The sequence below is a fragment of the Cyrtonyx montezumae genome, unplaced genomic scaffold, assembly GCF_038088225.1.
Source record: "Cyrtonyx montezumae isolate F1298 unplaced genomic scaffold, pur_monq_1.0 scaffold_4, whole genome shotgun sequence".
Lineage (NCBI taxonomy): Eukaryota > Metazoa > Chordata > Aves > Galliformes > Odontophoridae > Cyrtonyx > Cyrtonyx montezumae.
This window is the reverse complement of record NW_027072045.1, coordinates 14,854,366-14,926,454: the sequence shown is the minus strand read 5'-3', so window position 1 is coordinate 14,926,454 and position 72,089 is coordinate 14,854,366. Positions and strand designations below refer to the sequence as shown.

Sequence of the window (72,089 nt, the reverse complement as noted above, 5' to 3'; positions counted from 1 at the left end):
TTTAGGAGAAATTAGAGTTCAGCAGAACTGAAAAGCAATAAGTAATGAGATCTATGATAGTCAAAAGAAATTGAAAATTGTCTAGATTGCCTAGCTGCTTTGCAGCTCATTTAGAAAATAAAATAAAAAGTAGACAAACCACCGATAGATGGTATCAACATCCAGGTAACTATAACTGAATTGAATTGATACTAGTAACCTAGTTCAAAGGTATACACATTGCAAAGGGGCAAAACCACACAATAGGAGTTGATTTCTGAAGTCTCTCCGAGCCGTTCTGAACCAGATAACAGCTTAATCACGAAGCTCTTATCTGCTGTGGTAACACAGCGCATTACTCCACTTCAAACTTGAAAAGGACACTTACTCTGTGCACACACTCCAGTATCATCACTCATGTATTTAGAAGTAATGAAGCACTAATTCAGCTAGAAACAATATGTGATCATGTGCTAGGAAATTACTGAGATTTCTTGCTTGGCTGCACGTGCAGACATGCATGAATTTCCCTTGTGGGCGTCTGTTTCCCCAGCAATGAAATGGAGGTAACAATGCTGTTCTGCCCTCCAGGGATTCTGGGGATTAAAGCACTAAAGGCTCAAGGATAGTACATTTACTGGGATCAGCTAACTCAGAGGAATTCTTGTTGCAAAAGGGTAACTGAGGTAAAACCATACAACCCTGAATTTGGGATTGGCCAGGGATCTGAGCCTCATCCCCATTCCAGGGTTAGGGCTGCGTCTGCAACAGCAGCAGCTGAGCCAAGACACTGCTCCAAGCTCACTACAGAGCTTGTCCCTCTGGTTTTGGTTTGGGTTTCTCTCTGCTGGACCCAGACCAATCTAAGAAAGAAATGAGAGAAGCACAGTTGCCATAAAAGCACAGACAGCATGGTTGCAAGAGCATGAGATAAAACTTGATCTTTTAGCTCAAAACACTCCTTTAGCTTACAAAGCCTAAAGAGTCTGGACTTGGTCAATAGCTCGTCTACATAACACCAGTTTCCTGCTCCTCTCCATCACTAAACTCTCAGTAGATCAGGTATGATTTTTCCTCTCATCCTGACACTGCCCTTCTAAATGCCTCTGCTCTTCTCTACCAGCAATGCACAACACACAACTGCATGTACAGACACCTCTGTATGGTTTTCCTCTCCCTCTAGGAATTATGCAAACTCATCTGTGGTGTTTTCGGGTGCACGTAATGCTCTTCTCATTAAAAACAAATAATAACAACAAAAAACCTGCAGACACAGAGCTTTGTGGATTCCTTCTGTGCCTTGCTAGCACACACACAGCTCCGGTGTCCTTTGAAAACATGATGTACGGATTAGCAACATCAACACACAAAGCCCTTTACATATATTGAAAACAGGAATGAGGTCAGTATTCTGTAAGACCTGCACGGTCACTGTCTAGACTTAGCAAGCACCCATTTCATTTCAGCGCATCGCCACAAATTTAACTTAATGCACCCTAACAAATAAAAGCTCCCTGAACAATATACCAGCATTGGGGCATCAGTTCAGGCTCAATGTTTCCGGGATAATCTGGTGTTGCTGTTCAGCTCATATCCCCAGGCAGAGAGCTGGGAAGGTCCCCTCACTGTATGCAACATGAAGGCAGATGGGCCATGCAACTATTTTCTCCTCTCTTTCTTATTTTACATTTGGTCATTTGCCTTCTGGAATGTTTTGGTGGGGAAATAGAATGAAATGAGGGAAAAAAAGGAAGGATACTCAAAATGTTTACTAAAACATAACAGTAACAAGGCACTACAGATTCTAAATGAAATACAAACAGAAACAGCAAATTCTTTCCAGTTTGGGGGAAAATGTGTAATTATTTATAGTTAAAGTTTCCCAGATGGCATTTCAAGGCATGCTATATTTCTGGCACATCCTATCGTGGGGTCAGAAAAAAGAAAACTGATTGCTGTGGGTCCTCAAAAACTAAGGGACATGACACTGACAGCATTCATGTATGCATACATTTCATCACTTCATTTCCTGAAATATAGCAAAGCATGGTCCAATTGTTTCAGTAAAAGGGTCACAGACCAATATTTCTGCAACCTAAACAATCAGTTGTAGGCTAGAATCGCTCCATAAATCTTATCACAATCAGACCAGGACATCTTTTCCCCAGAGTAAAGATATTATCAAATATTTCTCAAGCAACAATTTCTCAGACATTTATCCAAAGGCAAGTGCTAATTTCTTGTAGTGATCGAGATCGGCACAATTAGACTTTATCATTGCAGTATTGTTTTTAGACACAGTTGTCTGCTCAGGGACTTGAGAAGATGTGGCATGAAAGATACTTTTTCAAGAACACCAGGAGCAACCACACCATCAGGGGCTGACAGTCAGCATTCAGCAAGGCAGGATTTTGTTACTTCCTATTTCACGCTATATTGGAAATATGAAAGTGGAAAGTACAATAATAAAGGGTCCTCATTTACAGCTCAGGTTCAGTGATGAACTTCTACCATGCTCAAAAGATGCAACCGATGCATTCCCCAGCAGTTCTGCATAACTCCTGCAGCAGAAATTGTCCTGCTCTATGAAACTTCATGAAGGCAGCAAAGGAATCTGTGCACTACATGTTTTTTGAAGGACTATGAGACCTATAGGCTGATGGTCCTGCACCAGCAGTCTGTAGCAGAGGTGCCTTTTCCACTGCTGACACATCATGGTTGTGAATTATTTTTTCTGAATTTTGAAGTAATGAATAATAATACTCTTAAGAGTTAAAACGTTGACTTGTAAGTTTTTTTGCTGCACCTTAGCACATATGCTTGAAAAGTAATGCTTTGCCCTTCTTTAGGACCTCCTGCTTGATCTAGGTGCACAGACATACTGGTAAATTTCTGAGACTGCACATAGACAAGAATTGTTCTCTTTTTTTCATAAAATGGCAAAGAGGGTAAATCTGATCTGCAGCATTTGAAGCAGATTTGTTTATGATTGCTGCAAACTATGTGATCTTGGGAACTCAATCAGACCTGCATTTTCAGAAATACTGGTCTTCAGTTCTGTGGGAAAGTTAACTATCATTGATCCTTAAGAAATCAATCCTTTACGAACTGCAGCCAAAATCCCAGTTACTTTCAAAAAGTTACTCCTCTATGTTTCTGCTTTCCAGCAAGGGTAAAGCAAAGGAAGATCTAAATCATATGCGTGTTTAATAGAAAACAAATCTATCAGAAGCAGGCAATTTGATTCATGCAAAAACAGACAGTTAAGCCACAAGTACCCACAGTCTTGCTCCCAAGTTACACAAAGTGGAGCAGAAACACAAAGTGGTTATCTACAATTTACTTGAGTTCTAATTCTTAGTTTTCACTGTTGAATTATGGACCCTCTGGTACTGTACAGTGTGTCTTGGCCTTTTTGATGAGTACTAAATAGGGATGAGGGTGAAATTAGCTTCACTTTACTGAATTTGGTAAGAATAAGTGGCATTAGCAATTTAAAGCTTTAACTGATCATTAACTATCTGCCTTAAAAGCAATAAAAAAACAAAACACCAACAACAAGAAAACCTTAACTCTTTCAAAGTCTACATTTATTTTACCTTCAAGTTTACTAAAGCTAGGAACACCATGTTCACGTTATTTTCAACATAGAAGAACTACTGAGATGCAAAAATTCCATATTCAAAATATTTTTATTATCTTTGCAAAGCAGTGAATTTAATCCCCTCTAGCATACATCAATCTGACAAAACATCTTACCAAAACAAATAAGGAAAATATGTAATTAATTTGTGTTTCCTTGTGTTCTGTCATTTCAATTTAGCAATTCTATTTTTATTACTATGCCAAGAAACAAAATAATCAGTTGCATTGTCATGTATACGGTGGCTGTTAGTAGCAGAATCCATATGACTGGTCACTGTAAAGAACGCAGTCCTGAGGCTAATATCCAGACCAAAATCCTAATGGAGAAACTCCCTAAGTTAAAAAACAAGACTCCTTTGACTGCAAGAGGAGTTCAGGCCTCTGAAATTCAGTGGCCATTCCCCACACAGTGAGTATTATTCTGTACTCCAGAGTCATTTCTGTGTTTTTATGGGAGTCATTTTGATTGGATTGCACAAACCAGCCTGAAATTTTCTGTTCTGAGCCATGGAACTCATCACACATTGGAACTACTTATGCTGCTTAGAACTGCAGGTGACAAATGGTTAAACATCACAGTATTTCATGAATACAGCACGGGTTTTGGGGTAGCTGTACTTTGTCCCATTATCAAGTGACAAGAGTAAGATTAGACTGAGGCAACAATCTGTTACATATCATAATCTTCCCCTGTGGCATGGTATTTCCCTGTGGTTTCACTTAAAATAATTCATCAGTCACAGCTACATGGATACTCTCACAGGATAACCTGAAAAGAGGTATCTGCCTGAGAAGTCATTAAAAACAAAAAATAAAAATAAAGTCTCAGATGTATGAAATAGTCACTCCTTCATAGTGGAAAGTTAATTTCTTTAGTAAGTTTTGCAGCTGCTTTTTGTTCAGATCATAGCTAGAATCACAATGCAGTAAATTCAAAGAATCTCTCCCAGTGACTTTAGTGGGAATATAATTACACCCTTAATCATTGAGTAGAATGACATATAGACTCGCTAAAACATGCAGAATGAGAGAGGTCATCACTGCAGTACCTCTATTTATTATATTCTGTGAACTTCATAGTTTAAAAGCAACAAGACTTCCAGCATCTAAATACACGTTATTTGCATAAAGGTGCTGCTTTTCTGTCCAAACCCATGTTCTTATCTCCCTAAAGGTTGTTCAGCATGTAGTCTATGAACTGAGATAAAATTTCCTAACTATAACTAATTTTAGGACTAGAATACAATTAACCCAAATGTGGTAAAGCAAGCCATTTGATCTGGGCATCTTATACTGGAGAAAAATTGAAAAAAATAATAGTAGTGCTGCATAACATTTGAACACTTTCTTTTGCCACTGAGTTTCTCCCTGAATACTGGCAGCTCTGTCTTGTGGTTGCTTTAATTTCTGCTTTGAACGCTTCCCTCCAAGCTAAACTGGCTGGCTTTTGATTTTGCTTTGTTTTATTCTTGTTTAAACTGTGGAATGGAAACCTCCAGATGTCAATATTCCAATAAAATCTAACCTTGGAACAGCCCTTCCTAACATTCACTTCAAAACCTCACGCACACTGACCTGGTTTCTTCCAACACTGACTACTCTGCAATCTCCTGGATGGACAGACCACCATAACAGCACAGCCACGCTCTGGCCTGATGCTCTGCTCCTTACTATTACAGAAGTGTGGCAGTAATGAACAGCAGCTTGCATAGTGAAGGAGGTCACTGGCCCACCTCACCCAGAAATCCACGTTCAGCTGTGACTTTTACTTCAGAATATGGAAAAAATTTTTGATCCCAGATCGCTCCCACAAGACTGAACATTAGTGGGGATGAAGGAAAGGGAGTTAAACTCCATCAGTCCCACAGTCGATCAGCATGTAGCTTTGAGAAAGATATGATATTCCCCTAAACTTCAACATATGCTAGCAATATCGCTCCAAATGTTACCATCCAAATTCCTAGCTGACCCGTCTCCCAAATCTTGCTCAGCTAGAACGTTAACATTCAGAGGGTAATTATCTATGCTGCCAAAATGCTGCTCAAACCCAGCTGCAGTTATGTGCCCTGATGAGCAGCAATGGGCTCCGAGTTTGTGCCTCAGAGGAGGAATGACAATTTCTTGTCCTGTTTCCATGGTCCCACATTTCTCAGCTTTGTTCCCCAGCATTTATTATCTTTGCAGACTAGCAATAATGAATCATTAGTATAGATGCTACCATAAAAATTAAAGCTGATATCTACCAAGTGTTAACAGCGAGCTAAAACAGTGAACCTGTGACTGGTAGAAGTGAAGGTGGAATGAAGAAACAGCCAATTTTTTTATGAACATGTATGTAGTCTTTCTCATTGCCTTGCTGTACATCATGAATGAGAAGGGTGGAAAAGCCTACACAAAAGTCACTTAATGACAAAATTAATGGAAACATGAGTTTTAATTAGTACACTGTTCATATTCACTGAGCACCCCTACAGTATCCCAACATTTACTGATTCCACACTGAGGAACCTGGCTGTGTTTTTAAAAATCATTATAACCACAGAGCAGCTACGTTAGTAGAAAACCATATTATCAGGTCAGTTAGTAAAAACCAACAGAATATAATTTTCTTTGAAATTAATACAACATATAAAAGTCAAGAGTACGTTTCGCTGACTTTACTGGCGAGGTCACTAACAAAGTCAGCGTAGTATATTTACTGCTTCTAGTTAACAATCACCCCAGACTGGAATCAGACTGCACTGCAAACCCTCCTAGCTAGGAACAAACACATTGTGTATTCTGGAAGAGTGGTGAAGGAGTTCCACAGCACGGGAGAGCACGTCAGCAAAACTGACTTTCCAAATTTTAGAGGATACTGAAAAGTTTGCAAGAATGCTTTCAGCAGAATTCAAGCCCAGCAAAGATGATGGCAAAAGATTGTGTGCTTTTTTAAGGCAATATTTTATATAATTGGCAGCCTTTTCTTGCCTAACAGAAAAACAACCCAACAGAAATTCTGAAATACAGACTGAACAAATTCCCATAAAAGGGCTGAAGAAGTAAAAATGGAACTGACCAGAGGGAAGTTGTCTGACAGTTGTTATGCTGAGCCGCAACATAATTTATTGTGAAACATAATTATAAATAAATAATAAACTGAGTTTTATGCATAAATCACAAATTTGCAAGGAATAAATTATAGCTATGAGAAAATAATTACTGTAATGAACTCCATACAAGCCATTCCTTTGCAAAAGATGATGTAACAATTGAGCAATTAGCTACATAAGTAAGAAATGTGATTGCACACGTATTACAAGTAACATGCTTACATATTCCCCTAGAAAAAAAGAATCAACTGGAAATGAGTATGCTCTGAATTTAAAAAAAATGCGGGAATGAACCTGAATGCCTTCTAACTCACACCAGTTTTGTAGCTGCAGCTTAAAATCTACTCCAAGATTTATTATCTCTGACTTTTACACTATAACAATGCATGCAGTATAACCTATACCTGCTATGACAGTGAGCCAGATCCATGGAAAGAATGCACCACTTAACAGAGTAGTCCTAAATAGATGGTTTGCAGCAAATAAAGTCATGGTAACTTTTGGTCAGGAAACAGTCACTCCTAGCTCATGCTTTCCTCAAGTCTGCACCAGCTAACGAGGCTACCTGGAATCAGTACTTAGAATCCTTGTAAAAATGCTATTTCTTGTACATCTCAAAGTAAAAAAAACAGTTCTTTGGGTGCTTTGTTATTTACCCTATATTCACTGAGAATAACGTTGTTGCTATTGAAGAGATGGGACTATCTATATCTCTATGGCTTCAGTACCTATATGCATTTTTACATCAAGCTCTACTATGAACAGTTTCTGTCCCTGTGGTTTTACTGTCTAACACACGCAGACAGGAAATTACATCAGGTAGAAACAAGTTCAAATTAAAGCTGAAGGTAAATAATACGATCATCATGCACTGGCTCTATAGCAAAGCCAGGACTATAAACCCAGTCTTTAGCTGAGCGCAACCTATTCCCAGATCAGCACTCCTAAGACAAAACCAGTGTCCTTTCAAGATGTATGGGAAACGTTGAATCACAGCCTGAACCACTAATTGATCACCTGAGGTGAGCACTGAGTCAGCCATGGGAGAACAGGTGAAGACAACAAGACAACATCTGTACGACCAGAAGGGGTGGAGTCTGACTCCACCTCACCTACACTCTATTTAAGGGCTCACCACCACTGGGGAAAGATCTCTTCTTGGAGATCCCTCCTTCATGGGGTTTCCCCCGCAAACCTTTATCCTTGGAGATGAGTAAACATTTCCCTTTATATGATTTGTCTCTTTCCCATCTGTACAATATCTCGGTTAACAATATCATTCGATATTATTCATTTCTTTACCTTCACCTCATACACGAGAACACTAATGCAGAGCCGTGGCATTTTCTGCACAAGATCAGACTGACCAGCAGTTTCCTAATTTTGGTAATTTAAAGTGTGTTTTCAAGGAAAGCCAAAGATTTTGATGAAGCATTGCACTGTATGCACCTGCTGTCCACAGTTGCAAAAGGACTGAGCAGTCAGTGGAATCAGCGTTACACTACAGTACTGCAGCCAAGCTCTCACTCATACTGGGATTTGATCTTTTAGATGAGCACACGTACAACAGTATGTTTTCTGGGCTTTAACTAGCATTAAACTTCTAAAACAACAATTACTACACAGGAGCTTATCCAGCCAGGCTCTTCTTCCTCTTTTCTTGCATCAGCAACTGACTGATACTGTGCCTAAAGAGTACAGATCTGAAAACATAATTCAATTCTGGTTTCTCTGCAGTCTAAAAGGTGAGGCTGATCACGAATGCAACATCTTCTCCCACATTCACATCTCCTGAGGCAGCAGGAGGTTTTAGAGTCATCTATGGCATGATACATCATTAGGTTCCCATCCCAGAAATTCAGGCAGTTGTGATGCAATTTTTGCCTGCAAAAGTATGTATTATGTCCTTGGGTATATTTTTTATTGCAGCCTATTATTCCATTTTTGTATAATTTAAAAGATTTGATGGAAGGAACAAATCACTGCCATGCAAATGACCAAGATGAAAGCCTCATCACTGTGCTTCGCCAACACAACTTAAGCCTTCAAAAGTAGTCAGTTCTCATTGTAATCAAAGGGAGTTATGTGGTGAAAAGCCCACTGCAATCTATTGGAATTGCATCTCTAATTGTTTTATAAGTGCCTGAAGCCACAAATAACTTTCTTTCTCAGGCCAGTTTGCATCTTTATTCAGCAGCCAGCTGTTTCTTTTGCAACTCAAATCAGTGATCACAGAGGCAAAGTAAGTTCTCCGCAGGCATTCACAGCAGCTAATGCTGGTTAGCACTCTACAAACTTCTCAGTGGCAAATTTTAAAATCTATCAACTATCAGCAAGTCTGCTTTACCAACTGAGAGGTGAACTGATTTGCCCATGGTTAGCTTGTGAACTAAGCATAGAACTCAAGCTCTTGTTGGGTTTGAAGCTTACCAAGCCATTAGAACATGCTGATATTTTTGAACCACTGCATTAGTAAACACTCATTTTGCAGCTCCTGGTAGCAAGTTAATATCCGAACACTGGCAATGCAGGACACTTTCCGAAGGCCTTCTGCTGTGCTTCTAACACAGCTTCCAAATATGTATTCTACTGCCCTAATAAACTTACCTATACCTTATCCCTTTGTTTCCTGATTGTAGCCAGCTGGACAACATACAACATTAGAGAAGAATGAAAATGAAGATAGATGCTTCAGACACTCTCATCATACAGTTAGGGCATGTTTACCTGTGTTACACACACACCTCTGTGCTAGTAAACTACACCTGGCTAGGGCACAGGCTCAAGCACTGGAACACAACCATTCCTACTACTGGAATATTAGCTTGCTCCCTGATGTGATTTTGCCTCAAGTCAGATGGACACTGTGTCTGCCAATGTTTGAGCACGGTATGAGAATTTTACAACCTGGAACTGTTTCCAGTTGGTGCTTTGATGCAGGACACTTTGCTATGGGTGGAAGAGAGCAAATGGGTGTGGACATGAAGGCTTTCTGCTGCAGTGCCCAGAGGATGGCCCTTCGTCACTTTGTTCACATGAAATATCCTGAGAGCATTAGAAACAATGGGGTTTGGCAGAGTGTAATTTGAGTGCTTCCCACACCATAAACATGAGCTTAACTACATGGTTTTCTATTGAACTTACTCCTGCTGCTAGCTGCCAGTACCTCAGTGATCACGCCAAAAGCACCTCAAGTTCTGAAGGTGTACACCCCAGACTTTCTTACTCACATCATCCATTTTTTCCCCCCCTACAGGTGATAATGACTGTTCAAGCCTTCACTAACTTCAGTGGGTCTGATGGCGTTCTGTACATCTGTAAATGCCTGCTATAGTATATAGTTGACTTGATTTTAGTGTCTGGCTTCGAAACTCTGTGTAATGAGGAAATAATTCATATAGATTTTAAACTAACTTGAGACCCTTTGCACAACAGCTTACTAAATTCCTTTTGATGCTTCTTTGTACTAAGCCATATAATTAGCAGTTGTTTTTCCCTTGCTCAGAGCCTGAGAGGCACAATTTCAACAAAAGCCACAACCATTACCACTTTACTCAAATATAGAGTCCCAGGCTAAATCACAAAAGATTCCACAAGATATTTTATGTATCTACAGCAACTGTGCTCTTAGGAAGTGGTGAAAAATTGCCAGCTGTTTGATAACCACCTGGTGAACACAAAACAAAGGCTGTTAATTATCACCTCAGAGGAATTAGATCAAATTATTAAGAATGAATAGAATTAATCATGGGAAACTCTCTCATCTGTAGAATATGTATGACCAGGTCATGTTTTAATGATAATACATTAAAATGGTAATGCAGATTTATTTAGGTAGCATACTGGGTGATTGGAGTTCCTAGATACAGATGTTAGCCAGATGCAGAAGAACAGTTCATTCTGTCCTGGGTACTCACCACTTACAGATCTTTTGTTTTCACCATATCCCAGTGTGGCTGAGTGTATAGAATCCTTAAAGCACTGTTTTCTCTCTTATTTATTGAGTTGCGTGTGTTAAGCTGCATGTGAATACATAATTTACCCTCCATTTACTAAGACACACCCTATATATTCCATAAGAGCAAGAATGCCTTGTTTCTGCTGTCCCAAGTCTCTGTCCCAGCTAACAGCTTATGAACTGAAATGCATGGGCTCTTAACAGCTACCTCAACTATGCACTCTTAAGTTTACTTGATGAAACATTTTGTATCTATCTGACTGAAATTATCTAAGTAAAAAAGTAAAATCTAAGTAAAATATTCCCTTTGAAAACCTGTTCTGTTTAATCGGTACCCCTGTAAGGCATTTAGGATGGTTTTTGTTTCCTCAGTAAAAAAATGTTTCTATCATAATAAATCTGTTGACTGTTAGCTGCAGGTTTGGGAGCCAACATCATCTGTTTAAATCATGCAAAATAAATCCTCTCCTATTAACATTCAGTACCAATGTTTAATATCAAGTGAAATGTAGCTTTCTTTGTTTTGATCTCCCAACTACAACGGCTGAGGAAGAGGAAGTCAGTGTTTTGGTCAGACAGTGCTGATTTCAGAATTTGGCAGCCATAACTACCTAACACAGAAGTATCAATTACTGTACTTTTATACATGCTTTCTTATTTAGTTTCTTTGTTTGTAAGGGAAGTCTCCCACTAAAAATGATTTTTTTTTTTAAGAAAAAAATTTAAATTCAGTTAGTGTAACAAAGCATTTTCACAGGGAAAAAAAGACTAGCAAAAATAATTAGTCCCAAAATCCCGCTATTTGTTTTGGACACGGTGCTGTGGGGTGTTGCAGATGCTCCAGTGAAATTGCCTCATTTTGGACAGGTGCCCATTTCCTCCTTTTCCAGATCAAGCCCCTAACTAAACATTCCTCTTCAGAATTACTTCTTCACATCCTGAGGGGACACCTGGAAGATCTGACACAACCTCTGAGAGGGGATCCATGATGTTAACAAAACCAGGGAGCAGCTGTTTCCCTTCTGCCAAGCTCATGCACACCTTACATGGCCTCCCAGTGCAGAGATACACAAGGAGAAGGATTCAGTCAGAGCATTTGGTGGAGTTTGGAGAAAAGGTGCCAGGCAACCCTCTGCTTACAAAGGTTTTGAAGTAGTCTTAATCCCTTGTCATACTAGCTGAAACTGCTGTTTATCCTACGATACTGTGAAATCTACACCTTAAACTAAATGCTGGAAACATCTGTCTGTGGAAGTCTTTCTCTGCATGCCTTCCTCAGAGCTTGGGTATACTTTGAGGGGAGCTATGTGGAAGCATGTTCCATAAGGGACATCTCCACTCTCTGTCAGCTATCAGGGCTGTTGCTGAGATAAAACAATTCTTACGCTAATACAATGAAGCTGGAAAATTTCCTGAGCTCCTTTCTAGCCCACGAAGTCTCAGCTCTCTCATGTATAAATCACATAGCTGTCACACCTCCCAAAGAGTAGCTAGTATTTGATAATAGTATGAAATAAACAAAGATCCATTCCCTACTGGCTTACTTTTGAATATCTTGATTAAAATACATTTTTTTGGAGAGAGACTACTTGCTGTGTACTCTACATTACAAGAAAACACTGGGTCTGTCTCTGAGAATGGCATCCAGTGTTCACTTACATTCCTTTTCCCAGAAAGGATGAAGCTTCCAGAATCCCAATTAATACTTCCATTTATGAACTGCCTCCATGTTTAAAAAATGTGCACCTTAGCACTGTGTGCTCTGATTTGGCTTCCTTATGCTAACTTAAGTTCTTTACTACCATAAATATCCTCCTGCTCATGATTACATCATCTGGATCTTGTTCTTAATAGCTATTTTCGTGTATGTTAACCTCTCAAGTAGGAAATAAAAGGAAATAGTGCTTCTTCCTAAAAGAAGCTGTTAAGCAGAAAACTCAATTACATGCAACTTTTCAACTATAAGAGTACAGGAAAGGAACAAAAAGACTATTAGTCAATCTGAGCAAGATGAAATGAAACTTGCTGATTTTAAATAAAGAAATGACAAAGGCATGATAAGTACAGTGGACGTACTTCTGGAAAAGTACTGTCCAGGGAGTGTGGAGCCCATCCAGAATATTTAAAGAACAGCTGTATGGTTTAAGTAATTGAAAAAAACATTAAACAAAAAGCTAGTATAAAAACAACTTTTCTATTAAATACTGCAGAAATTGAGTAGAGGTTTGAGCAATAAGCTCTTGGGACAAGTCAAGATAACTAATTTTCTCAAGGTTATCTACTGTGTCTTTAGTAGAGCCAAGAATGGAAACCATCCTGGAATCACACTTCAGTGATTCGGGCATTGCATCACACTGCTCCTCATTTGCTGGAGGGCTACACTGTACTCTTAGAACATCAGAACCTGACTCAGTTTATGTGTGGCAGTGTCTCCAACAAAGACAGTCTGGTTTTATGGCTTACTATTTCTACTAAACAGAATACCTAGAAAAATGAAAAAAGCAACTTCTACATCATAGCTATTAAAATATGCTATCAATTTTAAATTGTCATTCTAGCTGCAGAGTGATTTCTATTAATGTGTTTCACAACTGAAAGACCTGCAATGCACAAAGCATGCTTCAGAAAGCCTGACTAATCTAGCAGATATGCTACTACAGGAAACCTCACAAAGCACCTGTGACTTAGAGACCTGTATCTATCATTACCCTTATAAAATTACATCCTTAAAATACTGAATAAAAATCAAGCACAGAAGTTGATGTACCTAACACTGTCAAGTACAAAGGCAGGACTGTGTTCCTTCTAGACTGGTAAACAATGATTTCAAACCACTTTCAAAACTATTTTCGTGGTATTAAGCATGCAGAAAATCATTAAGTGGCAACATGAGCCACAGCTTGGTTGGGAATTGTCCAAATTCTAGCACTGGTCCTAACCCTTAATTCCTCAGTCCACAATCCTTATTACTGCAGCACTGTGGTTTGTGAGCTGCATCTGCAGGTAGGATCCTCGACCAACCACATCTGCACAGAAACTATCAAGTAGAAGCTAACGTTGTCTTAGGCATCTTCATGTTCACATACTATTAGGAGTAACCAAAAGCAGAATTTTGAGAACTCATACTTCCCTAATCATTAGACATCAGTGCATGTCAAGTGATCATCAATCAGCTTTTTTGTAGCTATTTTAAAGCAAAAGTTTAAAAATACATATTTCACTTCATGAGAGAGAGTCTGAATCTCAGGCTAGTAATCATTTACTAGACTATTCCTTTGAATAAGGGCATTTGGATTTCTTTGCTCATAAAAGCATTTTATTATTTGCCCTCATAGGCATTCATTTTAGAGAATGGGAAAAATAATAAATTTCATTTCAGTTTCAAGCTATCTGTGACAAATATATTGTGACATTTGATTCTCCTCATCCTTTTGATGCCACTCCTAAATAAATATTGATGGTCTGTCATAGTTTGGCTATAGCCAGAAATGTTCCCATCCAAAAAAAAACTCTGATTTTTAAACAAAATGTGATGGGCAACACGAAAGATATTTTCCCAGTGGCTTTTAGATTTTACAAAAGCTTACGCCTTTTGATTCTACAATTGTTACGAAGGGAGCAAGCTGTAGCTAAGGACAGAACGCAGTCATACTCTATTTTCCATTAATGAAATATAAACAATAATGGAAAACTTGTAGAGAAGTTAACTGTGTCCTTTCACATCACAAGAAATGAGATCAGATCTTACTGACTGAACATATGTTCAGATCTTGGGCAAGTTCCAATCCTTCGATCAAGCCTGAACTTCATAGCTTAACACTAAATCTTGGGTTCCTATAGCAGCCTGAGGTTGAATCTCACTTATTCCATCCAAAACCAACTGAACTAAATTCATTGACTTGTATTCTAACAAAGGCCAAATTAGATAGTCCCTTCAGGCCGTGAAGTGTGCAAAGCTGCAACTTCACAGACCTTTTGAATGCCCTTGGTTTTCTCCACACTAATCCCAGAAAATGCAATTTTACACTTGTATTTTGTATCCACCTGGAGTTAAATGCACTTTTATGTTTCTCTCTTCAAAATAAAAAGTAATTATAGAGAGAGATGCCATACATTTAGCAAAGAAAGTACTTCTTGATAAGAACACTATGTGTTCCAAAGTAATTTTTCCTCCCAGAGTATGTTTTCAGAGCAGAATTTGTACAAACTATCCCAGGTACAACGCACAACACAGTACCAAACTTATTAACCAATGTCGAAGAGAGAAGCATCACCCAGACTGAGTTTGGTTGTAACTACATGGCATTTTGTTACACCATGAAGACAGATACAAAACAGCCTCCCATACAGCCTCATCTAACACAGTGAAGCCCCAGGTGAAATTGGAAGGAAATGCATACAGGTGGTAACTTGTCAAATTCTGCTTGTCAGGAAGTACCACAGTTATTTGCTTTTTCATTAATCATGTCTTCATTATCATATTTGGCAAAATCTCTAACCAAACTGACAGAACAAGATGGTTTAACAGCTCCAATTGACACCTCTATTGGTTTGTGATATATCAGGATTAGCATCCAAGCAATCATCCATGGCTGCAGGAAAAGATCTTATGGAAACTATAATGGTTATCATGCCTGTATGTTGACCACAGCCAATTCCTGCCTAAGATTTATGCCTCAGTTTCTTCTTTCCACAATTTAGACTTAAATTAACTGCACTGGAACAGGTTGCTCAGCAAGCCTGTGAATACCCCCTCCTCCCTGGAAGCATTAAAGGCCCGGCTGGATTTGACTTCAAGCAAGCCAGTCTAAATCCTCCCAACCAAACCATTCTACAATTGTCAAATACACTTCAGGATTTATAGAAAAAGTTACTTAGAAATGTTGTGTATTGAATTTATCTGCTAGAATGTATAGTCACAGTGTGGAAAGGGCTGACATCTATGACCATGAAGGCAGGTCAAGATGATGCTTACCAACTAATATTGATATTTTCTTTAATTTTTCCTTTTTCCTTTCCTATACATGAGTTTTACAGGTTTGTTCAGAAAAGAAACAATATCATGCCTTGCCTGCATTTACAGGCAAGCTGTGAGCATGCAGTCCTGATATCTGTCTTCCCCAGTAGTTGGCAGCCTGTTCTCTTTCCTGCAGCCAACCCTCTACCGTTCTTTATCACAATGTACTCATAAGAAGACTAGCCCAACCTTAACAAACTAGTGCAGTTGTATATGGAAATAAACCTTTCCTAATAACAATTGTATTATTTTTCTGTATTAATTTGCATACTGAGTATACATTATGGTAAAAAGATTACATTTAAGTTTAATAGTTTAAACATTAATCTACTTAACTTAAAGACATTACCTAAAACTGTATTCCTTATTCCACATATACAGTGGATTCCTTTTTGCCCAAAGCAAAAATTTGCTTGTAACACTGAACAATAGCATGCCACCTTTTATCTATTAGCCATGAAACGTTGTTGAAGAAGAAATCAATTTCACAGTAGCAGGATTTTGCTGTGTGACAGCACGTATGTTGCATTCATATGTGCTTAGCAGCAATGCATAAGGCTGCTTAGTCAAGCTGCACACAGGTAAGCTGAAGTTGATGGAATAATCAGGCATGTCCAATCTACAGTCTGTAGGCCATGTGTGACCCAGTCCCTGTCCCATCCCATGCCTTCTGCTCTGCTGAGCAACCCACTCCAGCCCCAGGCACACATCCATTGCTCACAAACAAACAGTTTGATTTTAACATTGTCTGGACTAAAACAAGGGCATAGGGAGGGTGCAGTGCAAGGCTAATTCAAGAGATGGAAAATAAGTTTATGCCTTTCAGTTTACTGGCTAAACAACTGCTATGAACAGCAAAAAAATAAACTCTTGCTTTCCATTCTGATAAAGGAATTTCAAAATGGGTAAAATTGCAAAATGCAAACGTACCCCAAAAATGATGTTGCAACTTTATTTTCAAGCAACAATGTGTATTACCTGTGAATTATCAAATAGAATGTATAGAGTTGCAATCAGACATTCAACTAAAAAATCTGATCACATATCTTCAATTTTCTGTCATCTAGCAGAGAAAAAAATTCCTCACTTCACAGTCATGCCTTGCTCCTATCATTGCCTTTTGACAATATGCACATTTTCAACAGCTGTTTTCAAGGATGAAGTATAGGAGAAATAAAATCTCAAAGTCCTTTGATGAACACTTTGTGAACTCAAAGAATTGCAGCTACTACCATCAAACCAGGGATTGGTGCATTAGCTTTGCAAAAACAAAGTCATATATCCCACTAGTTTTGTTTCTGCTGCTTTTTTTGTTTTAATGTAAATAATTAAATTTTAACAAAAGTTTTGTTACTTATACACATGACCTATATTATATAATTGATGACTGCAGCATGCAGGCTCTTGTTCACAGTTGATGAAAACACATAGCTAATGGCAGTGACTATGTTGAAAAAGAGCATTTTGTGGATGAGAACTTGCTCTATTGAATAGCATTATTGTGCTCTTCGTTTCTGTTGTAGTTTCCATGGAAACAAATCAGAGGTATCACATTAGGAGCAACTTTTGCATACACAGCCCAAGATGATTCCTGTTCAGTCAGCTTGGCTCAGGCAAGTCAAAAGGTTGGACATCCTTGGAATAACCTTACAAGTAGCTAGCACTCTTCTTCACTAGTTAATTTCAGTTGATACATACGAACAAAAATACAAAGGTGGTAAAACTTCACTAGTGCAATAAAGGTTAAGTACTATTTTGAGAAAGATGTGCCCTCGCAGTTTCTTATTGCAGTGTGAACAACTAGCAGTTTAATCATTATGATTAATAATGACAACTTCAAATGATTTTCATTCACAAATTAAAGCACTCTATAGATTGGAGCAGTTAAAGTCCTCACGAACAGTGTCTAAGTAGGAATAAATCCCTGTTATACTATGACTAGAAACTGCATGTCCAGTAGTCTAGGTGTTTAAGTGCAAATTAAAGTTTTCTTCTGACAAAAAAAAAAGTTTTCTTTCCTTACATGCTGGATTGGTAGAGACACTTAAGTTTTCCCAGGACGCATAATGCAGCCTTCAGCTGTTCATAGCTTACTTATCCAGGTCCTGAACCAAACTCAATAACTTATACTTGAAAAGCTATTTAAAATACGTCATCACCTTCCCAGTACATAAAACTCTATACCAGTACCTAGGCTTGATCTTCAGAGCAGAAGGCTGAAGAAAGACAGAAAAATGTCCACTGTGCTTGCGTGGTTGCACAGTAATTTAGGTCAGGGAACTAATCCATCTGGAAAACCAACCCTCTCCCTTTGCAAAAGGAAGTATTCATCCAGTTCCCCAATTCAGCTCCATGTGCAGCCACATAAGCACAAGTGTCAGCACAAAGGCAACTACAGCATTTAGATGCCAATCGATTGCTGTTTTAAAATTCTTACCGCCAATACATTGTTCCCATTATTAAACAAGCCTTTCTATGCAGGCTGCTTTGCCTGTTTATTCACTGATAAATTTCCTGCAAGAAAAGATGGGTTTTGAAGTACACAGACCAAACTCCATTCAGTATACTTGTTGATAATGGGAACAATGTATTGTTGTATTGTATTGAACAATGTAATGTAATGTATTGGGAGTGAAGCAGCTTATGGGCAAGAAGAAAAAAAAACAAGTCGTGACAAGGAAAGGGAGAAACCTGCGAAACAGTAGTTGAAAAACGTACTTAGAAATACAGGAATGGGGAGAAAAAGGGCAGCCAGCTGCATAGTCTTCACAAAACCTATTTGCACAAAATGGGCAGGAAGTCAGCACTGACAATGAATCACTAGGAAGCTGATGTTTCTATACACCTTAACCAAGACCACTAACCAGGCATTAAGCAGTCACCCCAGCTGCTTAGAAACAGCAGCACATGGCAGAAGATTAATAACACATTTCATAAAATTATCTTCTCTGGCAGAATAGTGGAAGCTGCACAGTTTGATGGAAAAAATAACTTCATAAAAAGTCTTCATTAAAAAAGTGTTTATTTTTCAGCAGATTATATCACCATTTTCTCAGTAGTTGTAAGAATGAGTATGAGCCAGGGACAAATGCTGACTGGAAGAGCAGCCCAGCAATAAGAAGGTTTGGTACAAGCCTCTACTTTTCTAAAAGAAAGATTCAATTATTGGCACTTACAGGAATTCACCAGTGTTTGGAATTTGTAAAAAGAACAAGTGACTGCACTTGGCATAAGAAGAGGAAGGTAGAAGATAGAAAAATCCTACTCCTTTACCATTAAAGGACAGAATTACATGGATTTCAGGAGTCAACATTCTAATTTGGATTATAATCTGGATTATAACTTCCAGCTCTGCAACTGCCTCTCGTGACAGGTTTGTTGTTTTTGTTTCGTTGCCTCTCAGCCTCCTACTTTGCTTGTCTAGACAGCTTGTATTTCTACCTGAGGGTTGAAGCTGTTTCTCCTGACAAACTTCAGTTACTGTGATATGGAGTACAGAGTTAAGAAGAGTGCTCTAAGCACTTCTGCAATATAAACAGAAGTGACCATATATCACTCTTTGATAACAAGTTTTTCTAAGGTTGAGTAGCTTCTTGTGTAACAGAGGCTTGCCTGCACGCCCTTTGTGCTTTCACCACACACCATGCTCCTCACATATGTTTCAGCATCATGTTTTTTCTGGAAAAAGTTTTATTGGTGGCATGGGCATAAGACTACTAGGTGAATATTTACATTGGCAGCAATGGACTTCACTTCCTAAAAGGGTTCTCAGTAGAGGGAAATAATTTTTCAAAAGCTTAATCTTTCTGGTGTGCCATCAATTCACTGTTTTACACAGCCTCTAGCACAGCACTACAACAAGAACATCCAGAATTTGAGCAAAAAGAAAACTTCCCTGAAGATTAATGATTTGGAATTGAATACTTAATCACAGACCTTTTAGTCTTACAGTTCAAAGCAGCTTTCACATGCCACGCTACATGCTCTCTCCATGCTCCCGGAATGCACATTTTTGTAGCTAAGGACTATTGTGAAATATGAGGAACAGCAGAGAATTTTTCATTTGGAATACAAGAGGAAAAAGTATGTACAGGAGAGAACTAGAGGTTAGAAAGTAAGGTCATGCTATGTTGTTTGTGTTGTTTTTATGTAGGCATTTAGACATCAAGAACAAGTTAGTGCTAGGTCAGCTATAAACCAAAATTTTCAATCATGGAAAAATTGAAAGGAAGCATCATTTCAAGCCAAAGATCTCCATCTTTGATCCAAAGCAAAATACTGAGTTACATTTGAAAAATAATCAATTTCTCCATTAAAAAAAAAAAATAGAGCAGCTCAAAGTTTGAAGGAATTCAAGTCTGAAAAAAATGGAAACTTAATTAAAGGGAAATTAATTTTCCCTTTCAATAAATTAAATTTTTGAAAGTTGAACTGCAGCCTTACAAATAAGGAGAGAAATTAACTTGAGGCACCAACTTTTCAGAACACAAATCTGCTTAATATTCAACTGAAAAAAAAATAGAATATTTACAAAACACAAGGATGGGCTACCACTAAAAGCCAGTAGTGCCAAGCTGCAAATCTCAGTTCTACAAGAAACTTCCAGAACACCATTAGGGAGAGTCAGCCTTGGGCCTTCACTCTTTTGTGGGTGTCCTGCACACATCTTGTGCCTGTAGGAACTGCCAACTGATGGACACTGTGGTAGACCTGGAATTATTTAACATCACATGACAACCAGTGTTGTTTCTGGCTTTGCTAACAGAAACTGTCCAGCTTGTAACTAACTTTGTTTCTTAAGCGTGTTCCATATCCATGTCTGAAATGAGGACTTATCTGTCAGTAAGGACAAAGAGATGCATCTTCATGTAAATTTTTGTTTACCTGAGCTTGCACAAACTTGACTCAATAGCTGAATCATGTTATTGTTTTGCTCTTAACATAGGTTCCTTTTGAAAAGTCTCATCATACCCAGCATTAAAATAGTACCTTCATCAAACACCTTGAACCACATTAGAGATGCTGCTTTTATTCATGCCTTTTTGTGCTACATTCTGTGAAGGTTCAGTGCCCAGAGCACAACATGTCAGAGTTCTACATTGGCTGCAGAATTGAGGCTAGCACACAGGCATGCTATAAACGCCTGTTTTAATGCACAAAACACAGACAATACTGTTTTCATGCTTGTTAAAAACATAGCTTTGTAATAACTGTAGAGTTCAGCCTGTTTCCAAGATCTTTGTAACATCACACATTCTGACTATTGGCATGTGGCATACAGCCTTTAATTTACTATTTTGTTTGTCATGTTTCTAGTGGGAGTTGTTGTATAGCTTCTGCTGCATTTTTGGATCCTCCTTAGAAGAAAAGGAACAATGCAGAGAAACGCTCTTTTCCTTTGTAAAGCTCCCTGCCTTGATGTCTTTGTTAGATGCTGCTAGAGGACTGAGATAATTTAAAAACAACAACATGATTTTGATCAGCAGCAAGAACCAAAACTATGTGAGTTACATCAACAATATTTTTCTTAGCTGAGATGAACTACAGTGGTAATGTAGCCTAATGCCTGGATACCTAAAATTCATTATGCTTTTGCTAGGGATACATGGTTTTGACAGCTGCAGAAGTTAAAAAGGCTATTACTGCTAATTATCAGGTATTAAACAAGATTATGCTTGTAAAATAACACCAGCAAAGTTGAGGGTGAACAAAGAACTTAGATGCTTTGCCTGTTCATTTTGAAGGACCCAGGGCTAGTGGGTGGTCCAGCATTGGAAAGACTGCACAGCAGGATTCAGCTCAGTCATTCACCTTGAAAACTCAGAGATGGGTGCTCATTCATCAACTGGAATACTGATGAGTAAAAATGAGCATAGATGACAAATATTCACAGCACTGAGTATATTTCATAGCATAGACTATTCAGAACATAAAAGCTATAAGAAGTATGAAAAAAGCCAAACCTCAGATTAAGTCAGTCAACTCAATCCCAGGCTCTCTCTGAACAGTAGAAGAAAAAAGCCTCCTGCAGAAGGAAAGTGACACATGCACCTAGAAGCCATTCAGAAGAGCAGATTACGACAGTATCACTCTGGTATCCAGAAACTTAAAGTGAACTCTGTACTAGACATCCATTATTGTTACCCTCTCCAGAGCCTGTAATTTAAGTGAGCAAAGAAAAGATTCACTGCCTGGGCAATTAAAGATGAAGAGATGAAACTGCTTCACTGAGGTCCCACACTGAATATATATGGCAGAACTTGAAGCAATACACTCATAGGATGTCCTAATCAGGACTGGAGTCAGCTCTCCCTGAACAAGGAACACACTGACCAGGCTTTTCCCCTGATCTGCATACAGTTATATCTTGCGTGCATGACACATTGTTCTTGAGTGTGAGAGAGAAGCATCTGCTCTGAATTAAACCAGATTTTTTTTTTTCGCTTTTCCAATTCGTTCAGGGAACAGAAGTAATCACTTTAGCTTTGGTTAGAGAGCCAGCATGTGTAGACCTAGTGCCTCCAAATATTTAAACAAACACTGAGCTTCACACATGGAGGCAATCACAGTGCTTCAAACAATTGTTCTGTATCTTCCATTCACTTGGGATAAAGAACATAGGCAAAAGGAATTGCATAGTCTGAATACTCACCCTCTTTCCAAAGCCTAGATATGTTGGTAAAATGAACTGAAACATGAACCCCAGGGTAAGCTTCCTCCCTGAGTTGGCCTTTTCCTGCACTTTGTCAGACTTCTAGCCAAGCTTCAATTACTCTGCCTTAGAGGCGCTATTGACAACAACATGAAGAAGCTGCCTGCATTTTAATAGCATGGAATAAACATGCTTGCCTGACACTTGCTTTTGCAGCTATTATACCACTCCCACAATAAAGACCAAGGCTCTACAGCATGAACACTATTGGAGCTGGGATTAGGTTTGAAGAGCATGGAACAGCATTGGAAACCAAGGAACGTTCCCATGGTGAAAGGTCCACTGTGGCCACTGAGTAATTACTGGAGTCTGCACTATGAATAAGAGAAGCCATAATTATGGAAAATCCAAGAATTTGTAATAGTAGATGATTCCCTTCTAAGCCTTCAAAGGCTCTGAAGGCAGGATGTCTTTGATTCACTACTGTCAAGGTCACAACAGCCTGGAAGTGATATCTGAAAATGGAAGAATGGAAACTGATCTAGTGTTTGCTAGTCTTTTAAATGTCATCTTCATACACTCAGGCCAAGAAGATAGCTGAGGAACATCTCCAGCTAGAACATCACCTCATCTGGAACTCAGAAGCAGGAATGAGCCCAGTACATTTAACCCTAACAACAAATTGGCCATCCTCTTATTATCTGCCACTTCCACTCAGATGTAAGTCTCTGGCATTTTCTGCAGGAAGCAACTTTGATGGAAGCACCTTTAACTCCTGGAATGGCAGCTTTTGGGGACCTGAATCACACCAAAATCCAAGCATTAACTAGTATGCTCTCTTTCATACTCCTTAAAATTCATGTAGATTCCTTTGGACTTAAAGCAATTGACTGTTCAACCTCACCAGCTTTACACACTCCCTACATGAATCCCAATAAGACAAACAGAACAGGAGAAAATAGTTGTAAATTTGAAGTAACCTGCAATTTGTCCAACCATTTTCTATTACTTTTCTTAGTCATCATCTTCTGACAAACAACAATAAAGTAAATTAAAATTCCTTTATAAGACTATTTTGCTGAAAATACAAGTAGAAAATGCTACAAAAAAATTTATATATGCATTTTAAGTATGATGAAATAGGAAAGTCACTCTTTTCTAGGAAAGCATGACACTTCGGTTCTTCTCCAGTCAAAATTAACATCCATTTTCATGAATATTCTCAATCAGATACAAAGCCAGTTTCATTCTGAGAACTTAGTGAATCCTGAGCAGACACAGTTGTTTATTTGTACAGTGCTTCTGGTACATTAATGATGGGCATGAGAACATAAGCAATGAAGATACTGTGTAAACACAGAATGTAACCTGCCAATACACAAGTCAAAAGTGAAACTGAAAAACAGTAAAGTTTACTAAGCAGTGAATTACAACTCGTTTCTCCAACCACATGTTGGGTATGTCCAGATGAATAGGTGCAGACAGTTGGGATTTTACTCTGCCACACTCCACACAAGCCAGATGTCAGCCAGCTCTCCAAAAAGTCATGTAACCATATGAACATGGCACTTAGCCTGAGCTAATATATCTTGCTTTTCAGCACATGGCTTCTGAATTGGACTTCTCATTTCTGGCAGGCTCAAAATATGGGCAAAGCAGATACATAATTGCTTTCTCTCACTCAGTAAAGCATCTCCACAGAAGAATTGCTCTTCCTCCATTTCCAAATGAGCTGTAACGTTCTATGATGAAATACTTGAAGACCAAGAGAATCAAGACTCAATATATTTCCATACAAAATCCAGTTATTCCAGCCATACCCCACTGAACTGTCTCATCTCTTTTCTTAAATGCATAAAACCAACAACAGCCAGCATATAGTTACAATTTTGGAATGTTACTGACAAGAAAACAACTCTGAAATTCTGGGTTGTTCTACATTTACTAAATGAGGTGAAACTCAATGGTATGAAAAGCTGGTATACTGCTGAACTGGAGCTTTCTGATGAAATGCTTTTTTTGTTAAAAATACAGTAAATTTTGTTTCCAAGATATTGAGTTACTTGCCCCTCAACAGAAATTTATCTGTATTCATAGACCTTGGGCTGAATTTCTGGCTAAAACAACACACAGCAGCTAGAATAATGTCTGGATGGATAATGATCTTATTTCAAATCCTTCCTATGCCTGACCTGAAGCACCAGTTTAATGTTATGAGCCATGACTGATGAGAAGCCAACACATAGCCTAGATCAGCTAAAAGGATTCCCAGCATGGTAGTTTGTAACAGTTTCTTGTGAATTTCATTGCTGCAAAAGAATGCAACAGCATAAATCTAGTTCACTCAAAAAACCTCATACTACTTTAAACAAGAATAGATTAGAGCCCAATTTACAGCACACCTTGTAGAAAAGGACATGTAAGCAGGTAACTTCACTGATCATTTTCCTTCAGGACTACAGCACAAACAAGTGTTCAGAAAGCAACAGCTAAGAACAACAGAGAAAAATGCTAGTAGCCATTCAGAGTTGAAAATGAGAGCACTGAAATTACAAAGAACAATTTTGCTTTTTTCAATTATAAATAATTTAGAAGTAAAGCTTAGGTGTGGGGATGCTGTACAGCAGTAGTATGATACTGTAACAATGCTATATTGCATATAACTATACACTGTACATGTATATGTACACATTGTTTCAGTACTGTATGTAACCTTACTGAATGCTATTAATAACATGCAGAAAGTATTGTTGTGGAATCACCATGATATGAAATTTGACTGCTGTGAAATACTGGTATCACTTGGATCTACCCTGCAACACTTTGACAGGCTTCAGAAATTTTATTTGCAAGTCAGCTTTCCTCTGCTTGGAAACTTTCATGAATCTTGAGGAGTTTTTATATCTCTTCTTTTGATCTTCCCCTAAGAGATTGAGAAGCATTATCCTTATTTTACACTTGGTAGATTTAGACACAAAGAGCATGATTAAGTCACCCAAGATCACAGAGCAGTTCAGAGATGGCCTAGAACACCAACCTGACTTAATATCCTATTCTCACCACTAGACCAGATCTCTTCTTGTTACATGGATTGAAAGGATGGAAGCCAATTAGGCACCTGTTGTATTGTTCAGCATTTAAGACATCTGATGTGGGCTAAGTGGAGAAATGTGCTGCACACATACAGGACCTCCTGCAACTCAAGAAGACTGAAGTTTCACACATGACCAGGATCTTTCACTCTATAAAGCAAATTGTACACATTCCAGACTTCTGTTTGTATTAAACAAATGTTTTGACTGAAAGCACTGGTTCCATTTCACCTCTGTTGTTTCTGATTTCCTATTGCTGTTTCCTTTCTTTCCACTCCTCTTCCAGCACTGGCGCCAACATGCTGGCCACACACACACACAGGTCATGGTTGCTAGTAGCCAGTTGGCAGGTGGTAGATATTTTTCTTGCAGCATATGTATGGGTGGATAACTGCTCTTGCTGTGTGACTGACTTAACTGCTGGCAGTGCTTTTGGCCAGAGTATGCTCTCCAACATTATTTTAGTTCCAGTCATTTGATGGGTTGACTCTCCTGTTTTGTTCTCCCAGACAGTATTTTTCAGCAGTGTTTTCAGCCTGAGACTGCCACAGCCTATGTGTGCCTTTTAATGATGTTTGCACAACTCTCAGCCTTCCTGCTACTTTTTGCAACTGTAAGGAAACCTACATGTGTATTCAGTGGAATACTGTTCATTTGTATGAATTTGTGTATTTGTATTCATGCATGGCCCTACATTCTGCTGGTTCTGTATGTCTGTGTGCATGTAATTCCACTGTTACCAGTTGTATAATCTGCAATATGCCTGAATATGCATCCTCCTCAGCATGCATGGATACACAGCACTATGTACCACATCCTTTCAGTATATGCAGAAAAGTTAACAACACTTCTGAAGCAAAGTCAACAGCAGATACTTGAAAATGCTTTAAATAAGTTTGCATGCTCATTCTGAATTCCGCCTCTGGCTATGTATATCTGAGAATCTGAAGTCACATCCACAACACTGTTTACCTATAGATTCTTAGTTGATTCACTGATTAAGACACATTTGCTCTAAGAAGGTTGCATGACAAAGAAGACTCCTACCCCATGTATTATAAAAGCTGGTAGACACACAGAATGAGGCAAATGATTACAAAAAGACAACTTAAAGAACCCTTAATCCAGCGACTCATTGCTAGAGATTTCCCCATGCAGTCTGTATATGCTTGACTCAACCTTCTTATCTAGGTCTGTGGAAGTTTTTTTTATTTGTTATATTCCTCCCCCCCTTCCCTCCCCCTCACTCTAAACTCAAACTAATTTTCTAGCCACTTCCAGTTTTTCCTAGTATCTATTTATTTCCAGGCAAAGTAACTACGCACCAGAGCTCATAATCCAAGCATGTTTCTACCTGTGGCATCCTTTGGTTACATGCCGACACAAAAATGTTCCCTTCTTTTTCCCAGAACACCTAAACAACTTCCAATTCATGTCACCTCTGACTGAGACATTACTCATTTATGAAACATACTTCCAATACAGTGTTTAACAACCAAAAGAATACACCATTGTCAAGAATGTAAGAATAGAAGTAGATTCTTTACTCTTACTATAAGTAGATCAAGATCCTGTAATACTTGAAGGACAGACAACTTTCACCAGAAGCTTTAAAGTAAATAGCTCAGAATATGTGAAAAGCAGTGCCCTAAATTCTGAATTCAAACAGCAGTGACTGTTTATGGAACAGAACAAAACAGCAAGGAACACTCCTAAGTATTTTGTTACGAAATTAAATGTCACCTTCCACACCCTAAACTCTATGGCTCTTTCTGAAAAGATTATATACGTGTATGGTGATGATGAAATGGTGACAACAGCAGCAAGTGATCTATAAGGACGCTCACTGTGCTCCATACTGAGAAGAAAGGGAGACCTTCTCTAACCACAGCCAGAAAGGTGAGGAAAGCACCCCAGGGAGATCACATCACCTCAAACAGCATATAGACATGCAGGTAGGCATGTGCTGGCAGGGACTGTAAGAATACAGCCCAATCCAGAACTGTTTAAAAAAAATAAAAATAAATGAAGACATTATCAGAGTTTTAATGGATAAGTGCTGTAATGCTTCTCTATAGAATAGATCTCAATGGTCTATTTTGATACTTGAGTACTATTCAAGTTGGAATAGTATTCAATTGGAAACTTTCCAAAGTCAATGCTGGTTTTGAGTATACCAGAACTAGTGATTTCATGCTCAAAGTACACACACAGTTACTTGATAACAGCACACACATCCCAAAAGTATTCCAGTCTCTGAAGAAAAAAAGTCGTCCAGTCACTGAAAGAACGCACGTGCATGCAATGTACAATGTACTCTAGCTCAACACAATGATAGCTACTCTCTATTGTTATCATGCAAGACATTTGCAGTGCTAAGTATATGGCTCAAGGAAGAAAGTGTCACTGGTGCAGTAGAGCCAATTACATTTATAGAAACATTCAGGATATTCTACTAAGCTTTTCAAAAAGGAAATTACTTATGTTTACTCTGGAACATTTTATAGAAATTCTTCCTGCTCACATACTACTATTAAGCTGTACAAGTTTTCCCTGCAACTACAAAGCCATTTTTCTCTCTATGTGAAAGTATACCAGAAATTGTTAACAACATGATATGATTGTTTTCATTACCTTTAACAGTAGATTACACTTTTTACTGAAGATCTGTTACTGCAATTCATCCTGCATTAGTTACATTACACTTGATTAAAACATAAGTTCCAGGAATCAGAAATGTGACTGAACTACTCCAGTGAGAACACTATCCATTTAAAGCTAGGAACTCAATTTCTTAGCTTTCCCATCAGGTTAGATTAGACAGACAGAAATAGAACTTTTAATCCACTGAATACACTGAAGCACATAAGCTTCTTTCATTCAAGTCTTCCCAGCATATCACCTGCTGTTTTACAGTCAGACCTCCCATGTCAAGAGACAAGCATTCAGTCTGCTTTCATCATTTGCTACTCTAATGCCAGTGGTTTTTTCTTTTTAAACATCATTTTTCACATTGAAATACTACCTTGGAGGACACACTATGTACAATCCTTGCCCTAAAGACTTCATGTAGTTACCTTACAATTCAAACTCTGTTCCATTATGGTACTGTTGGAAATACATCACACTTCAGGCATCCTGACCTAGTAAGTTTCAACCAGCAAGTCAATGCTCCTTTGAACAGCTTACTAATAGATACACACATTTCTCTCACCTGAGCTATTCATATTGTTACTCAGGATTATAGACTCATCTTCAACTCTGATACAGACTTTTTATTAGAAGCAACTCATAGATCGTTGCTTAAGCTACCTCTTTTCATCTGAATGACTTTCAGAATGAGTTTATAAAACATGTATAAAATTTAAGACTATCAACATGGACATTGCAATTATTTCTAGTAGTATTTTAAGACATTTTAATTTATATAATTATTAATTCCCAGCTCTGCATGTTTCTGAATTGCTCTATAAAAACTTCAAGAGATTAAGTACCAAATTAAGTAATTTGCTAAAAAGCCTAATGATTTAAAGCTAACTGAAGACATCTGTAGTCTCTATCCAAAGAAAGAAACACATGTTGCAAAGCAAAGTGCAGATATAGAACTGCTGGATGTTTGTAGCACTTATTACAGGCTATGTACATACACTGAAGATAGACACTAACTATAAAATTTCTTACTGCAAAGTCTACAATATTTTACATAAGCTATTGTTGAAAGAATGATGAGAAGTCAAAATGACACACTGAATAAAAAGCTACTTTGTCCCAAGGGAAAGTACAATGGCTGTCAATTACACCTTAAATTGCAGGAATAAAAAGTACCTCATGGAAAGTAAGACAGTGCAATAAAAGATAACATACACAAAGGAACAGAAATAGAGAATGCTATTTATTTCAAACAGCAGGTATAATATGCTATCCCCCTACACCTCCTGATAGAATACCTCTAAATGAGCTACCCATATTTTGCAACATAACTGCATTTTGATTTATGGAGCTAAAGTAAACAATATACTTCACCAATAAAAATTCCTTGCAAAGACAGATTTTCCCATTTCATTTTTGAGTGAATAGAAAAAAACACAGTAATGTTTATTTTTTAAAAAGCCTATGTCAAATATGACATGTATGAAAGTGTATGTACACAACAGTACTTTCTGCACTGAAACTTTTAATTCAGGAAAGATGGTGCATCTATCCAGGTAGCTCCAACAGAACTTCCTGTTTGAGAGCTGGAAATGGCCAATGAGGGTAATTCACTGGATTGTTTCACAAGTGAACAAAATGTCCTCAGTAACTGCATAATATTTAGTGTTAATGGAGGGCAGTCAGAGGGAGGTACCTGTGTGCCAGCTGCTTGCGATGTGACAATCTGTAGGCAGGTGATGGATGTAGTAAACAGCAAATCACCCCCCATCAAAAGAGGACAGAACTTGATATGCTGATGGTACCAGCATTATTAGCTCACAAGTTTCATCCTGCTTAACTTGTTCCACTTCCAGTGTTGCTATTTGCCAGAAGTGGAATGGTCACTAACCCACTAGGTCTAGATAGTTAAACTTTCCCTCACCCTTAATGAAGCATCCAATTTTATTCACCTGACTGCTCAAATTGAGCAGCTCCCCTATCTGTATTTCACTAATCTCTTATTGCATCATCTATTCCATGGCATTCTGCCTTGCTTCTTCCTACTTCTCCTTATTACTGATACTGTGCTCACACTGGCAAATCAGTACTCAGCATCTGGAAATGGGAAGAGAATACTGTTCACAAGCACAATGAACCATGTGAACAAAACATTCACGTAAGATTCCTTTTTTTGTTGAGACATCAGCTTTGTCACTCAACATATAGGTGGAATTATGCCATTTACAGCACATATGAAGGATGAAAAAGTAACACAGTTGCTCTGGTGTGAAATTCCTATCTTATTTGCTACCAAAAGAATAAGCAACTTTCTCCTTCAAGCAGAGATAGCTTCTCTGAGGAAACCATTTTCTAGGAACTGCTTCACAATAGGTCTCTCACCTTCCTTCCCAAGCTGGAAGCTTTTTAAAAATCTGTCAGCTGGGATCCCTGCCACCTGCCCTAATTTATCTTCCCCAGGAAAGCTAGCTATCATTTCAGAATGCTAAAAACACATACATCCTGTCATTAGGAGGATTTTCTTCTCTGTTCATCATTCTACTGTTGAATTGCTTCCCACTGTAATAAAGCAAGGATTAATTTACATCCATCTGTAATATGTTATCAGTGACAATCATCATAGCTACTTTCTGCTATAAAAGATCCTGTAACATGTGGGCCATGAAACAGAATCCCTAAATTTATCAGTTCCCTTCAAAATAGCTTCCTAAAACCTTGATTTCTTAGGAATGAAGAGGAATGAATAAGTGAAGTTAATGCAGCAGTAGCGAGTAACCCCATGATGAACTTGTGCTCTAAGTCACAAGTGCAATTGGTATCAAGTGTAGACTGATAACAGGAAGATGAATGTAGTAACAGACCATCTTGTGGATCAAGCACCACTGCAAGCACTGGATGCCTTCTGAATGCATTATCATCACTGGATTTAATCTATGGCAACACGATCCAGGCGCAGGTCTGCATTGGCTTTCAAGAACTTGTAAAATGTAAGAGCAAATTAAGTGAATGAACTACATTCCTAAAGGGCTTTGGTCCCAAAGCTCACAAGGAACCCAATCATAATCATATTTAGGCATGAAACAATGTCAATTAGTATGTAGTAACACTTTCAAAATTCTTAATATCAGCTTCCTTCTGAAAATGCCATTAAATGCATGCATACCTGCACCTTAAAACACCTAAAAACCTGCAATATTGAAATCCTCAGGAGTTATGTTCAGTATCAATTATATAATATTTAGTGTAAGAGTGAGTTCTGTACATCTCTAGAGAGAATTCTAAATGCCACTACACTAAACAGTCCTGGGACTACAAGCTGGATCCCTCTCAGTGTTCCTGTAAGTGATGATGACAGATTCACTGCTTAAAATACATTATCCTCTGTTCTGTCAGCCAAATCTTCAGGTGCTTGCAAGCTACAATCTGTTCCTTTCTTTAGTGTATTCTTATCTTTACCAAAATTCCTCACCCTATTCTTTAACCTAGTTCTCCTTCATTTCTATGACAGTTAAGATTCTGTTTTGATTGACTGTGCCTCCCTTCTCATCTGGGGTCTGTGTGCAAATTACCATCTCCTTTCCTAAAGGACTCCACAGGTGTGAAATCCAGACCAGCCACAGAGCTGAGATCTTTTAAGGTGTACAAAACACACACAAAATCAAGACTGTTTTTAAAATACAAAGGGACATAAAATGACTGAAGTGAATAAGGAAGATATGAAAAGCAGAGCAGTAAGCTGGCCTTTGTTATTTAGTGCTTCCTAGGGACACACAATGCTCACAGCAAAGAGTGGCTACCGACTGCGGAAATGAGCCATGGCAAGTTTTAAACATGCTTTGTTATGCTTTAATAGTGAAACCCATTAAACTATAAAATCATAACGATGCTCATAAAAACTTGACACTCCTCATGAAAGCCAGGACCATTGGAAGCTGCCTCAGCTCCAGCCCAGCCCTGCTGAGCCACTTTACTAGCTCTCTGACTCCTGGCTCTGGACATGGTGGCACCGTGGCTGCTTTCAGCTCCTATGGAAGGAGCCTGTCCCACCAAAAACAAAGTAGAGGTTTAGAGCTTTGTTTGACTACAAAATTTTACTGCCTGCTGCAGCCCTTTCCAATTTCAGAACATATTGCTTCTTAGCTTTCCAGAAGTCTCACTGAGCAGAACCCTGGAGGTTAGACCTTGTTGGAGCCTTAAGTCTTCTATACAAGATCTACCTGTTTGACCTGAACCACTTCATCAGAGCACATCTATTTCTCTAGCAGGGCTCTCGGAGTTACTAAGATGCTGGTAACAAAGGTCTAACTCAAAGGTTCTAGTTCTAGCATGTCTGTTTTAACATATGTTCTACCCCATCTCAGTGTCAGAACACCATCCTGCGATTTCTCCAGGTATGGAAGTAAATCTGTTTCCAGTTTTTATGCATCAACACAACAAACCATTACCTGTTGTCTTTTGTTTATGAAACAAAGTGTACCATGCCTTGGAAACACACCTTGCATATACAGCAAAAGCTGTTAAGCATTTCAGTAGGCATTCATTACTCAGAAAATTCTTTCTACTCCTTCTCATAAACCTCTGAAGACCTTCCACCTCCTGAAATCCCCAGAAAGTAATGTGCTGTCCCAGAACTGCAACTGAAAACTTTATTAAACTGATTTTGAAATAACCAGGTTAGTCAAATATCCATCTGATTGGAAAGTGTGAGGAAAGTATCCATAAGACTACTGCTAATAATCAGCAGATGCCGATTTACTTCACAGTTCACTTAGTTTGCCATTACTTATCTCATACATAAAGCAAGTTACCTGTTTACCTAGCAGTTTTCTTTCCAAACAAACCTCATGCAATTTGCACTCCACCTCAGAATCCTTCTGAAGAAGTTCATGGTGACAGATTAAGCCAGTTAAATCACTGAAATCAGATTTCAGTTATCACTGGATCTGCACAATTGCAGAGATCTTAAACTAAAAGCTGATAAAAGCTCTGCAACAGAAGATACAAATCTTTCTGAATATCAACCATACAAAGAATTTACAGGAGCTCTTGAGGAAGTCAATAGGAATTGTACCCACGTTAGGTGTCTAACACTTCCTTGTGCTGCCATCTTATATTAATAATGAAATACTAATCAAACTTGCAAATTTAAAACTTTCTGCACAGCTTTACCAAAGTCATTAGCCAGATTGCTCTGTATCTCCTCATTCCTTTATAAATGTAAGACTGGATTCGACTTTTTCCCATCTACAAAATGATACATAAAAAAATAATGCTGGGAAGAACATCATGAGGTCACCTGTTCCATTCTCCCATCACACGTTATTCTACCTAGCCATTCATCACAGATGCTTGCCTTTCACATCTATAACAAGCTTCACTCTGTAAGAGTTCACACATTCTAGGGCTTCAAGGTCATTGACTAAATAAAATTCTGTTAACCTTCTCAATGACATCAAATTTAATAAAGCTATTCCTCACTGCTTTGTGAAACGTTATATTTATGAAATCTCACAGGCATACCACTGAACCTAAGACTTGGAGTACTGGACAAAAAGAAAAAATAATGCTGAAAATTATTAATGTATGCAAGCAGACTCAATGTAGCTTTCCATTCTAAGCAGTAAGAATTTCAAATAATATCATTTTCTCCTTGCATATTTTACTTGCAGACATTAGGGATAAAAATATGTTTACTGTTCTTATGCCCATATACCTTGAGAACGTAAATTTTACACCTACCTGAGAGCAGTGTGTTAGTTTACTGTTCACAAGCTGTGAACTAACTCACTGTGTTAGTTCTGATCACAAGCAGATTATCCATGTTTCCTGATTTCCTACCCATCCCAACCAGGAACATGACAGCTGAGACAGGGGATTCAAGTTACCTTGCAGAAAATTACCAGTGCTGTGCATAAAGTGGATATAGATCTTTGCAGAAACCACTAGCATATAACAAAAAAAATATGAATATACTATATACTATGAGTACATAAAGTGCCTGCCACGCCATTAGATCAGTGCCCTTGCGAGCAAGTTTTTATTTTCTCCACTCATACTTCAGTCCATTTGATGTTGTAATTTTAGTCTACCTAATAGACCCAGAGTTATATAAGGTTCAGGAAAAGTTAACATGAGATTGAAGAACAAAGCTCCTCCCCCCCCCCCCCTCAGCTTAATTTTTAATTAACAGGGAATGAGGACTTGGGTAGAGTCTCAGCTGATGATTTCTGTGGTCGCTGTTCTGGTATAATCCCCTTCTGAGAAAGCAAAAAATCAATCACAGCAAGTATTTAACAATGACAGGGCCAAATTCATCTGGGGTGCAACTCCCAAGTTAATGTAGTTAACTTTCATTCTGGCCTGTAACTTAGTTTAACTGAAAAAGAGAAAATATCCCTTCACTATTCTTTTTACAACAAGCAGAATAGCTATGCAAAGCCAAGCTACGCAGCAGTGATCCGGCAAGTCAATTTAAATGTGTGTAAATACTACCAGGTATTCCATCTATGAATACCAGAATAAGATCTCCACTTCAACACCTGATACTTTAAAAAAATAAAAAGTAAGTACTGAATATACAATAGGGATAATAATGTGAATAACTCTTTCAAACTGAAAAACTGAATAGAGAATAACCTCAAAAAGAATTGAGGGAGGTTGACTTTTCCCTCCAGAAGTGTTGAATCCAAGAAGATGAAAAACAAATATATGGATTCAGGAAATTGGGGAAAATTGAAGAGATGGGCAGAATTAATTTGTCTAGATAATAATTTAAATGCCTAAGAGGAAGATAAGTGTCTTGCACAGTGTAATAAACAGAAAAAGATACTTCATGGATTCAGAAACAAAGCAGGCAGATGCAATAACTCCCATTAGACCAACAGGTATGGCTGGAAAATTCAGATAAATTTCCAGCCCCCCCATGCTAGTTGATTTACTACAGAATACTACCTCTACCCACAAACCATGCTTTGACTCCATTTTATGGCCACCAGGACCAAGATACAATTACCACTGGATTCAGAGCAAAGCATTAAAAGGATCCTGCATCATCATTAAAAGCATTCTATTATACTACAAAAAGTCCAAGACTAATATGGAAAAAAAGCAAAAACAACACGTACATGCATTTGCATGTATCTGGAACTACACGTGTGTTGTAGAAATTTAATTAAAGAAAATTTGGAAACCTTTCAAAACTTATCTATTCATCTGCTTCTGTATGTCCTGAAGAGGTCACCTTCATGTACAGAACACATCCGTTCCCTGAGCTCAGTCATGTAGGTGTCTAAAAAACATGTATCCTTGCATTTGCAGCACTGAGAGAAGAATACCAGCAGGAAGCCAGACAATTACAATGATAAGGGCACAAACACATTTCTATCCATGCAACAAAGAGCACATGCTGCAAGAAAGACCACAGGCCACTTAAAACCTGTCTCCTGCATCTCAAAGGTGCAACCTATCTGTATTGTTCTTAGTTCAAAAAGAAATGCCTGATGAACTTTTACAGAGAGGAAATTCCCAATTTATCTGCCATAGTTACCATAGCTAAATTCTAAGTCAGGCTTTCGCACATTCAGAGCTGGCTTCTTTTCTGCAACACTGCTTCTTCTGGAAGGGCATGAGAACTCATTTGTACATTGACTCCATGCTGCAGTTCTGAATCTGCAGAGGAACCAAAGCCCAGCAAGTTTCAAATACAAATAACATGCACATTTTTAATATTAATGACAACACAGTTCTTGTTTGAAGTTCTCTATCACTTGTAGAGGAATTTGCACAGATCCCTAAAGCAGCTGTTACAGTTCAAGGGAGATCCACAAACAGCAAGTGCATCTCATTGAGCCAATCTCCCAAAAGCACTATGCAGAGGTCTGCCAAAGCTAGCATGAAGATCTCCTCAGGTCTGAAGAAGCTATGAACATACAAGCTGGAAAAATTGGTGCTACCTGATAGTGCTACTCACTGGAAAAAAGCTACAAGATCTTAAGAGATCCTAACATCCTAACGACACAACAGCGTCCGATGAACAAGAGAGCAACAGGTTAGCCTTGACGTAGGGACACGCTTGCCATCTACTGGTCAGGAGCAGCTCATCATGCTTCTGAGACTCCCCCCAGCATCTGGCTAACCTAGTCCACCATATGCAGAAACCCTCCTCTACTATCAGCTCAACACATTCTCCTCTCTTGACTGCAACATTACTCAGACTAAGAAAATCCTGGAAAGATCTCAACCCAATTTGCAAGAAGATCTTTGCAAACCCAGATGTAGCCATCAATTATTCCCAGCTGTTGTTGCCTTTTCTCAAATGTCACATCTCCCCCCGCACCCTCCCCCTCCAACCTTCCCACAATTTTCTCAAATTCCACTTGCAAGCAAGGGTGTGGAGATGCCAATCACTGCTGGCCATCACAGCACAGACTCCTCCTATAATGGTACAATCCAGCCTGCCTACCCCATCTTCTATTCCTGCCAGTTATCCCTAAAAAACACAGGTGCTTACATTGGCAACTTGCTCAGCAGGTATCCATCTCACTCTGAAGTGTACCAGGCTGAGCTCTGAACTTGTACTGAGCACTGACCTCTCCAAGAGCCTTTGCTTCCTAGGAAACAAAATGAGTAAAAAGACAAAATTCAAAGCGCTATAGGCTGCTGGCTAGAACATAAAGACTGCTTCCTAGAGCTGCTTGAAACATTTTCTCTAAATTGCTTTTGAGCAGGAAATTGGATTCAGCTCCCCCCACTTTTCCACCCTAAATGCAGTCTATTTTTTCCTACAGCAACAATCTGAGTACTTGCATTGCCTTGTGCTCTCCTTCTCCTGGATGATCTGTAGCTTTCCAACCCAGAGAAGGAGACAGCACATACACCAGGAAACACAGCATCCAGGTGCTTGGAATACATCCTTTCACAATAAGGAGACATCTCCTAACAGCAACAGGAACTACTTCAGTTCAAGATTGCTCCAAGGCAACATTACCAACCTGGCTTTCAGATTGAACGAGTTACCACTGGAATTTCCACTGGGAACATTTGCTTCCATTTCTTAATGGGATGAAATATATACCCTTTTTCTTCCTAAATGACTGTTTGTGGATTCACAGGTCACAGAAAAGTTGAAACTGCTTGTTATAAAATAAATCATTGTCTTTATTTTAGGCCAGTTTCAAGTACCATCACAGAATTGCCTTTTTTGCTCATATCAGCTGGCTGACACCTCTGCTAAATTAAACTACCAAGATGAAGGGATTGCATTTAGTAACAAACACCTGGAGAAAATCTTCCAGCAGATCCTGGCAGCTGTGGGTGCCAACAAAATGTGTGTTGCTTGCCTGCTAATTGTCTAGGCTTCCCTTATCAGAAGCATAAACGGTGTATCACAGAAGTCTAAGACTCCAAATACACAAGCCCATCATAAGCACAGCATTTTATGACATTTTTCAAATATGAGCAAATATATCCTAGACTTCCAGTGAGATAAAACTAGGAGAGAAATATTTGTTATATTTTCATTACTCATGGAAATAACACATTAAAATACCAATACCTGTTATGCACTAAATTACACAGAGAAACTACAGTTAAGCTTATAAAATGCTGACCCTGAATTGCACCAAGTGTCATCATGTTCCAGTGAAACTAGTGAGAAGGCAAGGTGCTCTCCACCTCCACATAGCCAACTCCTTATAGTGAAATTCAGCACCCAAGCATCTTATCTAGATTGCTTTTGTGATCAATTAAAAGCTATAGACAGTCCAAGCACACAGACTTAAGTACACCTTTGGATAAATATTACAGTGTGCTTCCAATTACAGCAAGTTAGCCACAGTTTCTCTCCTACTGACTACAAAGTCCTCACAACTTGACTACTCAGGTAGAATCCCAACAGCGTAGACATTAAAACAATAGCTCATGAATGCTGCTACATATAATTAAGCATAAGCTCCCTCATATAGAGCTTTTGCCAGGTTTCTCCCCATTTATAAAGTATGCAGATAACGTCAAGACAGTATATGTATTAGTGAGTACAGATTAATTAATTAAAGAATAAAGAAAGACCTATATTTCTCAAGAACAGACCAGCCTAGAAAAGGTCCAGCACAGCCCAGGCAGCAACCTCCCACTCCAACCACCACCTGACAGTACCTGAGCTAGGTGAGCAGGGCAGCAGCAGCCACAGGTTCTACAGACACTCCAGCAGGAACAAAGCAACAGGTCAACTCCAAGGTCCATCCAGAAAATCCAAATAGCAGCTCAAGAGCATTACCACCAATAATAGCTCATAGGCTCAACACACAAGTGAGAACAGAGCTTTCAGGTCTGGGTTTAAATGGTGCTCCTGGCCATGTGACTGGAAGCCCAGGTGAGGCTGCTCAGGGCAATCGAGATCAACCAGTGCACTCAAAACCCAATAAAGCTACAGAGCTGATCTTTATAGCTGTTTACACTTATTCATCTTGTTTGTTGTATATATTGATATCTAGCAGTTTTAATAATGTGAAAGCACTCAAAAACTACATCAAGCAAACAGTCCTTATGCATGTGCCACTGCCTTGTCTGGAGTCATCACTACACTTTGCACTTGCATTTGTTTATCCTCACATCACACATCTGATGCCAGAACCATTTCACAGATGCACAGTACTTTTTTCATTTCCCAATAATACCTAGTCTGACCTGCAATGAAATACTCTAGCAACAAAGAGAGCTAGAAGATGATGGGAACTGAATCTTTGCATATTTGTTCCTAGTTTCTCACTTTTTGTAATTATACAGCATAGCCAGGGTGGTAGCATAGCAATAGAGGCAATTCTTGCTTCTTAGCAAGATGGACAAAATAAACCATTGTCGCTAAGAGGAAGAAGGGGAAGCTGGGTGGGAGGTTCATATCAAGTTGTTCATACCAGAGACTGGTTGTTCTCATCAGAGTGTGGCTCCAGAACAAAAATCAAAGGTAGAAGCTTATTCTTGAGTGATAAAAGATATAGACTGGGATGGTGAGTGCTTTTTGTTGAGAGGCAAAGCTTTCCCTCCCATGAAAAGGTTTGGCCTTATATGCCAAAACTCTCAACATTATGACCTTCCAGGGTTCTGGTCATTATGCTTACTACAACACCTAAACAGTACTAATGCTGATTTTTTTTTTTTTCCGGGATATGAAGATAATTTCAGTGTTGTTCAAAGAAACTGAACATGCAAAAGCATTTTTTACTGACCATACATCATTATTGTCACATCATGTGATTTTGGAAATAATGTGAAAGGATTTTAGAGTTCTGCCATCAATTTCTAAGAGAGCCTGCAGCCCACTGCATTTTATCCAGTTAACTTCTAATTAATATTAAATATAATATATTATATTATAATTAAATATACTTAAGGAAAGGTGTTATATGGTCCTAGCTAACTGAGTAGCACTACACAAAGAACAATATTTTTGTGAGTGAAAAATGCATGTACTGTCCTACAATAAGTAGCAGACAGAAAATTGGACTGAAGCCCAAATTCAGTAATAATTTATGTTTCATCAACTTCCCTGGAGTTCCAACCTTCATTATCCCTGCTACCAACTTCACTATTAAAAGAGTCAGGCAATTTCTTTTTAATATAGATTTTAGAGTTCTAACTCTGAAGTGAGTTAATAAGTTGTTTTTCTATAAAACAAAAAGATTCTCTTCCTGGTACTGCATATCCCCTCTGATATATTCCCTACATATTTCATACATCTATGTTGTATGACAAAAGAGGCACGGATCACAATAGTTCCTTTGTATAGATGTTTTTAATTCCACAAGAAATCTTGAAGAAAAAAAAAAGAAAGAAAAGAAAAACCTGTTATTAATGGTATATAACACTATTTATATCATGATGATTTTAGCAGGAAGCTCAGATCTGCAATTTAAAATCTTGAATGCGTTGCTCTAACTATAGAGAGACTTTCTCCAAGTCCTGGCTTGTAAAGCTTTGACTTGAGCTATTTAAGAAGAAGAAGAAAAAAAGAGACTCCACTTGGCAAGAGTTTTAATTAGCAGAAATTTCCACGCTAGGAATATTATTCTGCATGAGCAGAAATTGCATAGCTCTTGCCTCTAGATGCCTTAGAGATGCCATTGATTGACCATATTCAGAACAGGGGAATTATGTGACCCAGTGCTAATTTGAATTCCTTTACCAAACACATTTTTATTTCATCATCTCAGCTGCATAAAAGAGTCAAAGTACCAGAGCTTTAAAGACTCAGAATTCCTGCTGTTCTGCAATAAAATAAGGCAAGAAATATTAGACATCCCTGGTTGATTCTTTAATTCTTTCCCAACGATGTCAAAGTATCAGTGTCCTACAGGTTTTAGTGCAGGTTAAAGACTGATACAAAGTGTATGCCTGAATAGGAGTTTGGAGTGAGTTAAGGAGAGAGAGAACGTTTAATGGGACATTGGTCCAAAATAGCCCAGCTTGTTCCTACCTCCTGCTGCCTCTTCCTCCTTTTCACAGGACCTTGATTGTATAGAAATAGTACAGACAAAAACCACAAACAACAAAAGGTTTGCTCACACCCCCAGTGGAGGTCATGAGCACGCTACCATGGAGAAATAAAAAAAAAAAAAATCCATCAAAGGATGCACTGGCTTATTTATAAGCAAAGATTAATTAATGGGAGGTTTGATACTTTAGCAACTTACATTTGGACAAATTTGTATTTGCAAATTGTTCATTTCAGACATTGAAGGGGCACAGAGTAATGTGGCCTGGTGCTAATTTTAAAAATGAATCAAACCTTTCTTTGCAATGATCCAAAAACTACAAACTTGTGGTTCAGAGCTTTTCAATAGTATCTGCTCAGATTTGAAACTCCAAGGTTAAAACATCACAAAAGAGTTGTGTTATACACAGAAATAGTAGCTTTTTCCAACAATTTTTCAATTATTGCATTGTATACTCTCCAAGAAAAGTAACTGTCTTGGCTACTGGAGGATAAGATTTGAAAAGAGAGGCAGAATGTAGAAATTCTCTAAAAATACACTGGTCTCCAGTTTAGGTTGCCTTAAAACTGCTGTTCATTGTAACAGATTTTCTGCCGGCTGGGTGACTACAGGCTGGGATTCAGAACTACCTGTGGCACATGATGGATAAGTGCAACATGCACCATTCACTTTTAAATCAACGCCCTCCGACCTAAGCCATGTAAATCCTTCAGAAATTCACCCCGGTATTCTCCTCCTTCAGATCACGCTTGGAAATAGCCCAATGACGAAAGTTTACACACACACATCCCCTTTAACCCCTATTATTGAAGTATCTCCTCGGAATTATCAGTGACCCTTGCTGCACTCTTGGCTGCTTCACACGGGGTCTTCCAGAGCGCCGACCCACCGGGACCTCGCTGCTCCCTGGGCTTCTTGAAACGGCCGCTGTTTACGGCGCTCCCTTCCCACGGCAGTGCCAGCTCTGAGGGTCCGGACGGATAAAGCCCCTGCACCTCCTCCTGCATAACGTGTATGCTCCTTCTCCTCGCGCAGCCCCCATCCACCCGCCCTCCCCTCCTTTGGCATCTCCTATTCTGTGCTCGCTTCTGCTTCTAGGGATTTCTCGCCGCTCCCTCGCCCCCACCCCGCTGGCTCGGGCAGCTAAGGTGCCTGCTCGCTACCGCAGCAAGGACATGTGTCTCCAATCAGCGGCTGAAGGCTGAATCCGTTAGAGCCTTTCCCCGCTGCGCTTAAAAGAGAGGGGAAGCCCCGCTCGGAGGCGACGCAGCGTCCCCTCCGCGGGTACCCGCACCCCCCTCCGCCCTGCCCCGCCACCGCCAGCTCCTCGCCCCGCGGGCCCGGGGATTGGCCCGGAGGAGGCGGCATCAGCAGCGGGGGGAGGCCACCCCCACCGCCCCCTCGTCCCGGTGCGGCGGAGCCGTGCGGGACAGAACGAGCCGCAGGCAGTGCCCGAGCTGCCGCCGCTCCGCGCCCGGCCGCCTGCAGCAGCAGCCCCCGATGGCCACCCGCCTGCTCTGCTGCCTCCTGCTCTGGGCCCTGCGGCCCTCGGGCTGCCGCTGTTCTGCGGGGCAGGGCGCCGGCACCCAGCCCGGCTGTACCGCCGAGCCGTCGCCAGCCCAGGACTCGCCCGGCCCGGTGCCCCGCGGGGACGCCGCGCAGCCCCTCGCGCTGAGTAGCATCGCTCAGGACATGGTAGCTGTCCACATGCTTAAGCTCTACGAGAAATACAACCGGGAGGGGAGCCGGCCCGGCCACGGCAACACGGTCCGCAGCTTCAAAGGCAGGCCAGGTAAGGGGGCGGAGGGCGGGGGGGGGGGACGTCGCCCGCTCGCTGCTCCGTCGCCTTGAAGCGCGGGGTTCGCCCCGAAGCCGTCAGTGGCTGCGGGGTGTCCCGCCCCCTGGGGGTCTGCGCAGCCGGGGGAGTGCCGGGGGACCCTCGCTAATACGCGGACGCGGTGCCTCCTCTCTGCTCCGCGGGTGGCTTCCCACCGCTGCTGACAGTAACGTCCACCGACACTATCTGCCCCGAAGCGGTCAGGCTCTAGAAAGCCTCCGCTGCGGGAGATGCGAAGTGTCAGAGAACGGAGCACCGTTCCCAGATCTCTCTCCTGAGGCCCTCTGAGCAGCGACTGCTGCAGCCGCAGGTCCTCCCCTCCAGCTGCCGGGCCGGCTCCGAGGTTTGCTAGGAGTGCCGCCTACGGGACCGTCTCAAACTACTCAGCACCTCGGGCTCTCGCACTGCCTAAACCTGTGGCAGATGCTTCACATCCTTCTCCTTTACTTAGCAGGAGGCTGACCTAGAGAGATGCAGCATTACACGTACTGTTAAAGCTTCTTACCTCGAAATAACAAATGTGAAGAACATTAAGTAAAGAATTTATCTGTTGGCGAGGAAGCTTGAAGTAACCAAAAGGAAGACATTTTCCAGGCACGGTTAACTCTTACAGACTATTAGGTTGATTTCTAGAATATCGCTTGTTACACTTCAAGAGGAATTATTTTCATATTCACAAATAATAGGTGAATTATTAGTGAGTGGTTACTAGACTAGCGTACAATAATTCACATTCTATAGCGCATAACAATTAAATTTCTATCCACTGTCAGATGTTATATTTAAAAAGTCATCCTGTCTGTTTTAGGAGGAGATCCCATGGAAGACAGTGTGGCTAATGACAATGTAAAGAAATTGAGAGTAAAGATGTACAGTAACTGCAGCCATTTGGGAGGGAAATAAATCTTCACGCTTTACATCATTAGCCAGCCACTAATAGGGGTCATGAAGGAGCTTTCAATGTAGATAGTTATTCTATCACCTCCTCCTCCTACTTGTATTTTTCCTGGTTAACTGATACTCAAGTGACATTAGCTGCTCCCCCAGCAAGGCCTTGTGCCACTGGAGTGCTGTGGTAGGAATACAAGAATTGTATATATCTTTTTCCCCCAGGTAGTTTCAAAACATCAGGAGAGCATTTCCTACCCACACATGCTGCACTGAACAACTGCATGTCAACATTTTACTGTTAGATCAAGGCAGAGATTTTTGTGGAGTAACTTGTCTAGAGTCATGCAGCAGAGATAAAGCGCACCTGTGTTCAAACTCATTTCTCCTGTATTCCAGCTGTACGCCTTCTCTACTGGATCCTGTCTCTCCCCAGTAGTGTGTGCAGTGTGAAAGCAGAAGTTTCTCTGCATTTTTTATGACAAAAAATGTTATTTCTTCTAATTTCTTGGACTAGCAATGAATCGTCTGAAATGAACCATAAAATGACACAAGATCAAGGGAGGGAAAAAGTTTGTCAATCAGTATGGTTTCTTTTTCCCACTACATCCTCCAAGAAATTCTGGTTTACTTTTAAGACAGTAAATCAGTATGGTCATCTAACAAGATGTGGAGTTCCTCATCTTTATGAAATATAGGTGACGTTTCTGATCTTATCTAGATCTGATTCCACCTACAATGATTTCCTCTTCATAGTTCAAAGGACTGGGCTTAAAAAATAAAGTCCCCTTCAGAAAACCTGTAAGCCTCTATTTCTATGCTGCAGCTTAAAGCTCTGTGTGGTTGCGTGTACTAGAATCTGTGACAAAGTATTGTAGTCCTCTTCTTAAGGACCACAGTCAAAGCATGACAGATCAGACTTAGTTTGCTCCTTCATCATATTCATCCACCTGTTTAGCTCTCAGTGCCATTTAGCCCTCAGAAATCATACAACCCTTAAAAGGTATGGATTGTTTTGACTGGGTTATTATGGAATAGTAGTCCATACTCAGTGTGAGGTAATTGCTGAATAGCATATGAATTCTGCGCCTGTTCCAAATAGAACCGTTTCTTAAGCAGTATTTAGTACTGTTTAGTGCTTTAGGAGTGCTGCACAGACACTTCTCAACTCATCTCCGTGTGTCTTCACAAGAGTTGGTCATTTCTCTGATAAAGAGCAGAGAGATAAGCATGTAGTTCATAGTTGAAGTTTTGCTGTAGTTCAAGGCAAGTTAGTACATGGACGTTTTTCTTCAGACGTTTTCCAATTTTCAGAGAACTTTGTAGCTTTACAAGACAGCACAACTTGACCAAAGTTAGCTGCACAGTCAAGTTGTAAGTGGTATTAGAACACAGTTTGTGACCAAATGTGAGATATGAAGTTATTGCCCAATCTCAGCTAGGTTGCTGAGACAAAAGAATTGGTCTTCATGGCAGCAAGCAGCTGCCTAAGCCAGAAAACCCTCCTGTAAATTGCTTCTTAAAGCTCAGGCTCATTCCTTGAATGCCATCCATCTTTTATACTAAATGAAGCACAAGCTTCGGAGAAGACTATAAAATAGCAGCGATTTAATTAAGACTGTTTTGTGTGTCTGCGCAAGAAAAGCAAATAAAGGTTTCTTACAAAGCTGTATTTCTGGTCTCTAGAGCTTTACAGTAGCTCTAACATAATTTCATAGCTTGAAAATACTTTAAATTAGGTTGTCTGCATATTGCTTTTCACGTGTGCAGTAAATCTGCATTGCTAATCTTCACTTACTGCAATGCAAAGTTCTCCTAGCAGGTGGGTTTCCACTTAAAGCTAGTGCTTGCTTTCTTTGTCCACTTTCCTGTTTTTTTTCTCTACCCATCTCTTGCACTTTCCAAATGCATTTTGCCTGCATTCTGAACTTGAAGCTGTAGACTCATTAGATTGACTCAGTAAAATATTAATAGCTTTATCAATATATAGCTAGAACCATTCAAATAAGAGTAGACCTGTAACAATTCTTGGCTGAAACATCAGTAAAAGCATGAATTGTATAATGAACTGTATGAGCATCTTTGGATACGACTAGTATTGATAAAAAGTTTTCTGATAGGAAACCTATCCTGAAGTGCAGAAACAAGCATGGCTTCATCACAGAACGTCATCTGTCAGATGCTCTGCCATATGTGAAAATGTTACTGAATGGGTATGAGTACAGGCTGTTCCATTTCACTGCATCAGGAAAAAAAAAATAATACAGATTATGTGAATGGAAATTGCCTATTTAACCATTATTACTTCCAGGCTTTCTATGTGGTCTTGAGATTAGTGAACACTGTAACTTGTGGTTTAGTCCAAATGATGCCTCTAGCCAGCACATAGCTGAACTGAAGGACAGCAATTATTTCTTGTCTTTCAATACATTCTTAATACCAGTCTGAGCTTAAGAAAGCAGGGATCACTTCCTAGTTCTACTACCTCTTTCCTGTATACTCTTAAGATTGTCAGATGTTTGTTCTTCTTTTCCTGTGCATCTTACTGATCTAGTAAGACTGATCTAAGTAGCAAGGGAGTGAGCAGTATTTCTGAAATTTCTGAAGAAGGGATTTTTGTCAAGGACCATCTTCTATGCCACAATCAACATGTATTTCACTTGGGCCAGGTATGTTACCAAGAACACTGCATATAGTGAAGTACAGAGGACAAGGGAGATGCTGTCAAGAAAACATTAACATCAGTGAAGACATGATGCTCTACCAAGGCATGCTATCTGTTCATGTGTCGTAGGAAAAGTTATGTTGAAGTATAACTATAAACATAGCTTGCATGATTTTAAGTTGAAGTGACACCAACAAGCTCGCTATACTATCTGGTTTGAAGCAAGTACACAAAAACAAAGTTAACTAATCCACTTATAAGGATAAGTGGTTTGACTGCTGATGTTCTATTTGTTGCTGTGGTTTGATTGTTTGTTTTTTATATCTTGGGTATTTATCAACAGTTTCCTTGCTCTCTTGCAGAATTCCTGGCACAGAAGCCCCTGTACTGCTTCAATCTGACATCCATGCAAGATTCTGAGATGGTCCTTGCTGCCACTTTTCACTTCTACGCTGACAAACATCCTCGACACCGGGAAGTGTTTTGTAAGCGATCCAAGAATTCATCCTGCCGCCTCCTACACCTGCCTCCAATCCTACGGCTCAACCTCATTTTCCGAAGCATCCCCCAGAATTCCGCCTATGGACAAGTGAAAGGAAACATCACTGTATTTCTTCAAAGGCGAGGGGCTTGGCATGCCAAGGACATCTCTCATATCATAAAAGAATCAAAACAAGCTGCAGAGCTCATGCTCTGTGCTGAGCTTGATTCTGGGGAGAAACACCAAGGCTTCCCTGAACAGGTCACCACTCATTTGCCTTACATACTGGTTTATGCCAATGACCTTGCAATCTCAGAACCTAACAGTGTGGCTGTCACCCTGCAGCGTTACGACCCATTCCCTTCCAATGATGGAGATCGAAATCTGTCACCTAATGCCTCTGCTGATACTCGAGTGAGAAGGGATACCTACCTCTCTAGTTCTATTCAGAACAACGAGTTGCCAGAGGTAGAGTTTAATAACAAATACAATAAACATGACATATGGGAGAACGCCTACAAGTCCTTGAAACCAAAACCCTCCCGCAAAGACCGAAGGAGAAAAGGGCAAGAAAATACAGAAACACTTGCAAAGTCACAGGTGCTAAACTTTGATGAGAAAACAATGAAGAAAGCAAGGCGAAAACAATGGAATGAGCCTAGGATTTGCTCAAGAAGATACATGAAAGTTGACTTTGCTGATATTGGCTGGAATGAATGGATCATATCTCCCAAATCATTTGATGCCTACTACTGTGCAGGGACATGTGAATTTCCAATGCCCAAGGTAGCATGCCTTTTCGTTGCTGCTAGCTTGCAAATAGTAGACTACAGTTCTGACTCTCCAGCTTCATTAGCTAGATTTTACCTTTAGAATTTTATCCATCTTGCTGTCTTCCAATGCTCTGTTCAAACTAATTTAAGCAGTACTGTTTTTATCAACTTATTCATCAGAGTGCAAAAAAACTTCTAAGTTATTTTTAATTTAGTCTGAAGAATAAAAAAAATCTCTCAAATTTACCTTAGGGTTACTCACTAAACCAAATTATTTTGGTGTGGTATCAGAAGTATACGGTATTAAAACTAATAAAGCAAAGTACCATATCAGAGTATTTCTGAATTCCACTAGTACTGTCTTAGGAAAAAATTGAAGGGTAGTGACACATTTTTAACTTAAGAAACTCCTTGTTACTTTGAAATAAGAATTCCAGTTAAACTGGTATTTGTCTCAAAATTCTTAAGTGCTTCCTTAATTTAAAATTTTAAAAATTAAATTAAATTAAGAAAATCCTGATGGAGTTAAAAAAAAAAAAAGTTGCTTTTCCATATGCAGCAGAGAATGCCAAGTAGCTGTCTGTAACACTGTAACTCTGGTGTTTTGAATTCCTTCTAGAGAGGCAGTGTGAAATTTCCTAATAAAGAGGCAAATATGAAGTTTCTGAATTCTAGTGGAATTTTGATTTGGCCTTCTCCCAACTTGCTTTATAGCAACAAGCAGAAATTTTGGCAATCCTGTGCAACACAGAAATTCTTTGGACTTTATAGGGCTTTCAGATAAAGGGCAAAGGTTTGAAGCACAGCATAACATTCATGTTCAGAAAGTAATTATTTTGCAATTCTACCTACAAATGGTCAAATTATTCATTTAAATGCCATTTTTGCATGTGGCCACTATGTCCATGAGTAATTGATAGTGTTTTCCAGAGAATATCAAAGCTCTGAGACAGGAATCTGCCCTATAGGGTGTCTGATGTATGTTTATGTTGAAATCCATAGTATGACTGCAGGAAGAGAAGATATGCATGCTAGTTTAAGTCCAGGAGCAGTGGAAATCCAGATTTCAGTGTGTGGAGAAAAAAATCTGCCCAGACCAAGTACTCTTGCATAGCTGGCCAATGGTGACCCACATATGCATAAACTGATACATGATCTGGTAAAAATTAAACTTGCAGAGGCTCACATACAGTTCTCACTTTCTGTTGAAGTATAGAAAGATCATTCAAAATACAAAACACAGCTTAGGAATATGGGTCCTCTGCCATAGTCTAATACATTATGCATGCATGCCAAAGAGAAAGAAAATAACACACCTGGCTTCTTGTGAGCAAAACAGTATGACACAGAGAAGCTGGCAGAACCAAAGGAGAATTGATATATTTATAGTTGGAACAGTGAAATAAGCTTATATTGATGATTTATTTAATATTGTGTCTAGAAAAATTGCTTGCTATAAAATACAGATTTTCTTGGAAATCAAAACCATTTTAGTTCTCATTTTGCTACTTTGAGATTAATTACTGTAGCTGTACTAGCATCTTTGTGTCAGAAAAATAACACACAGATTTTGGGATTTTTGTTTTGATGCTTTGGATTTGTTTTGGAATAGTATTTTTTGTTAGCTTTGTATTTTTAAGAAGTAAGAAGGTTTACAGGCAGATTCACAGTTATAACGTATTAAAACAATGGTTTCCAAAAGAGCAAAGATGTCTAGGGTATCTACATGCTTGATTGACTTCAGGTCAGAGCATAAAAATTACAATAAACATCATAGAAGGAAAAGTAGTTTTTGCCCCTGCATATACATCTCAAGTCAGGAAAGCATGCATCTGATCTTTCTATCTCTACATCAAAGACTGGATGTAGTTCTAACTCATAAAGACTTGGTCTGTGCAGTCAGCTGGTGATGGACAAGCAAAACTTAATTCCAAGGTACTCTTTCAAAATTGTGGAGAGAATCATATATTTGGAATGCTGAGAATCATCACACTGTAGTTTAAAAGTGAATAGCTAATGAAGACAACACAGATTATTTAAGCAGGTGGGTGCTGCTGCTTACCCAACAGGATTCTTAGTTTTTAACTTATTCCTAGGAACATGTAAGCTACAGAAGCTTGGGGCTCATCTTGTGCAACTATCCATGACCTCTTTACTCTGAAATATGAGATCAAGTTCAATGGACTTCATGCATGTAACTTTTTCATGCAGTTGTCTTACTTACAGAAAGTTTCTACGCTAAATACTATCTTGAGACTCATCCAGATATGAGGACTTACTGCCAACGTCATCTCTATGATAGTGTCAAGATAAACTGCATTCTCAGCTGCCATAGTAGGAATGCTGCATTTGTTTTGATAATGCTCTGCTGACTTCTGTTGCCATGTCATGTCTCTGGTTACCACTAAGAAACCAGCATTTGGATCTATCTTCTCCCTCACCAACAGTAATTAGAATAATCTTGATTATGTCCTTGTAAGAGCATCATTTATGATATTCAGGTTTTAATTCAACTTTCTATGCGAAGAAAACTTTATTGAAGCTAAGGATTACTGCTTATTAAGATGTGGCTGAGGGTGTTCTTTGATCTGTAGATTCATGACAAAGCTGACATTAAAAGAGATGTAAAGCAGGAATAAAGGGTGGTGCCTGAAGTACTTCAGATTTACCTTTCAACTACATCAACACACTCTTGTTTTCCGAAGTTGAAAACTTTCTCCAGCTAGGATTGCTCTAGAGGTTAAGAAAGAGCAGAACCTGGCCTGCTGGACAAAATTAGTAGCCAGCGTTTAAGACATAGTTTTTGCCCAGTACCATCACTACTGGGCATTTGACTCAGACTTTCCATTTTTCCACTTCAGCACATTGGTATAAAGGCTGAAGTCAAGCTCAGCCCAAGGTCACTGAGCACTTGGGCCAGATTTCCAGAAGGGATGGAAAATTTAGAGCCTGGCTGGATGTGGGATGGGTGTGCTGCTTGGCTCCACTGTGGGTGTAGGACTCAAGCAGCCAGAATCTGCACAGAGTAATATTCCATAATAAGCAGCTTTCTCTTTAAGCATTGTTGCTCATAATGTGTATGCTTGCAGGCAATAGAAACCTAATTAGTGCTGTCATCTTGGTAGCCTGATTTACTCAGGCTGAATCATTTCTAACTAGTTTCAGGGCTGGCAGCTGCTCTCACTGAACTTGGCTCACATCTGTTTGCAGATACTAGAGGCTGAATGGCTGGAGAAGATTTCAGGTTCATTTATAGGAATTCTAGAAGACAGTAAGTGACAGTGCAGGCAATGATGGTGGCTATTTGTTGCATGGAGTAAACAAATTCTGTTTCAGTAGCACATCGAGATCTGTGGCTGTTACAAGTAGCACTATAAAGGAATAAAGGAGATGGGACAATTTCAGGAGGTTTTTCATACAGGTTAGTTCAAGAACTAGATTCTAGGTTCTTTGAATTTCTAAACTCTGCAGTCACTTCTGTTTGTCTTGCTGTCTAGATTTGCTGATATGAATGATGTAGGCAGAAGCTTATTTCCACCTCATGTGGCAAATGCTAGACTAAATTACTGCTGCTTGTTTGTGGACAGCTTTGAAATCCTAAGATTAAGGGTGGCATGAGAGGAGCATGAGTTGCTACTTATGCCAACGCATACTAAATACAGGAAGGCTCTTTCCAGGACCTGTTGGGACTATCCTGACAGGGAAGCTGTCTTGAAACAGTAAAGAATCACAAATGGATTTCATGTTTTGCCCTTGTAATGTTTCAAATTAAGCCATTTTAAATAGGGAACAGCTAGAAGCTTTCATAGAATTTAAGGTCTATTCTGAGTTTCTGGTGTTCTGTTTCTGAGTACGATATTGCACTTAAAGCAAATGTATCAGAACTGAATTATTCTTTACAACTATATTATTTGATATAGCCATGCACTGCATAACTTTTCATGAGAAAATAAAAAATCATGCTTCATATATACTCAATAGTTATTTGAAAAATAGAGATGATATGAGGCTAATTCTTCTCACTTAAGTATCTGCTTCCATGCTGAGATTTGCAAATTTCCTCTTTTTTGTCCCCAAGGTGCCACTTACACCAAACCTGACGATACTAAAACTGTAGCAAAATGCCAAATATGACCACACAGATTTGGTCAGCTGTTACTGCATTCATTTTATGGGACTGTATTCAAGCATGACGTGAACAGGCTTAACTGAAGCCTCACCTCAGTGGTGGGTTGCATGCCTCACTACTGCACCATGTACTTGGAGAGCATTTATTCCAAGTTATGTTGAGACAACGACAAAGAAATGTTGACACCTGTCACTCCTTCACTCATAAACCTCTGCTTGGCTGTATGTACCTGAAGCAACAGAAGTGGTGAAAACTGTTAAGTACTATTCTGTTGCTCAGACTAAAAGGGCCAAGTGTAACTTCTGAACACATGCCTAAAAATAAATAGATAGATAGATAGATAGATAGATAGATAGATAGATAGATAGATAGCATGCTGTTTAATAGTTAAATGTAGGTCTTAGCTCTCCTTTTCTTATTCCCAGCGCTGTTATACTTTATGGCCTCCTGCTCTTCTCAAATACTTTTCTACTGTGTCAGAAAATCAAAACTGTTGAAATATAACTTAAACAGTATATAGATATAAAGCTGTGGTGAAATCTCATTTCACGTTTTTCCCATTCTTTCAGCCTTTTATTTTCTTCTCCCACTTCAAGACTAGTTAGGAGCTGGGGGGTAGGGGGATTCAGCTGAGGAAGGCAGGGAGCAGCAGGCAGACTGGAGGTATGAAGTATTCATTTGATTCATTTTCAAGGGTCCTCTAATCACAAAATCGTTGTGAGATTGTTCATCTATTTTGCAGCAACTCTTGCCTGCTTCTGGAGCACTTTTTTAAACCACAGTAATTGCTCCAGGAAAATCTAACTAATTCCAGTGCAATGTATATAAGGAAAAGTACTACTGGAAGACTGAAATAGTTGTTTTGGAAATAATTAGAATAGCCAATTTTCCCAGTCAGGCAAGAGGTTAAGAAGAAGTTACAGCTGAGAAGTGTGCCCCACCTTAGCCTTTTTCTCCTGCATACCTGCTTCCAGTATTTAATAGCTATGGTCGTGGACATTGTTCTCTTTCCAGGCAACTGACTGCTCTCTATGCCACCAGTGCCCTCCTCTGGTTTTTGTGAAGGCAGCAGGAGTATGAACTTGGACACATCCTGTGCAAGACTGAAAATGTGAGGGCATGACTATGCTGCATGGCCCTGTGACTCAATCACATGTTTTTGTTGTTGTTGTTGTTGTTTTTTAAACCCAAAACAAAAAACAAAAAAACCCACCCCACAAACATACTTGTAGTCACTTTCCAAGCCCATTTGACAAATAGACTTCTCATAAATTAAATAATAACCATTTCTTTTTCTGTTCCAGGTTGTGAGACCGTCAAATCATGCTACAATCCAGAGCATCGTGAAAGCAGTGGGAATCATTCCCGGTATCCCAGAGCCCTGCTGTGTTCCTGACAAAATGAGCTCACTCAGTGTCCTGTTCTTAGATGAGAACAAAAACGTTGTTTTGAAGGTATATCCCAATATGTCAGTTGAAACTTGTGCCTGCCGATAAGTTCATACAAATACATCTTCAGCAATACCTACAGACCCTGCCTGACTGCACTGGGAAGCTGTGAATGGGAAATGAATCCTCTCGAGCTGACAAATGCAAGCCTACAGTTCTACAGAAAGCACACGGAGAGATTAGAACGATACATGTGCCCACCTGAAAGGAGATGTCTTAGTACCACCATTTGACTTGTACATTCACCTTCCAGGCATTCAGTACTTCTACAATTATCTTCCTAACTCACCTATCCAAGGCACATTGGTATTTAGTGAGAAATTTAAATGTAAAGTTTTCCATAATCAAAAGACTAAAACATGTTTTTATATGCTATTTTTACTATTTTTATCTCTTCAATTAATTAAGAAGATGGGAAGTGAACTTGCAAAGGCAGGCTTATACTAGAATATCACTTTTGTACACAAAATGTTTTGCCTAAAACACTCATAATCTGCATATTTATACTGAAAAAATGCTGTAATAAAGGGCTTAATACATATGTTTTCTTCAGGAAGCAAGTATATTACACTGTCATAGAGTCATACAATCATGGAATTGTTTGAGTTGGAAGGGACCCTTAAAGGTCAGCTAGACCTTTATGATGGTATACATATATGCAAATGAACAGGGACACCTACAGCTCCATCATGTTGCTCAGAGTCCCACCCATGAATGTCACCAGGGGCAGTGTATCCAACACCTGTCTGGGCAACCTGTTCCAGTACCTCACCACCCCTACTGTAAAAAACTTCCTTCTTTCCAATCTAAATCCCCTCTCTTTTAGTTGGAATCCATTTCCCCTTGTCCTATTACAACAGACTCTGCTAAAGAGGCTGTCCCCTTCTTTTCTTCTAGCCCTTCTCTAGACTCTGAAAGGCCCCTTTCAGGTATCCCTGGAGCCTTCTTTTCTCTGGGTTGAACAACTCCAGCTACCATTGACTTCCTGGGCTACAAAGGCACATGGCAGGCTCATGTCCAGTTTGCCATCCACCAGTTTACCCAGGCTCTTTTCAGCAGGGCTGTGCTCTGTCCTTACATCTCCCAGGTTTTACTGACAGCAGGGGTTGCCACAACACAGGTGCAAGACCTTGCACTTGGAATAAGTGCAATAGTAAACCTTGCACAGTATAAGTTTTTGCATATACCATATGTTAATACAGACATTTTTGGTTACCCTTCCCTAATATATAATTTGTTCTACAAAAGACGATGTTCCACACTTTTCATTTGCTGGATTATTTTAGGTTGTTAAACATGCACTCTGAGTAACACATACTATATATTAATATGTTGAAATACTAAAAAAAAGAAAATAACCAAGATTTATATTTTTGTAAATTATATCCTCTAGATTGTCACATGCTTTTAACAAAAGCTAATAAATTAAAGGAACAGTAGTATCTAAAACCAGTAGAATTGTCATGCTCTAAATCTACTCTGTTATATTCAGTAGTTTTTGCACTGTGTATGATGGAACTTCTGTTTTTTAAGCTTGGAAATATTGAAAAACATGCGTAAATTTGGCTTTAACAACATCAAGTGATAAACCATCTCTAATGGAATAGTAGTTGTTCCAAAAGTGTTGTTCTTTGTGGCTTAATCCTAGCTTGAATTTGCTGAGCTTTAGCTTCAATTCATTGGATTTTACTGTAACCTATTTTTATTAGATCCCTTTTGTCTATTATCCAAAATATATTCACTGTGTATTTTTAGTATACAGAGCAGGGTCAAATTACATTTTGGCTAGGATTTAAATAGGTACTTTGATTTCTTATTATTCTAAGCCTCAAAACAATTTCTCATGGTTCTTTTCTGAAGTCTTTCCAGAACTTTCATTAAATTCCTTTTCCAACAATGAACTTCAACATGGGACACAGCATTTGGCAGCTGTTCCATTAAAAGTCTTTACAGAAATAACTCTGCTTTCCTCTAATTCTCTTACAATCCTCTGTTGATAAATTCATGGTAACCCTCATAACTGCAACACTCCTCTAAGAGCTGATGTTCCATTACTGAGCCCATCAGTTCTCTTTCTCTGTATCCCTGCATGCCAGGACTCACTAGTGATGTGTTCCATTTTCACCCACTTGGTGTACGATAATCTAGGCAGACCAGGAGCAGAACAAATTTATGAAACCTGTGAGGTAGCACAGAGAGCAAGATGGCAAGCCTTTCCTCCTCAAGGGACAGATTATCCTTCCCTATTATTGCATTAGAAGTATATTGCTTAGGGAAAGGATACAACTCACATTACCCTCTGATTAATAACTGTACCTGGAAGGCTTCTGTCCTGCTAAGGCACTAGGTACTTTCTACCACAAACATTCTGTATACATGGGGTGCAGATTCCCAGACAATAAAGCCATGTAACCATGGCCCTCCCTGTTGAGCTGCATAAAAGCAAGATTTGGTGTTTACAGGAGTGTCTACAAGGTTACTTTATCAATATTCCTTCCCAGTTCATCCTAATACCCTTCAGTAGATAACCCTAAGACACCTTGTAGTGATTGCTAGTTACAATTGCCAAAAGATTGTGGATCTTGATAGGCATATCTTCTCCCAGAGCACTACAGGGATTTCTACACAGCAACTACTAGGAGAAACCTTTGTGTACTGTTGCTATTAAAGACATCCCTTAAAAATGAAGGGTCTTTTGTTTTCAAAATCCAAGAGACACTCAACTAGTGTTGAAAGTGATGGTAAAATATAAGGAAAAATGAAAAAAGTTATCAGAAATTCAACATTTATTCCTACAGAACAGCAATAAGTATAAAACTCTCAGCAGCATCTTATGTCATTGCCATTTCTGTTCTGCATGATTTTTTTCCCTCTGTATGTCATCTTGATCCCATGTAGCAACAGCTCTGAAGAGATTGATGTATTAGCATAGTGTATTTATGTTCTGGTCTATTGCATTTGCTTTCCCCAAGGAATCCATTCTGAATCTTGAATTAGTCAGTGGATCTAAGATGTACTGATGCAAGTAATGAGGAGAGATCTGTTATAAGGTCTACAGGATGCAAGGGAAAATGCTACTCCAATCAATTTAGGATACCTGGAGGAACCTGAAACACCTAGCCTGCATTTAAAGATTGGCATAACTATGTAATTTAGCACGGAGAAAACAAAATTATACCCACAAGCGACACAGCAATCAAGGCATTCCCTTACTACACAATAGAAGCAATTCTCTTATTATTAAAGTTTAATTCATTTGGTAGAGTACTGTAACTCTGAGAAGAAACCCATTTTGTCACAAGACATTTTGTGGTTTAGTTATATCTGTCAATTCTCTAATGCAAACCAGGCTTTCACCACAATCTGTTTAGAAGTGGCTACTTTCTGGGTCTTTTGATGTCTATTCTTCCTTTGGAAAAGGAAACTTTGCATTTAATACATTTTAACTATTTTTAAAACTGCAAAAATGCTGTCAGCTGATAACCATGAAATCTTGAATCCTGTCTCCTAACAGTTATTTGATTTCTCTGGCCATCCTATATACCTTTCCACTCGGTGTTTACATCTCTAGAAAATGTTACTATTGACAAACAAAATAAACAGCAAGATAATCTCACTAATTGATCCTTCAGAAACTGAGAGTATACAAATAGGGGATGATTACAGACAGATAAACCAGGAAATCAGCTGACGCTAGTCAGCAAAGGTTAAAGGACATTTTTTTACTACACCATTCCATATAATTCTTTGAGATCACAATTTAACTGCAAGAGATAAAAGCAATATTTAGAATGTACTTACGTTTTTGTGGACTGTTTCGATTCATTTTCACAAGACAGCATAATTAGAGGAAACTACTGGACAATGTTCATGTATTTATTCATCACACAAATTAACAACTGTCACACTGCCAAACCTCAAAGAGCAGCTTACAAATGGAATTGCCACTAAATGAAACTGTTTACTGTTAAGTTTCTGCAAGGATGACGCTTGGCTTGACAATATGTAACATCTTTATATATGAACAGGAAGACTTGTATATATAACAACCTCCACAGTATTTGCATAAGAGTGTTTAGGAGAGTGGTATTTATATAGACCACTTGATCTAGTTGTGCAATCAGGACTCATTTTAAGATAGAGAAATGCAGAATACTCTACCTAGGCACAAAAACAGAGGCTGTTTCCACTGAGCAGAAGACAACACCCTTGAAAACTGTAACTTCTAAAATAAATTCGGTGCATGTCATGAGCCTAAAGTGTAATATAAGCATTAAAGGTGATGCTATGTAAAAAGAGCTAATGAAAGCTACAAAAAGATGCACTGTGGAGCAGAGAACTCCAGCAGGAAAGGAGATTTTATTTCTGCATGCAGCACTGGAAGATTGCCACTGGAAAACCACGTATTGCTCCAGTGTTCACCTTTTCAAAAAAGCATTGAAATTCTTGAAGAAACAGAAAAAAAAAAAACCAAAAAAAAATCTTCTAGAACGTGACTAAAAAAGCACTATCTGTTTATTTTATCAGAAAGCAAACTGAGAAGTAATTTGATTACTCTGTGCAAGTACTTTGATGGAGAGAAAATGCCAGCATTATGAGGCTTCTGAATCCAACAGGAAAGTGAGAAGAACCAGCATCTAGAAGGTGTAAGCCAGGCACAATGAAACAATAAATGAAGCACCAGGATTTTTAAGTGTGAGTGATAATCTTTTAGAACAAATGCTACCCACCCCTCAAAATAATAAAAAATAATGATAATTTAAAAAAAGCACCTCATTTTTCTGAAGACCTTTGAAATGTTATGTTTAGCAAAATACTAGCAATTGGGCTCTGCACACAAGTCGAAAATACAAAAGCCTGGAGTAAAACATAACAGCCTCGCTAATTCAGGACAATAGAATAAACACCAAATAATCTTTTCTGACTTTACAGGGTAGGAACACAGTTAACAGAACTTTGGATCCCAGTTGTCACTCGAACAGATACACAGCTACCTAGACTGAGCTCACTTTTAACACCACATGCACTGCTAGCAAACTAGAGAAGAAGGGACAGAAAGGATAAAATATTGCCAACTAGACTTTTTAAGTAAGAGCTCATAATACTATTCAGAATTTGTAGCGTGGATTGACCTGTGCTTAGAAAAAGATGATACATTAACACTACAGACAAAATATGCACACCACTAGATTAAAGCACAGCAGGTTAATTAAAATAAATAAGAAGTGATGCTTTGGCCAATAAATACACACTTTATTTTCTTCCAGATCATAAGAAATTTTGCCATCAGACTTGTACTTTTGTCCACTCTTCTCGTGGATAACAGTATCAGAGTCCTCTTATTTTCTTGTAGCCTCAGAAGGATTAGTTTTCATTCTAAGGTCACTGGTTGCTCTTTTTGCTCTTGAATTGTATTGACCATCTAGAATCTAAGAAATATATTATGTAAGATACTATAAAAACACAAATTAACTCCCATCTACCAAAAGAATCACACTGAAAATGGACAAGCCTGCGAACAGCATGAAGCACGCTTGACACAAAACAGATATTACAGTGTGTACAAATAATAGCTCTTGCCTGATAAACGGAAATAAGTTTTAAGGTTGTTTTTACTGTCATGAGATCATCTCTTGCAGAATCACAGGTCTCCATCAAATTACTGCAAACTTTCTGATGGCATATTAATGGAATGCGGCAGGGATTTGTGAGATGCTATTTACTAATAGCCAGTAGAATAATTTCATTCTAGATTTCTATTTTCTAGCCTTGCTGAAAACCGTGTAATCATCCACGTCCCTAAGAAAGCTTCTGACTGAGTTGGCAAGGAAATGCTAAAAGAGTGTAATTAAGCAACGATGACCCTAAAGTGAAATGTGGATTCTTTACAGTATACAATGTCATTCCCACCAGCCATGTGTGTTTGTCAGATGTTTATAGAATCTTCATTAACTAAGAGCTTTGCTAGATAACGGAAGCTAAAGCATGGCATCAATGACTCAGATAAGGGCAAGTGTACAACCAATCTGCTTGACAACTGTCAAGAGGCTGGGGTTTGAAGCAGACTCTGAAAAGAACACAAGAAAGTGATTTGCAAAGGGCATTCCAGCTGTTTGCCTTCCACCTTCTTTCCTAAATCTGTAAAGATACAACATTTTTAATCAGTTTAAATACTTTGTCCTCTTGTCTCTCCATCAGAAAGTAAATACATAAGAAATGCATTATTTTGGAGCGTTAGCTGCACTGTCTGTTTTCAATATCATTGCCTGTCTGACAAGAGGCAAGCCTCTGGAAAACTGGGACAAGCTATCAGCTATGGGAAAGTCTGATGCATTCTTTCATGATCCTGGGGAAGAGGAAGATGAGACCCATTTTGACTTTAAATCTTTCCTGGAGAATATGAAGACAGATTTACTAAGAAGCTTGAATTTATCAAGGATCCCCTCACACGTGAAGACCAAAGAAGAACCACCACAGTTCATGATTGATTTATACAACAGATATACAGCAGACAAGTCCTCCATCCCTGCATCCAACATCGTGAGGAGCTTCAGCACTGAAGGTAGGAGAACTCCTAAGAGTGTGGACAAGAATTTTAAAGAGGTGTATGAAAAGCAGTCACTCAGATGTTCTTGAAATTCTGAGGAAACTAAGTGCCTAACTTTCACAGATTACAAAGAAAGTAAATAGACTAAAATTTTGGACTGTAGCCTTGCTCCTTTCAATCTTTCAAAAATTCAGTTACCTTTAATTCTCTTATTGATATTTTTCTCGTAAAATAATATGTTCTCAAATGCATAAATTGAGACAATATAATGAATACAGGATTTACATGAACCGTGTTTCTCAAAGCTAGAGATCTGTGACTTTTTGTATTAGTAAACAAATATTTGATCATCTGTAACTGAGACATTCATGCCAGAGAGCTCTCCTTTCAGGGAGGCTTCTGTCACTGTAAAAAAACAATAGCCAACAAATTTGTGTCTCTATCCAAGCAAGAATCCAGCAGTGCTCACCCCAAATTCTGGCCTAGGTGGGAAGATTTACATGGAAAGTGGTAGCCAAGCTTGTCTCTACTTGAAAAAAATCAATATCTCTCTGTGTAACAACAAATAGATTTTTGAAAGCTCCATCTCATGAAGCAGCAAAAAAAGTTATGAATAAGTGCAATCTTTGGAGCAGAAATGAGGCAGGGAGAATCTGTTTTTGTAAAAAAATAGTTGTAGACAGGTAACACCACTACAAGGATCTCCAGATTCCCAAATAAGTGAGTCTAGTCTTGAAACGGGGAGAAATCTTCACAGTCTGAGCTGGATTGCAGTTTCCACATCCCACCTTCCACTCAGACTGCTTTAAAGGGAAGAAGCGTCAATAAATAAATTGCCTTAAAACACAGTGATGACTGAGTAATTATCTTACATTACCATCAAACAGATATCAGTCAGTGATATTTTAAAATACTACCAATACCAGTCTGATCTTTCAGGTAATTATCTGCCCTTCTCAAGGCAGAGTTGCTGGTACTGCACATATGTTTACAGGAAAAAAAAAAAAAAGCACCACAAAATCTCAGAAAAAAACTGGAATATACTTAAACATGAAGGACTGATTATCACCAAGTCCCAATTTAGAGAGACCCTCTAGCTTTGATACAGGTTTTTCAAAGGTTTTCTATCTCCCCTAGCTCTCTGTTATGCAAGCTGCTTTCAAAGCTATTTGAAGACAACAAAAACCTCAGCACAGTTCATTCTTAAAAAGAGACAAATACCTACTATACTTCTCTATACTAGGAGAGCAGTTCATCCCATTGCTCTATGATGAGTGGCAAATTCTCATAGCTTTTTTTAAGGAATTCTTAAATATTAAGTAAAAAGAATTAAGTAAAATTCTCTTTGGGAAACTGCTAAATATAATGCTTCCCATATAAGTACCTACTTCTGACCAGCACCACCTGCACCTTGTTCTAGGAAGACTCTTCCTGCTACCTCTCCACTCCTTCACACATTCACCTGCGTGCAGTCTTGGTGAAAATACTACCAACACCAAGGAACTCCATTTTAACTTTTCACTCCCTGCTCCTGAAACCTGGCCAGAAGATGGTACTTTTTATGTTAGGTAGCCATGATCTTATTTTATTCCCAAGTCATATCCTGCATCTTTGTAAAAAAAGTTATTTGGGCTGTCAGAAGCACTGTAACCACAAGTTCTGATTTCCTATTGCAGATGTTGTTTCTTTAACCTTGCCAGAAGAAAGCCTATTTCAGAAACACATCTTGCTCTTCAACATCTCTGTTCCACGATATGAGGAAATCACCAGAGCTGAACTGAGAATCTTTATTTCCTGTCGCAGGGAAGTTGGGTCTCCCTCCAGACTGGAAGGCAACATGGTCATTTATGATGTTCTAGGTGGAGACCACTGGGAAAACAAAGAAAGTACCAAATCTTTGCTTGTCTCCCACAGTATTCAGGAATGTGGCTGGGAGATGTTTGAAGTGTCCAGCGCTGTGAAAAGATGGGTCAAAGCAGACAAGCTGAAGACTAAAAACAAGCTAGAAGTTGTTATAGAGAGTAAGGCTCTGAGTGGTTTCCCTTGTGGGAAGCTGGATATTAGTGTTACTCATGACACTAAAAATCTGCCCCTGTTAATAGTGTTCTCCAATGATCGCAGCAACGGGACAAAAGAAACCAAAGTGGAGCTCCGGGAGATGATTGTTCATGAACAAGAAAGTGTGCTAAACAAATTAGGGAAGAACAGTTCTTCATCTGAAGAAGAACAAAGAGAGGAAAAGGTCATCACTGGGCCCCGTCATCATTCCTCCAGAAGCAAGAGAAGCATCGGAGCCAACCACTGTCGGAGAACTTCGCTCCACGTGAACTTCAAAGAGATTGGTTGGGATTCTTGGATCATTGCACCCAAAGATTATGAGGCTTTTGAGTGTAAAGGAGGTTGTTTCTTCCCTCTGACAGATAACGTTACACCAACAAAACATGCTATTGTCCAGACTCTGGTGCATCTCCAAAACCCAAAGAAAGCTTCCAAGGCCTGTTGTGTTCCAACAAAATTGGATTCAATCTCTATTCTTTATAAGGATGACGCTGGTGTGCCCACTTTGATATATAACTACGAAGGGATGAAAGTGGCAGAATGTGGCTGCAGGTAGTATATGCAGAATATCTAAGAAGAATACACTCTTTTCTGCTGTATATAGTGCTGTATATATTTCTGTGAAACTATACATTAGTGACACAAGTGAAAATCCTTGCAGACAAGGTTTGGAGCACGGCATGGGGCTGGTTGTTGTTGCTGCTGCTTTTTAAGGAAAGCTGGCATTTAAAGAATGGCAATCATTGTAAATAGCCTGCATTATATACCATTAATTAAAATGTTGTGAGATTGAAAGAACTATGCATTATTTGGCAAGAGTGACAAAAACTAAAAACTTATTTGAACTTCTCTGTTAAATCAGTTCTGTTCAGGTCATAAACAGCCTTTGGGATTGAGGATGTCTTGTATGTTTCTAATAGGCATAGAAATCTAATTCTCTCAGCCAGCTCTTACATTTCTAGCTTTTATAAAACTCACTAAACTGAATTCAGTTTGCATGGTAAAGCAGGAATTCTAAGTCCTGCAAACCTTACCTCACGTCAGTAATCACACAGACTTTTAAAATAATTTTAATGCAAATAATTTACTCCTGTAAGTGAAGCTTTATAATTTCCCAAACAAATGACATTCACCATCTCATTTGATTCCCAAGTTTCCTTCTGCGTGTAGCAGGTGCCTTGGTTTCAGCTTTCTTATCCTCAATGTCCCTATTTTTACTCCTTTATGGCACATACTTGAATGATAAGAAGCACAGCCTTCCGCTTCTAAGACGCTGTTTCCTAGGAGGAACAGCAGGCCTCATCTCCTCACAAAGATAAGGAGCCACTTTGACCTACTGCATATTCTTAGTATTCCTTTGCAAGAACATGCAGACAAATCCAGCCTTAGGACCTAAACCCTAACAACTGTGGGGGTTGGCAGCGCTCAGCACTTGTGAAAAAAAAATAAACAAGATAATTTTTAGAGGCCTAGTTAAGTTAATTGGAATCTGATATCAGGCTCTGTCTATTTCCTTTACTTCTTCTTAGGAGAAACTCTTATTTTACACACAAAATTATTTCACACTTTAGAAGTCTAAGAACAATTGAAAACTCCCTTCTATGTTCTGGGACACTTACATTGCTGCATGAGAAGTGCACTACCAAACTATGGTTCTCCTGTCTTTACTTCTATTTTCACTAAACAACAACACCATCTTTCCTGAAACTAGAGTAAACTTTCTTTGATTCTAATGAAGATTTTGCATGTACAAGAAAAGACAATGCTTTGTGTTGTTTTCTGATGCTAATTGTAAGTGTCATACAACGCCCTCATAACTCACTTCATTTCTATTATTTCACCTTCCATTAAAAAAAAAAAACCAAAAAAAAACACCCCACCCACAATCAGAGAACACTTGATTCAAACCCACAGTGAACTACATATATATTCAAAAAGATAAATATAAATGAGGCAAAAATATGAAAAGAAGCTTAATATATGGAAGCAACATGATTTAAATGGTTACATATGTTTTAAATTATGGCAGGCTGTGGGCAAGACAAATTCATTTGCTATGAACAGCTCAGCTTGGAATCTAATATGCAGTTTATTCACTATTGTTAACTTAATACAGAGCAATTACCAGGTGAGTGTGAGCAGGGTGGTTGTAATTCCATCAAGAACTGCTGATTGCATCACAGTCCATGATTCATCAGAATCTTGTGACTGATTTATCTTTCCCATTAGAAGAGGGCTGCAATTGGATCAGATCTGAGACCTGGATCCATGAGAATTCTATCCATGCATAGCTGCATATCATTAACCTCATAAGTTTCCTGTGACATCCTCTCATTTTACCACTCCCCACTGGCTTCTGTCATCTTGTAGTTGTTTTGTCTTCCTCCTTTTGGAAATCTGTTTTCTCTCTCTGTTGTGTTGATATCTCCTAGGTCTGTAATATTTTGCAGAACCTTTCTTCTTCAAGTAAAGCAAACCACCAAGCAAGCATTTGGTGTGATCACATTAGAATACTTATTCACCCATGTGTTGAAGTAATAGTAGTTCTGTGCCCTCAAGTCATCTAAACACAAGATCCTAGCTATAATTCTGACTTCACTAATTGTAGGACTTTGTCAGTAATCAAATTAATAAGCGGTGAAGGAGAAAGACAAGTCCTCACATGTTCACAGCTACAGATTATCAAGAATCAACTATTTTCTTGGAGGAAAATAAGGTGAAAAAAAAAATCAATTTTTAGCTCAATTCAGATCCCAGCTATGCTATCAGAACTCCCAAGAATTTCTGCAGGCTCCTTCCCTACAAGTACTACAAGTCTACTTTGTATTTCAACCAAAAAAATCAATTCCATCTCTAGTTAGCTCTAACAATCACATTCCCCATAGGATTAGCATTTTGGTTGGTACAGCAAATCAAAACATGGTAAATCAAAACATGAATCTTTCCATAGTGTAATGAACTCAGTCAAGAACAGTGACTACAGATGCTACCTACAGCACAGCTGGAGTGTGTGTCAAATTGATGTTTGGTTTGACAATGTAAATTTAGCTGCCTAAGTTTTAAACATTTGATCTTAAACAATTGGTCGTGTTCACTAACTTTTCAGCTGCTTTGGGATGCAAAGAATCAGCCAGGTGGACAAAATGCACTAGAAACTATACAAGTTGCAAAGAGCAGGCAAAGCATCTTACTACTTACATCAAGCCAGGCCCTATTAGACACTGAGAAACTCCTCACCACCAGACTGTGAATGTTAACTAGTAGCTTGCTGCTATTGCAGAACATGCTGGGGCTTGTGCAGTGTCCAGCAGATGTACAGATATAAATAAAGCATATTTGTTTAACATGAACAAGTGGCTCGAGTGTTTCATCATATTAAGGCTCATTAGCTGCATAATAACAGCCATATAATATCAGAATACCAGCTGATGCCACAGACAATTTTAAGGCTACCCAGCAGAACTTTATTCTTAATAGACACTACTATTAGCTGGTGAAAGATGTTCAGGAGATAAAACAGTTCTATTTTTAAATAGCTTCCCACCTTGTCTATGTACATGGTATACACAGTATCTTGTATGTTACGTCCCAAAACAGCAGAGCAGCAGGCACAACTTATCACTTAACAATTCTGCAACAGTGAGCACTAAACGCCAAAAAGATCTCACTTTTCAATGTTTCTTACTATGAGTTAAGAGCCAATAGCCTCATGGGAATCTGGAGTTGTTCAATTGCTCTCTCTTTAGATGACTTTGTACTAAAAATATCCTGACAATACAGAAATGTTAACCAAGAATTGCCAATTCCTCAAATTCTAAGTAATAGGACCAGGACTCTCTCTCAAGGATGTCAGACACAATTGTGCTCTAGCACAACTGACACTGCTCCCACATACAGCAGAATCTTCTCCAACCTCCTCAGAGCCTGGCCACTATAATCCTGCAACACAGAGGTCCACATAGGGCTGGGCTGTTAGCTGCAGGAGGTATTAACATCTTACTTTAGCTGCCCATATGCAGTACTGAATTAAGTCTGTTACTGCAAAGACTGGAGGGATATAGAAGGGAACAGAACCACTTGAAAAAACAAACAAGTAACAAACGAACAATGTCTATGAGGCAAGACCTCAACCTCAAGCAGCTTAAAAGGAGTTCCACTTTCCCTCTACTGCATCTGAGAGCTAACCACCTCCCTTCTACCCGTTCAAACTTCCCAACTTACCATTTGTCATGTGTTTAGCACCAGGCAAAACCAGGGCAGGTCCTGCTGCAGTCTCTGGAGAGCAAGGCACTGGAAGAGCTTTGATTGTCCCACTGTGGGGCAGGAACATTGAGCTGGAGGTGCCCGTGCCACAGATCTCCTCTGTGCTGTTCTAGGGCTGACTGAGGCCTACAACTGTCTTGTGGGGCTTTCATCACCCTTCAGTGTTTCCTCTAAGTTTTGCCTCATCTCCACGTGGCCTCAGCACCACCTCCAGGCTGCCAGGAGTCCTTCTTACCTCCTCCCATGGTGCCTTAAATATAATGTCTGCTGAAAGTCAGTCTCCCTTTGGGTTGCCCACAGCCTTTTCAGCTCTGTCTCCACATTTCCTTGCTGCCATCTCTGTGCTGGCTGCTGCTTTCAGGCTGCCTCATTGCTGTTATCATCCTGCCAAGCTACCTCATGGCTGTGATCAGCTGCTGCCAAGATGGCCCCGTTTCTCTCTTTACCCTGCCTTCTAGCTTCTTCTAGATCATCAGTCATAAATCAGCTGAAGCCTCATGGGAGAAAGGCCTCAGTGTGGCCCTGGAAAACATGATGCTGTGAGTCAGCCCCTGAGGCGCAGGCCTTGGCTGGAGCCCTGCAGGCCTTCCAGTGACCCTCCCAGGCCTCAGTGCTTGCACACCGAGCAAGCAACGGCCAGGTAGCCCAGGCCTTGCTATTAGGATGGTAACCAAAACTTCTGAGCCAGCGGTGGTGGAGAACACTACAGCAAACGAGATAGCTTAAGATGTCAATAGCTGGTCTGGCTGGACATGCTGAGAGTTTGCATCCTAGACGGCATGGGCAGGACACGTTTGGTCTGGCATTGGAGCTGGTGAGGCATCAGCAGCACAATGTCTAGGATTCAGCTTGGTGGCAGCTGTTTGCAGTACCTGGCAGCTAAACAAAGGCTACTGTGTGTTACTGGAGTTCTCACTTTTTCAAATAATAAGGATAGGACGTCTCCTGATGGAATATTTAATATTCACTTTTTAGTATTGGCTAACGCTGTTTTGGTGCACCACGCTCCAAAAAAAGTCAATTAGAAATGGAAATAGATCTACAGGGTACACACAATATAGCATAAGCACATTATACATCACTTCTTCAAAGATTGAACATCAATTCCCTAAATGCGTTGAAAAACTGCTTACCAAAATGCAAAACTGTGTAACTAAACTAAACTAGCTGAGGCTGGACAGCAGCAAAGCATTTACCTGAAGACCTTCTGAATCTTTCACTTATCCAGAATATGGCAGTTCAGTAGAGCTGGGCAATGTGAATTTATTACAGTTGTGCTATGAGCTGTGATGACTGAATGGCTATTCCTGACTGCATCATGAATCCTGGCTGAAAACAAAAACACTGGAAATGACATTTCCAACCATTTCCTGATCTTTCCATTAAATCATTAACTGTCTTCTCATACTTCTCTTCCTTTTCTCTTTCTTGGTTACTCTTTTAGTGTCCCTTTTAGGAAGGGAAGGGATAAAGGAAGAAAACTTAAATATACAAATATAATCATCATTAATTTGAAGTTCTATTTTCTTAAAATGTAAATCTTCTGACATGAAAAACAACTTCATCAGGTTTAATTTTAATTTCCACAGGTTTGTACACCGTAAGAACTGAAAGACTTGGGTAGAAAAATCTGACATTACTTCTTATAGCCTGGCAGTTATAAAGGAACATTAGGGTGATATTATTCGTTACTTGTACTACCAGGGCGCCTAGAAAACCTGCTCAGGGACAAGGTTCTCTTTGTACCAAATATAACGAGAACAGAACAGAAAAGACAGTCATAGACCATACCTATGCAATCCTGTTATGCCCGACGCAGACAGCCCTGAAGTAGTACTGACCCAGACTTGTACATCTATAAAAAGGCAGGGGAGGTTTGTCTAGAAACACTTACCAGTGTCCTGGAAGCATTAAAATTTTCATTAGCATAGTCCTATGCTTGAGCTAATAAACTCTGCCTCTCAGTATTTAATAGCCCAATATCACAGTTACATTAAAATACAACTGTATTAGGAGTCTCCATTAAAACCAAAATTAGTTTGTTTTCAAACCCTGTTGACATAGCTTCTAGATTCAAAAAAAATCATTTCTCCCAGTGAGAAAGCTACTCTTGCTGCCACCTTCAGATGAGTCTCCTGCTACTGCAGTTTGTCAGTGACCAAATGATCCATAAGGATCCTGCTGGGAGAATAGCGAACTGCAGATGACCACATGGGGTATATAGGAGGAATAGAAAAATATTTACAGTCTCTCTTGTAGAAACATTTTAGCGTGCAATCAGAGTGATGCAGACCGTGCATGCAGACTAGTCAGAGACAGATAAAAGAAAATGCCTCTTCTCTGAGTACGCGGGAAGTCTACAGCCACCGGAAGTCAAAAGTGAAATATTTGTGGGCAGATTTTAAAGGATTATTGAATTTCATGAGCTATAAATGGTAGAACTAGGTCAGAACTGTTGAGTTTGGCTCAAAGCTAAGATGAAAATAGTCATTTAGCTTGGGTAATACTAGAAATCAGATGTAATGGCAGAATTATATTTTGGAGCTAGATAATGAGAGCTTAGTGAACAGAATTGCACTACACAGCATATTTAATAAAAATGTAAGTTCTTTCTGTCAAGGAAGAAGTAAGTAAACTGTTGTTCTCCAAAGCCTGAAGCATCCACATCACACAGGGAAGAATTCTCACTTTCTAACAACACATATGAAGAATTACAAAGGTAATTGCAAGGTTCTCTCACAATTCAGTGCAAGAGAACCCAAACATAATTGAAAAGATCTAGTGCAGAAGAATATCCCCTTATACTTTTAAGTCATGGACTTTGGTAAAAGTGCTTTTTTTGTTCATTTGTTTTTCTACAATTGCATTTTGAAACGATGTTTGTTTCAGAGTGATAGCAATAAAGGGCAAGAACAAAGAGTATAAGGGAAAATATGCATCAAACTAGAGAAACACACCAAGCTATAGAACCTTACCACATCTTAGCTTATATTGAGTGAAGCAAACCATAATCCTTTATATATATGTAGTGGAAATGCTAAGTCACGACTTGAACTAGTGGTTGAGCACGTGGTATGAAGGAATTGCCAACTCAAGAGAGCTCAGGTGCATCCAGTGTGTCTCAGTGACCAGAAGGATTGGAACCAGGATGCACCTATTCACAGACCTGATTTAAGAGTTGGGAGTGGAGGTGAGAGCATTTTTTTTTTGGAGATCCTTGCCTACTTGAGGATCTTCTGGGCATTCTGAAGGTGAGCAGTTTATTTCTCTTTTCTCTTATTTCTGCACCTGCTATTTTTGCATCTAAGCAGATCCTTGCTTGCTGTATCCTAAGACCTTGCTGATCTGCTATCTTGTTAATCTTTCTATTATGTTATATTTCCTAAAACCATGGCTTTTTAAAAGTCTCAGCTAAATTTTTCAGCCCTTCTAATATGGAAGTCTTTAGAATACAGCACAATGCACCTCAAGTGTTACAGGGGGAAAAAAATAAAACAGAAAACATTCTTATTTAAGTCTCATGGTTTTACATGTAGGAAAGGGCTTTTTCCGTGGAGTATGAACTATGGATTATGAACTGAACTATGAATTATGATTATCTGGCAAATATCCTGATTAAAAATGCTTAGTGTTTGTTGCCACCTCATTTCTGAGGATGATCTTCATGACTGTTCATCTATGTCTGTTATATTCAGGAAAAGCAAAGGTGAATGTTAACACCTACAGCATCATATGACATGCCTTACACAGAAAATTAAATTGAAGTGGTTTGAGTACTTCTTTCTCATTTCAAGTTGAATTAACCTGTATCCAAAAAGAAAGTCACAGAATACAGTGGGAAAGAAATACCTTCATAAAAAAAAGCATTTTTGAAGATCTACCGTGATTTACATTGCAAAACTAAGTTATTTTCATGAAATTCTGGGACTTTAACTTTCTCCAGATCTATAAGTAAATAAAGGTAAATACTTTAACCTTACTTCTACCACTATACCATACTTCATAAAGATTTTTATATAATTATAGTTGTCCATTATTTACTATGTACTGAAGGCTTGAAAAAGAAAATACTATGCATACTCTATAAATATGCAATGTCATTCTTTTTTGTGGGATAGAAAGCTGCATGCTTAAAGCTACTGTACAGATGGACAGAAATAGAGATCCATCCTGACATATTCTTGGGGACATTGATTATTGTACTTTTTTTCCCCAATTCCTGTCACAATTGATCCATTTTGTAACCCTGCTCCTTGACTCCTGGGTATGCCCTCATGCAGCACCCTGCAGGAGTAAAAGGAAGGAGATAAAGTAGAAAAGGGAACTCATGAAACAACCCAACCACCCAGCCCAGCAGGCAAAATATCTAACCCTTTTGTATTTACATTTTTATTTCCTTTTTTTGCATCTCACTTTTTTTCTTAATTATGTTTCATTTTCCACCAAAACAAAATTAATTGGTATCTTTGCTTTTAAGTTAATTGAAAGATGGTGGAAGTAAAGTTAAAAAAGTTAAGCAGTTCAAAGTGAAGTGAGTCAGAATTAAGACTCCGTATCCATGCAATCACAATTGCTAGTGTTTTTGTTTCATGAATCCCCTGCCTTAGTCAGTGTGCAAAATTCATGGTGTTTCAGAATTAAATCATGGGTTTATGAAGTTCAAGATGCATCTAGTCTCTAGTCTATTGAACCAATAACTGCAGTATATGCAGTTATTCCTGTGTTAGAGGCACCTTCTGAGTTTGGAGGGAAGAGTAGGGTATGTGGTAGACATTAATGTAGCAAGGTTTATTTTTTGGCCTCAGAACTTTACAAGCTGGACAGATATAAAGCAGTAGTACTCAGTTTGCCCCAAGACATTTCAGTAGGGTAGTGGCAGAGCTAGAAACAGAAGCCCATTTTCTGAGGCCTTAGCCACTGCATTGTCCACACAAGGAATAAATACAGCTCTGCTAATAAATCCTTGAGCTCAAATGTCAACTTCTGTACAAAATGTGGTTTTGTTAGGGCATTTATATTCAAGCTACTTTTGCCTTAGAATGCTGGATTATCCTTTGCAGAAAGGAAGAAAGAAGATCAATTCAAGCTGGTGATAATGTCCCGGAGTCAGCTCTGTGGTGGGTATCACACACTGTCACAGTATAGAGCAACCAACTCTCTCACCCCACCACTCCTCCAGACTAAGAATATGTAACACATCTGAATCACAGTTTCTCTACCATCAGTCATGGCATAATTGGAGATTAATTACTTATTTAGGCATTATCAGCTACAGTTTCAACTAGATCTCAGTCCCCTTCTTTGACAAGGGAAGTAGCTATAAAATGAAATAAAGCTAGTAAGCTTTTTTTAAATTAAGGTTTTATTTTTATGGGTAATAGCACTGCCTGGTTGCCAAAGATACTTATATCATCATGTTTTACAGCTTTTGATATAGACCAGTCCTTTGACTAATGGACTTCTAGAGCAATGTAATTGTTCTCTGTGTTGAATTTATTTTTTTCTTTAATATAATAACAATAAAAATATAAAAAGTATAGACTCAACGATCTTTACAACATTTGTGTCATACTTCCTTATTCTTCATTTAAAAGAAACAACACAGAATCCTGTCAGTTTGGATAAACACCACAGGTCCTGAAATCTGTAAGCAGGCTGGAAAGAGCACAACAGGCTAAACTGCTTAAACTGTTTCTGAGGGCTTCAGCACTTATATTCACCACTATACATATTATCTATGATTAAGTTTGGCATATCTTGGAAACCCACTGTCATGACTCTCTAAGCTTGTATTCAGTGTGTTTATAGTAGGATCTAAGACCTAAATTAAAATAATAATAATAATAATGTAGTGAATAATGATTTAGAATTTTATCAAGAATACTGATTTTTTTCTGAACACAAGCAAACATCGTGAGATCACTTGCAGTTGAAAATGACAGATAACTTGTTGGGAAAAAAAACTGAATGTTTTTCCTAAAATAGAGGAAAGGTTTTAATTAAGAACTTGAGTTAGAATTTTCTGTAAAATAGACTTTATTTCAGACAGTAACCAGCAGGGATGCTCAAGAGAGTATAAACAGGAGTGTGAACTGGCCTTTTTTGTAGTACAACATTCTGGCTTCTGCACATATCCATTTAGGAACTTTGTGAACATGAGTGCAACTAGACCAAAGACATAAATGAATCTGTTCTCTATGAATTTGTCCAAATTAATTTTTAGCTCACTTAATCTATGTGCCCACAAATCCTCTAGCAATGAGGTTTTGAAAATGTAATTAAGCTTATTATGCTTCGCATAAAAACTGCTTCACTTACGTGCTTCAAACCTGGTACCTGTTTCAATAAGTGCTCTTGGGTGGGGGAGGGGGAAAAACAAGAATTATTCTCTGTATAACTTTTCTACCTGATTTATGGCCAGAATTTCT

General features: G+C 39.0%; 2 protein-coding genes across 2 annotated transcripts; both read left to right on the top strand.

Annotated features, from left to right (window-relative positions):
* Positions 1 to 42,072: 42,072 nt before the first annotated feature.
* Positions 42,073 to 54,382, top strand: GDF10 (growth differentiation factor 10). Its single transcript, XM_065746035.1, has 3 exons — positions 42,073 to 42,364; positions 46,325 to 47,229; positions 52,650 to 54,382. Exons 1-3 carry the CDS (start codon positions 42,073 to 42,075, stop codon positions 52,839 to 52,841), a joined length of 1,389 nt encoding a protein of 462 aa, XP_065602107.1. The 3' UTR covers positions 52,842 to 54,382.
* Positions 54,383 to 59,009: 4,627 nt separating this feature from the next.
* GDF2 (growth differentiation factor 2) lies at positions 59,010 to 61,954 on the top strand. The gene is made up of 2 exons (XM_065746708.1): positions 59,010 to 59,355; positions 61,017 to 61,954. Exons 1-2 carry the CDS (start codon positions 59,010 to 59,012, stop codon positions 61,952 to 61,954), a joined length of 1,284 nt encoding a protein of 427 aa, XP_065602780.1.
* The last annotated feature ends 10,135 nt before the right edge of the window (positions 61,955 to 72,089 follow it).

Coding starts and splice junctions, on each gene's coding strand:
- GDF10 (XM_065746035.1), top strand. CDS start 42,073: ATGGCCACCCGCCTGCTCTGCTGCCTCCTGCTCTGGGCCCTGCGGCCC. Junction 42,365..46,324: donor CAGCTTCAAAGGCAGGCCAG/GTAAGGGGGCGG, acceptor GCTCTCTTGCAG/AATTCCTGGCACAGAAGCCC. Junction 47,230..52,649: donor GTGAATTTCCAATGCCCAAG/GTAGCATGCCTT, acceptor TTTCTGTTCCAG/GTTGTGAGACCGTCAAATCA.
- GDF2 (XM_065746708.1), top strand. CDS start 59,010: ATGCATTATTTTGGAGCGTTAGCTGCACTGTCTGTTTTCAATATCATT. Junction 59,356..61,016: donor GAGGAGCTTCAGCACTGAAG/GTAGGAGAACTC, acceptor TTCCTATTGCAG/ATGTTGTTTCTTTAACCTTG.